The sequence below is a fragment of the Leuciscus leuciscus genome (assembly GCF_965113295.1).
Source record: "Leuciscus leuciscus genome assembly, chromosome: 17".
Classification (NCBI taxonomy): Eukaryota; Metazoa; Chordata; class Actinopteri; order Cypriniformes; family Leuciscidae; genus Leuciscus; species Leuciscus leuciscus.
The window spans coordinates 39849481-39921569 of record NC_138741.1 but is presented as its reverse complement, the minus strand read 5'-3'; the positions used below and the strand labels follow the sequence as shown (position 1 = coordinate 39921569).

General features: G+C 43.0%; 3 protein-coding genes across 5 annotated transcripts in view; 1 reads left to right on the top strand and 2 right to left on the bottom strand.

Moving 5' to 3' along the window:
* Window positions 1–16206, bottom strand: part of vash1 (vasohibin 1) — an 18280-nt gene extending 2074 nt beyond the window's left edge. The window contains exons 1-7 of the mRNA XM_082143581.1: window positions 15008–16206; window positions 14111–14199; window positions 12190–12246; window positions 11327–11401; window positions 8680–9061; window positions 1637–1746; window positions 1–1562 (exon numbers count right to left, since the gene is read on the bottom strand). The exon at window positions 1–1562 is cut by the window's left edge and continues 2074 nt beyond it. Coding sequence (XP_081999707.1) covers window positions 1499–1562; window positions 1637–1746; window positions 8680–9061; window positions 11327–11401; window positions 12190–12246; window positions 14111–14199; window positions 15008–15349 — 1119 coding nt within the window. The 5' untranslated portion in view covers window positions 15350–16206 and the 3' untranslated portion in view covers window positions 1–1498. The remainder of the gene's footprint in view (window positions 1563–1636; window positions 1747–8679; window positions 9062–11326; window positions 11402–12189; window positions 12247–14110; window positions 14200–15007) is intronic.
* Window positions 16207–25168: 8962 nt separating this feature from the next.
* LOC309479409 (gamma-aminobutyric acid receptor subunit rho-1) lies at window positions 25169–53752 on the top strand. Its single transcript, XM_082143537.1, has 10 exons — window positions 25169–25379; window positions 35413–35463; window positions 35881–35987; window positions 36978–37045; window positions 37901–38124; window positions 39786–39868; window positions 39998–40138; window positions 41390–41542; window positions 49963–50159; window positions 51539–53752. The coding sequence occupies exons 1-10, from the start codon at window positions 25264–25266 to the stop codon at window positions 51833–51835; spliced, it is 1437 nt and encodes a 478-aa protein (XP_081999663.1). The 5' UTR covers window positions 25169–25263; the 3' UTR covers window positions 51836–53752.
* A 7077-nt stretch (window positions 53753–60829) lies between these two features.
* Window positions 60830–72089, bottom strand: part of fam98b (family with sequence similarity 98 member B) — a 16062-nt gene continuing 4802 nt past the window's right edge. The window contains exons 5-9 of one of the 3 annotated variants that reach the window (XR_014199213.1): window positions 71814–71894; window positions 66542–66658; window positions 63083–63250; window positions 62082–62875; window positions 60830–61975 (exon numbers count right to left, since the gene is read on the bottom strand). Coding sequence is in view for 1 of the 3 variants with exons in the window: in XM_082143583.1 (XP_081999709.1) it covers window positions 62612–62875; window positions 63083–63250; window positions 66542–66658; window positions 71814–71894 (630 nt within the window). In the remaining 2 variants the exon portion in view is untranslated. Of the gene's footprint in view, window positions 62876–63082; window positions 63251–66541; window positions 66659–71813; window positions 71895–72089 lie in introns of all 3 variants that reach the window. The other 2 variants (XR_014199214.1, XM_082143583.1) reach the window with 2 other exon arrangements.

Sequence of the window (72089 nt, the reverse complement as noted above, 5' to 3'; positions counted from 1 at the left end):
AGTTCTCTCGAAAGGGAATGTCTCGGGTTACGACTGTAAGAAACACTGTGTCCCTTTGGCACACCTCCTGAGTGCCTGAGAACGACTTGCTTCGACCTATCAGAAGCTAACACTGTTGTGTGCCGGCTCCCATTTGTAGCTTCCATGAACACCATCATGACATCATGAACACCAATCGAGATGGGACTAGTTCCACACGTACTTCAGACGCTGTCACGCTGGAGGCGTTCCCCAGTGTCGTCTTCTATGCAGCGTCTCGTTCCCTTCTCAGGCAACAAGGGTTACAGTCGTAACCCGAGACGTTTCTAATGCATCATGAGAACGTGAGACAGACGACGGGAAGATTTAACAGCACCAGCATCATCAGATGTACATTTGGCTTCAATATGTGTGTGTGTGTGTGTGTGCGTGTGTGTATGAGTGTTTGTGTGTGTGTGTGTGTGTGTGTGAGAGAGAGAGTGCGTGCGTGAGAGTGAGTGCGTGTGTGCGAGTGCGTGTGTCTGAGTGTGTGTGTGTGTGTGAGTGCGTGTGTTCTGTAGGAGATCACGATCTCATCTCATGAAACAGACTGTCGCTCAAATAAAGTCAACATGAAATGATCTTCACATCCACAACTCATTATTTCTCCACTCAAATGCCTTGTTTAACAGAAAACAGGCGACTGACAGGCGGTCTGATGACATCAGCTGAAGGAGAAAGAAGTTCAGAAATGGAGCAAGTAATTACATTTTGATGAACGATTATGAAGACAAACATTTATTTCTCTAGCATATTGTGCACTGGTGAAACATTCTTAATAAGAGCAGCAACGTGAATTTAGCCAGTTATCATTTCATGTTGACTTCAAATGTTACTCGTCATGTGTAACTCAGCAAGTCTTTCAAGAGTTAAAAAATATATAAAACCTAAAAACCCAAAGGGCCGAGTGCTGCATTCACTGAAGAACCCCTGAACCCTGTCTGCTGATTTACATGCTCATATTATCATATCATTGGAAAATAATGATGTTCTTCCTCAGTGTTTCTGTCTTGTTTTCAGCACAAATATCTAAACATTCTTAAAGATACATTTACTGGGAAGCTAAATCAAGTCTTGTTTCCTGTTAAACTGAGTTTTTGCTTAAAAGAAGAACCAATGTCTGCCATTGCAGTCAGAAAAAAAAAATTCTTTAAAGGCAAATAATTATTCTTTTTTTTTTTGAAGCACAAACTCACTCCATTTTGATAAATTTTTCATAAAGCAAGACTTAATATCTTCAAGACTAAATTTATCTTGATTTAAGGATGTTTAGATATGTGCTGAAAAACAAGGAAAATAATGATTTTTTTCTGATCAAAGGCACTACAGACTAGCCTGTACATTAGTCTACTAGTAGAGGTAAAGGTTAAGTGCACTGTATTTACAGATTAAATGTGAAATGAATATAAATATGATGCAGTGTTTCTAATGGTCTGAGGTGGGAGTGAGTGAGCACACGATCCTCTTCATGTCGAATCTCTCACACCCTGATCTGGTATCCGTTCAGATCCGCTGCAGGCCCCGCTCTCTTCTCCACCGACGACCTGTGGAAACAGCGCCACCTAGTGTTAGAACAGCTAGTGTTTCTGTTGGGGTGCAGTGAATGATCTGTAGGTACCGTCTGTCGCTCTGGATGTTCTTGCGCATCGGGCTGCCCGGGTTCCTCAGAGGAGATCCCACATCCTTCCTCCGGTCTCTAGAGGGCGACGGAGGAGCGGCTTTACCGATCTGAAACACAACAGCAACATCAGAAAAAATGGAACATATTATTGAAACTAACAATTTTTTGGTCAAGTATAATATTTGATACATTAGACCTTTATGCCTCATACAGTCTGATATAGTGGGAATAAGAAGGATAAATGGCTTCATATTATTCAGAGGCTTAAACTGAGCAAAAGTTTGCAGTTTGGTGCAGATACTGATATTTGGTCAAAAAGTGAGATGAAATTCTGATGCTTATAATGTAAATCAGTTCTTTATAACAGTATAGCAGATATTGACATAAGATGCATATAAATAAAATCAACATCTGCCAATAAAATGTCTTAAGATGAAATAAAAAAAAACGTTTTATGGAGGAGATATCGTGGTTTATCAGACGTGTGTCTTTATAGGGTTAAAGTACAGATGTTTCATCATCACCATTATTACGGCTGCTTCTCAAGTGAGGTTTAACTGTTTTAGATACTTGAGCAACATCACAGCTTCATAGTTCATACAGGATTCTGAAGATCTGTGTATGTAAATATGGAACACAGGGACCTAGTGCTCCGGCACTTAGCCTGTCTGGGCCGTCGGGTCAACCGGGAGAAGAGCAAACTTTGCCCCATGCAGAGGATCTCTTTTCTCGGTACAGAAATCGACTCGGTCACCATGTGCGCACAGCTTAAGAGCGAGCGTGCGCAGTCACTGCTGGCTTGCCAGAGACAGTTCAAGGGCAAGAGTGCGGCTCCACTGAAGTTATTTCAGAGGATCCTGGGGCATATGGCATCCGCAGTTACGCCGCTCGGACTGCTTCATATGAGACCGCTTCAGCTCTGGCTTCGCGATCAAGTCCCGAGGTGGGCATGGCAACACGGCACGCTCCGAGTACCAGTTACTCCGACCTGCCGTCAGACCTTCACCCCGTGGTCGAACCTCAGCTTTCTAAGGGCCGGAGTGCCCTTAGAACGAGTTTCCAGGCATGTTGTTGTCTCAACAGATGCCTCCACCACGGGCTGGGATACCATGTGCAATGGACATGCTTCTCACGTGATCCTGAGACTCCAGCCTGGATATGTGCCCAAAGTTCCCACCACTCCACTGCCATGGCACTGCTTTGTCCAGTACGCGCCCTCCGTGCTTACGTTGACAGAATGCAGTGTTTCAGGACCTCAGACCAGCTCTTTGTCTGTTATGGTGGGAAGCTGAAGGGAAAGGATCTCTCCAAGCAAAGTTGTCTCACTGGATAGTGGACACCATTGCTTTGGCATACCAGCAGCAAGGTCGACCGTGCCCCCTTGGTGTGAAGGCCCACTCTACCCGGAGTGTGGCCTCCTCTTGGGCTCTAGCGCATGGCACCTCGCTAACAGACATCTCAGAGCTGCAGGCTGGGCGACACCTAACACATCCTCTCACGTACTCGCTTTAACCAGCCGGTACTAGGACCCGCTCAGGTGTCTTCGCTTGCTCGCCATTCCACTCCACTGACTGGATATGTGTGATTATTCTCCTCAGGTGAGCCTCCCCGAGAGGCCCTGAATTCCTCCAGCACTGTTGACGTCAACGCCAGAATTATGTCACTGGCAGCTTTTGCGCTTGGCTAGGTGCCGCCATGTGCATGGTTCCTCCTCTGGGCGACCCCCAAATTGTGTATTTCCACTGTAAGCCTCTCTGAGCATGTGTCTTTCCCTTGGCAAGCCACCTTGCCACCCCTGGGGTTGAAATATTCCACCTGCGGCTGGACACCCCAGTGATACTCCATATGCAGCCCCTCTGGGTCATATGTGTATTCTGTAAGTTCTGTAATGTTTTCCTATCAGAACACACTCACACACCACTGTGTGTCTCTGTCAGGAATGCATTGCTTACTCTTAGAGTCATCTTTGAGCAATTGATGTCATGTATTTATTATTTCTGAATTGGCTTTTAATCATTTACTTGTGTAATTGGCATGATACATTTCTACCTGACAAATAAATGTTACATCTTGATTTATTCTGAAATCATTATTTTAGTAGATTATGAGGAGGCTGGTGCTACCGCAGCTCTGTGTCCAGGATAGGTCAAACTAAAGGCGCATTTATGAACGGAGCAGTAGGCGCGTCATTTGAAGACCTTTTGATTTCTGTCTATCACTGACTTGGCAAGTTGTACTGAAGTGGCTAAATAAACTACACTTTTCTGTATGAGTAAGCAGTAGGCAACCGACTTAAGAGGTATTAGCAAACCCTGCACCCTCTGTCATCAGACTGGCAAGACTGTGTCCGTGAAATCCACGTAAACCCGGGGCGTGTGACTGTGTGCGGCATCGGGTCCCTTAATGAATGAACAATTGACAGTATGGGATACTAAGAATAATCAAAGATCTAAATTAAATGATAATCAATATTTATGATTATTTTCTAATAAGAAACACAATCTAAATTTGATTATCATCTGAAAATTGGAGCCAGATTAAGCTTTGAGCTAAAGTAATATTGAAACTAAATTCAATAAATTAAGTGAACTTCACTGGAGCGCTGAAAAGACATACACGCATTATCCCTTCGCCCACACCGTTGGATTTCCGTCGTTGGGCCAATGGGTGGTCTTTACACACCCCTACTCTTTTTCGAAGGACATCCTAGGATAGATGAGAGTTACAAATGATTTGCTCTTATCATCCGATCGTGGTTGTATCTCTCTATTAGTGTTACTGGATCTTAGTGCTGCATTTGATACCATCAACCACAACATTCTTTTAAATAAACTCGAAAATTATGTTGGCATTAGTGGAATTGCATTAGCATGGTTTAAATCATACTTATCTGGCCGTTATCAGTTTGTAGCAGTAAATGAAGAGATGTCTTATCGATCACAAGTTCAGTATGGCGTACCACAAGGCTCAGTACTAGGACCGCTGCTGTTCACTCTGTACATGCTACACACACACTCACACTCACACACTCACACACTGTACATGCTTCCCTTGGGAGAAATCATTAGGAAGCATGGCATTAGTTTTCACTGTTATGCTGATGATACTCAGCTCTATATTTCTTCACGCCCCAACAAAACTTACCAATTCACAAAATTAATGGAATGTATAGCTGATTATAAAAAATTGGATGACTAGTAATTTCCTACTACTTAATTCTGAAAAAACAGAGTTTCTAATTATTGGGCAAAAAACCTCTGCACGTATTAACCCAGAATACTGTCTAACAATTGATGGCTGCTCTGTCAAGTCTTCGTCGTCGGTTAGGAACCTGGGTGTGCTCTTTGATACCAACCATTCATTCTTCCATCTTAAAAATATATCTAAATTATGACATATGCTTTCAATGAAAAATGCTGAACAGTTAGTTCATGCGTTCATGAAATCAAGGCTAGATTATTGTAATGCTATTATGGGTGGTACAAACTACAGCTGGTCCAAAACGCAGCAGCTCGAGTTCTTACCAGAACCAGGAAGTATGACCATATTAGCCCGGTTCTGTCAACACTGCATTGGCTCCCTATTAAACATTGTATACATTTTTAAATATTGCTGATTACTTACAAAAGCACTAAATGGTTTAGCTCCGCGGTACTTGAGCGAGCTCTTAACGCATTATAGTCCTTCACGTCTATTGCGATCTCAAAATTCCGGCCAGTTGATAATACCTAGAATATCAAAATCGACTGCTGGCGGTAGATCCTTTTCCTATTTAGCACCAAAACTCTGGAACAGTCTTCCTAACATTGTCCGGGAAGCAGACACACTCTGTCAGTTCAAAGCTAGACTAAAAACTCTCTTTGGCCTGGCATTCATATAGAACATTACATTTCTATTATTCAAATCAGTTAAATAATTATCAGGCTGCATAGATTAGGTCAGCTGGAACCGGGGACACTTCCTATAACACCAGATGTACTCGTTACATCATAAGAAGAATGGCATCTTATGACTTCAGTAAACCTTGGAATAAACAGAAAGACTAACATTAGCGTTAATGTTAGTCTTTCTGTTTATTCCAAGGTTTACTGAAGTCAGCCGGATCCAGGCCGTATCCAGATCAGATGGTGGACCTGCACCTGGACCCATCCATGACGCATCCCTGAAGTCCCAGCCTCATCAGCCCTGTGAAGGCCTCATCCACACCACAGCCATCAGCACTGATCCTCAACAAACTCGTCTCCACACCAGCGTGATGATTCCAACTTCCAACCAGATGGAACTGGATAAATATTCTGAATGTTCTGATCCAATCTGACCTCTGACCTGTAATGCTGCCTGAATCATAATCATACACTGTTCGCTCGTTGGCCAGAGGAGAACTGAGAGACTGAGCCTGGTTTCTCCCAAGGTTTTTTTCTCCATTCTGTCACTGATGGGAGTTTTGTTTCCTTGCCACTGTTGCCTTGGGTTTTGGCTTGCTTAGTTGGGGACACTTAATATTCAACAATACTATTGATCTGCCTTATTTAAAGCTGCAGTCCGTAACTTTTTTGTGTTAAAAATTATCCAAAATAATAATAATAAAAAAAACATAACCAGCCAGTGTTCAAAACTCTCTGCTTGCCTTAGCTCGATTCAAATCGGTTAGCTTTAATAATGATTTTAATTCCAGTGGTACTGGTGGATTTCCGCGGGAAATTCGAGCATGTCTTTGCGTCATTACGTCACATCTGTCCACATAAAGAAGGAGTGCCGGCTAGTAGGCTATGAGTGTGAGGATGTTGGAGGTGGAGACTTGTAACCTTTTCTCACAGCACTTGAAATAATTTAACTTATAGCGGATCCAGAATGTTTCAAACGACAATCACCAGTGACCACTGGAGATTCACCAGTTGTAAAACCCAAAAGACTTCGGACTTCGGAGTGGCTAGAGAAAAAAGAGACTGCAACCAGCCCATGCGAAAACAAGGACAAACATCAGCAGGGCTTTTGAAAGATGGCGTGAACTCCGTGTTTTAAAGGGGTTCAAAACGGACGCAGAGACGGCTTATTTTTGCTAGAGAGGTAAGACATTTCAATAGTTTAATTACGTAACAGTAGCGCACTTTTAATTTACACAGTTACGGAGTTTCCTTTGTTGTGCCTTTCTCGTTTTGCTATTATGGTAAATATGAATTATTTTGTGCTAGCTATGAGAGGGAGCAATTCATCTCTACTCCCAGAAGATCAAACCCGCCTCCTCCATTGTCAAGTATTGGATCTGAATCAAATCGTTAAAGTGAAAATTTTCCTGACGTAAGATGTTTATATTATGTTACATTATAACACATTTATGCATAACAGGGATTCCGTTTATTTCATAGCACTATTGTTATTTGTTTGTACAAAATAACTGCTCTTCTATGATTTGCACAATTTGATATGATGTGATAAGCGATCGTTAATCAGCACGATTTACTGCAATGCTTTTTTTCCCCTTAGCTGATCAGAACAAAAGTGGATGTTACTTACTTGTTCAGACGTCATTTTCCGTTGAAAATTCTAATATTGGTCATACTTCCAAAAAGTAAAATCTGTGATTCTGAATGTCAGTATCCACACCGGCACGGTGATTGACAGCTGCACATTCACCTCAAAACATTGGATTCATCCGCGCTGTTTCATGCCGATGTACAACCCACGTAAAGTTGATAATTCCGCAAATACCTGCATTTGCAGATTTCGAACAGAGCTGGCGACAAAGAGGAAAAGCTACGGACTGCAGCTTTAAAGGGTTAGTTCACCCAAAAATGAAAATTCTGTCAGTCCAAGTGACTCCAGTGGCTCAATCTTAAGTATATCAAGCGACGAGAATACTTTTTGTGCGCAAAAACAAACAAAAATAACGACTTTATTCCACTATTCATTTCCTTCTCTCTGGGCCTCGTAGTGTTTTTGCGCTGCGCGTCTGTGTTATACGTCATCACGCATCACACACATGACAAGCGTCGGCCAATAGTGAGCCTACGTGGTGACGTGTAACAGACGCGCTGCGCAAAAACACTACGAGGCCCAGAGAGAAGGAAATGAATAGTGGAATAAAGTCGTTATTTTTGTTTGTTTTTGCGCACAAAAAGTATTCTCGTCGCTTGATATACTTAAGATTGAGCCACTGGAGTCACTTGGACTATATTAACGATCTCTTTAATAACTTTTCTGGGCCAGCAAGTTTGGGCCACCTAGCAGCCTATGGAGAAGTGATCCAGCACTCAGATTTCATCAAAAATATCTTAATTTGTGTTCCGAAGATGAACGAAGGTCTTACGCGGTTGGAACAACATGAGGGTGAGTAATTACTGACAGAATTTTCATTTTTGGGTGAACTAACCCTTTAAGATGGACGATGACGCAATTTTTTTTACTTCATGTTTAATAAACTTTGTTGTATTATTTTCATGTTATCACTGTGAAGCTGCTTTGATACAATCTGTATTGTAAAAAGCGCTATATAAATAAAGGTGACTTGACTTGACTTACCAAAATTGCCAATAAGTTACTGTAAATTTTTCAGCAATTTTTTACATTAGGCACAAACATTTGCTTCTCAACAGTTTAGGCTGGTTAAGACACAAACTCTCATTCATTTTTAGGCAATATGGAAGCTTGTTCCACCACAGAATAAAAAAATAAAAAAGGGTGAAAGAAAATTATGAAAGTTAAATGCCCTGCATGTATTTCCTTAAATTTTGGGGATTATAAAGCAGCAATATTATTAAGATTGGAATTCCAAAACTAGGACTACTAGAAGACAATGGGATCCGGGACCATGATGAGTGGCAAGAACTGCTTATTTCTGTTATGAAGTGTTTTTACCATTACAATTTTCTTAACACATGCTTTTAAAAGTTTCATGTTCTTGACATGATTCAGATTTTGTTTAATAACCGTTTTAAAGACATTCCATGTTCCGAACTTCAAATAAATATATTTAAAATCTTTTATGGAATGATTCTTTATTAACTCTTAATATGCTTTAACTGTAAGTGCCTCGTCCGTACCTTCAGTCTCATATCCCGGGTGTGTCTCTCCAGCTCTTTCCTCAGCTCTTCGTTGGACAGCTTGTCCACGTCCAGCACCGAATGCTTCCACTCGATCTGCTCCACACTGTGGGGGTCATGTGACACGTAATGCCCAATCTTGACTTTGCACAGCGTGTGCCAGTATCCCCGATAGGCCGCCTGGAACTCCTGCAGGAGGTCGCTGAGCGTCCTGAACTCCAGCGGTTTGTACATCAGGTCCTGGCGCCGGCTGATGCCCAGAGCCCCGAAGCGGCCCCCGCTGTGGACGCCCAGCACTATGTGACGGAAATGACTCCCTGAGAACTGTGTTTTAAAGCTGAGAGGAAACCGCTCGACGTTCGGCATGCTGTTGGTGAGGTAACTGACAGGCCAGCGGCGTTAAGTGTTATATTCAACAGACAGGAAAACATTCATGAAATGAAATCTGTTTTCTAAATGCATGATTCATTGGTGCATACACTACTGGTCAAAAGTTTGGAATAATTAAGATTTTTTTAATGTTGTTAAAATAAGTTTCTTCTACTAACCAAGGCTGCATTTATTTGATAAAAAATACAGTAAAAATAGTAAAATATTATTACAATTTAAAACAGCTGTTTTCTGTGTGAATATACACTCACCTAAAGGATTATTAGGAACACCTGTTCAATTTCTCATTAATGCAATTATCTAATCAACCAATCACATGGCAGTTGCTTCAATGCATTTAGGGGTGTGGTCCTGGTCAAGACAATCTCCTGAACTCCAAACTGAATGTCAGAATGGGAAAGAAAGGTGATTTAAGCAATTTTGAGCGTGGCATGGTTGTTGGTGCCAGACGGGCCGGTCTGAGTATTTCACAATCTGCTCAGTTACTGGGATTTTCATGCACAACCATTTCTAGGGTTTACAAAGAATGGTGTGAAAAGGGAAAAACATCCAGTATGTGGCAGTCCTGTGGGCGAAAATGCCTTGTTGATGCTAGAGGTCAGAGGAGAATGGGCCGATTGATTCAAGCTGATAGAAGAGCAACTTTGACTGAAATAACCACTCGTTACAACCGAGGTATGCAGCAAAGCATTTGTGAAGCCACAACACGCACAACCTTGAGGCGGATGGGCTACAACAGCAGAAGACCCCACCGGGTACCACTCATCTCCACTACAAATAGGAAAAAGAGGCTACAATTTGCACGAGCTCACCAAAATTGGACAGTTGAAAACTGGAAAAATGTTGCCTGGTCTGATGAGTCTCGATTTCTGTTGAGACATTCAGATGGTAGAGTCAGAATTTGGCGTAAACAGAATGAGAACATGGATCCATCATGCCTTGTTACCACTGTGCAGGCTGGTGGTGGTGGTGGTGGTGGTGTAATGGTGTGGGGGATGTTTTCTTGGCACACTTTAGGCCCCTTAGTGCCAATTGGGCATCGTTTAAATGCCACGGCCTACCTGAGCATTGTTTCTGACCATGTCCATCCCTTTATGACCACCATGTACCCATCCTCTGATGGCTACTTCCAGCAGGATAATGCACCATGTCACAAAGCTCGAATCATTTCAAATTGGTTTATTGAACATGACACTGTACTAAAATGGCCCCCACAGTCACCAGATCTCAACCCAATAGAGCATCTTTGGGATGTGGTGGAACGGGAGCTTCGTGCCCTGGATGTGCATCCCACAAATCTCCATCAACTGCAAGATGCTATCCTATCAATATGGGCCAACATTTCTAAAGAATGCTTTCAGCACCTTGTTGAATCAATGCCACGTAGAATTAAGGCAGTTCTGAAGGCGAAAGGGGGTCAAACACAGTATTAGTATGGTGTTCCTAATAATCCTTTAGGTGAGTGTATAGTCCAATGTAACTTATTCCTGGGATCAAAGCTGAATTTTCAGCATCATTACTCCACCCTCTTGTTGCCTACATCCATCTTTCTGTCATTAAAGTGTTTAGAACATGACTGAAAGACTAAACTAGATTCTGAATTTATTTTGAGCATCCAGCAGCATAAAATATTCATAGACCCATCTCAAATCCTCCATTTATGCTAGAAATATACCCCCGGTATCACAGACCATGCTTAAGCCTAGTCTGATGCTAAAATGCTTGTTTGAGCTGTTTTAACTGAAAGCAACTTGCACTTACATATCTTAAAATATGCACTTAATATGCACTATTATCTCAAGATGCACACCAATACTGTTTTTAAGGCACATTTATAAAAGCTACTTAAATGTCCTAATTGAACTAAGGCCTAATCCTGGCTTAATCTAAGATCTGTCTGTGAAACCAGGCCTTAGAGTTTTAATAGGATTTAGGCCATAGTAAAAAGACCTTGCTTGTCAGAGTTACAAGTTGCTTTTATCATCTGACGGTGGTTGCATCTCTCTTCTAGTACTAATAGATTTTAGTGCCTCCTTTGACACAAAAGATCATGTCATTCCCTTGGGAAAATTATATAAGATTTGTGGACAAGCATTAAGATGGTTTAGATCCTATTTGTCTGGTTGCCACCACTTTGGACTATGGAGTGCCACAAGGCTCTGTATTAGGTCCTCTGTTGTTTCAGTGTACATGCTTCTATGTTAATAAAGTTCATATATTCAATCCAGGTTTCAGTGAATTCCAAAGGGAAGGATACATTCCGAGGATAACGGCTTCCAAACATTTGATTGGTAGAGATTCTCTTGTCATTTCCTTGGCAATGTCCATTAATCTGAGGAACAAATTGTAGGTAATAATGCAATAAGAGTCTGAATGCAAGTAAACAACTATAGTAAAAGCATCTGATGATTGCATTTTTCTGCTCACAATCAAATTCATTCAGAAAATCATTAGTATTCATAGTGAAATAAGATTTTCTTTATCTGATGTCATTATTAAAGCCATATTGTCCTCTGCTACTTCCTGTCTTCTGCTCAGAGCTTTTTCAACAAAACATAATTACATAATTCTTTTTGACTAATTATGCCCTGATACGGATATTTCTCTATACTACGTTCAACACTGTCAAAACAATCTACAGTAATTGAAGCCGCCACCACATTGATTATTATTAGGTCAAAATTGTTTTAATCTACTGATTATATAATGTATTGTGTCAATTAGAGTATTATAGAAATTGACATGTTCTTCCAGGTTTATTAAAAAAGCTAATTTATTTAAGGAACTAAATATAATTAAACACAAACGTTTATGTGTGGCATCTCAAACATTGATCATTAATAATATCTAATGTTTCTGGAAATATGTTTTGTGTATGTTTATGGTTAATTCATTCAGACAATTCGATTTATTAAATTTTTTTTGGAATATAATTCCATTTTATTTCTACTTAAACTTAAATTACAATGTTGCATCCTTTTTGCTACTGAAATTCAGATTCATGTATTGAATTGAAAAGTAACAGTTTTTCTCAGTAAATGTCTGGATGGCATGACTCTGCTTTTAATTCAAGGATGATGTTCTAAAAGAAGGAGCAGATGATGTGTGGACTGGACTTACGCTGTGAGCGGCCGGCTCTTCTTGATCTCAAAGAACTGTGTCCCAGTGTGATTGTATCTGACAGACGATGTTAAGCATAGAACACAAACAATGAGCTATATAAAGTTTACACACAATAACCCATATTAAGAGTCAAAAACAATATATCATCAATGTGAATCTACTGCTACACTAAAATGATCTGCACTATACAGCAGAGAAAGGCATTACATTACATTACTCACAAACTAAGGAGAGCTTGATCCAAATGCAAAGATGAAGACACAAACTAACTTAAAATATCAGAGAGACATGGAACAGGAGCAGAACTGAAAACTGAGCATATCAACAAAGCCATCACTGGACAAGACCTGACCAAGAACACAGTAAACACTGGTGTATATGTGTATATACACATACACACACACACACACACACACACAAGATAACAAGGGACAGGTGAGGGTAATTAATCACTATAGCAGCAAACAAGGGTAACTATGGAGATGAACATGCCAGCTAAGGAAGCAATGCACACACAGGAAGTAAAACACAGAAGCAATGGGAACAGAAAATACATATCACAATAGAATTAAACAGAAAACAGGGGTAACAAGACAGGGATGTAACACTGCCAGGCCTTCTGAAGTCAGCTGGGAAAGAGGAATACACCCAAAGTCATAACTCGCTGATAATCTTCCCTCCATCACCCTCTCTAATCTCATTCATTCCTCTTTTATTAAGTGGCTTTGGATAAAAGCGTCTGCTGCAATGCATGAATGTAAATGTGAATTGGTATATTGAAGCTTGCCGTGTCAGGATTGATCACATGAGAGATGAGAACCAATGGTGTTCAGGCATCATTAGCTTCTCCATCCAAAAAAATGCACAACATTTTTATATCACATAAAACATTTATGAATAAAGCAGCGTTTCCATCACGGGTTCAAGAGAACAAAATCGTCACTTCCTGGGAAATAGGGTAAATGTCGAGCGACCTAGTTCACATTGTTATTGGTGTTTTCTTCTATTAAATATCTAAACATTAGTGTGGAAAAATGAAAAAAGCTTTTAGATATAAATCTGCAAATGCAAGGGACATCAGTTATACCAAATCATTCTGATGACAGACTTGGACTCCGGCGTTTCAGAAACACCAAACCAACATTAGAGATGCTGCGATGCCATTGGTCCACTGGTTATCCAATCACAGCTGACGCTGAGGGAAAGTCACAGGAGTTTATTGTTGAGCATCGAGGGATTTATTCAGTAAATTAATGGAAACTTTTTATGTGCATTTTTAGAAGTTATGCTTATCTTAGCATTTCCATTCAGTATTTTTATGCATTATCCTAAAGAATAGGTGGATGGAAACATCATATCTGATCTGACAAGAGTTTGACCTGAACACATTACACATGGACACATGATATTATACTTCAGTCTGTTTCTCACACTAAACTATCACATGACTTGGACTATTAAGCACTGTTATAATTTTATACTTTTTTGCTCTATGATTTTTGGAGTTTGGTAGGACATTTTTGGAGGAATCATTTCTATATATGGACCTTTGACCTTTATCGTGCATGTTAGTCAGGAATCAGTCAACATACTATAAAGTTCATACAGCGTGCAGTAACTACATGAACACTGCAGACTGAAGGACATAAAGTCACTGTAAACTGTGATACAAGCAAAACACAAAGTCCTCAGATACTGGAGAAGCAAAAGTAAGTCTTGCTTTCTGAAAACAAAATCAAAATGAAATGAGTTTGAGCTTTAAACAAGAACAAATATCTGCAGAAAAATAAACGTTTAAAAAGAACCCCTTTGAATTAAGTTGATTTTTCTGGCCCCGTCGACAGATATTTGTTCTGGTTTGGAGCTGAAACTGGCTTCACTGTGAGCAGGAGGATGGTTCGCTGGAGGGAAAGGATACTGCAAGTCCCTGATGTATCTCTGAATGGCTTCCAGGCGATGAGGAACGCTGATGCTGGCCGGGAATGTAGGCACACTTGGTACTGGAATCTGCAGTCACAGAAGAGTAACAGCATCACCATCAGCACACTGGGACAATACCAGGCTGATCATTCAGTGTCAGTGGATAGTAATGAGTTCAGGATGTATTTGTGTGCTGTGTATATCAGTCGAGCAGGAACAGTGTCCCTGAGCAGCTCAACTCACTGGTATTGATTAGATGCGTCTGATTCGATCAGTCTATAAGGGATGAACTAAAGGAATAAAGTCAGCAGGACAAATGGAAACCAGTCTATAAACCGCGGATGCATTACTGATACCACTATAGAGTGCATCACTTCCGCTTCCGTCGTCCTGAAGTCAATGGGTTTTTGGTTAAATTACTGAAATAAGTGATGAACAGCTCATGATATTCTCACGTTTTACTCTACGCCATGAAATACATCATTAATACATCATTAATACGCCCTTGTGATTGTTTTAAAGCTTTTACTGGTCTAGAAAAAGGTGGTTGATAAGTGTCTAAATGAGACATTAAAGGGATGGTTCGGAGTAAAATCCACCTAGGGTCCTTTGCACCATGACCTCGAGCCAAACGTGTATGTAAGTTATATCATTTTAAACATATTTTAAAGATAATGTAAGTTTATTTTACACACTTTAAGCATTATCGTATCACATATCGAATATCACGTTTTTCTTCAGTGTCGTGCAGCCCTACTTTCCCCCATAATTCTGAACTGTGAGACGATTACCTCTTTTAATGGTGGAAACAAGCTTCCCGAACCCTACGCGTGTGTTATGCGGATCAGCGGAGCAGTGCTGGGATGAGGTGTTCTGGTGTCAGTGAGAGCTCTACCTTGGGCAGGTCGCTGGTTCCCCGGATCCTCCTGCCCAGCGCTCCTCCATCCGGGTGAATGCGGGTCACGTGATGCCACATCTGCTCCCAGGTCTCCGGGTTCACGGGCAGACCCCCCCTGTTAATGATGAAGGGGATCCCACCGTCCCTCTGGTCTTCTCCGTCATCCTCCTGTTCCTCATCCCGCTCCTCCACTCCCTCCAGACTGAAGGAGGAGCGCAGCATCTTCAGCCCGTCAGAAGCGCTCGGCTGGCCCAGACAAGCCCTGACCCCGGCCAGGCCCGGGACGCTTCTCCTGGGGGATGAGCCGGGACCCAGCGCCCCGCAGCACGACACCGGCATGGGCGGACCACCGCTCGGCTCCGCAACACTAGTTTAGAGACCCCGCTGACTGAATATAGGCTAAGAGCGGCTCATTAAAGTTCTCATTACGCTATGAAAACCTGAATGTTTTTTAAAAAATTGGTTTTATGAACTTTCTTTATTACAACTTTGCAAACATTATGGGAATGCTACGTTTGAATGTTCTCTTAACGTTCTGAAACAAGTAGTGACATTTAAAAAACTTGTTTTTTTTATAATAAAAAAAAAAGGCTCTATGAATGATATAAATAATGTTTCTGTGCTAATGTTTTGAGGACATTATTAAAGAGCCAATAGCTGAGCGTTCTGGTACTGTTCCTCAGTGTAAGAGAAGGTTCTGAGAAGCGTCTCAGCTGTGGGTCCAGCTGGGGTGTCCGAACCAACACTGACCCCCAGCCAAAACTCGGTCAACATAGATCAACCAGCATAGCCTACTACTCACATTAATATACACATCTGAAGTCAGTCCTGAAATCCCATTATACGGACTATATGTTGATCATCACACACTGATGCTGTGCAGAAACCATCGTGTTAGACGAGAAATAAACAGCATTGCATCTTACAGTCAGGGTTTACATGTAACACGGAGAACACAGGTCACGTGGGTGCGTTAAATACCGGCATATGTGACGGGAATCAGAAACATCACTAGACAACAGACTCTCCTCTGACGTCACTACACCGATGTCCGTCCCTGTCGCGCGCTTAAACACAGCACGATGCGGTACAGCCGTTGTCCGTGATCAGCGTCTTCATTCGGGTTCGGTTTTCTGTCCGAGACATCGCCCTGTTCGGTCCAGATCCCGTTACACGCCCGAGATTGCGATGCCCGATTCGCTCTTTGTTTTAAACCGATTCAATTGAATGATTCGGGTGAACCGATGCGCGAAACGTTTGTAGGTCACTTTGTTTAGGTGAGATTAAAACATTATTATTAATTTTGGAAATAATACCGTTAATAATTAGCATTGTGTTTTATTGGTTACGAGTTTTTAATGATGTTCATAATAATAATGTTATTGAACAACAACACTGGTTTCAATGAACTGTGAACCAATTCATTGAAACGAACCGTCCGAACGAACCGATTGGCTAAAATGATCCGGATCTTCCAGCGCTGAAGACGTGATCGACTCTCCCAAATCCCTGTTTGATGCGCATGCGCACCACGATGAGACATCTGGTATGGAGTGAATTCTACACCACACAGCCTGTACATACGAAACAAAGTTTTGCAAAAGAAAAATAAAGTATTGAGCAAAGAAATGTTTTTTTTTTCTTTTCTTTTTTCAAACAAAAATAAAGAATTGCAAAATTAAAAATAGTATCGAGAGAGAAAAAGAGTTTTTACATGCAAACAAAAATAAAGAATAGCAAAATATGAATAAAATAGAGAAAATATAAAGATATAATTAATTGCTTTCAGTCGAGTGTGAGCTTGCAATATCATTTTCCCTTTCCCTGAACAAGATGATGATCAGTACACTGGACGTTTGGGTTTAGACATCAGACACTCAGAGCCGGTGTGTGATCCTGTCCCATTCCTCAATGCCTCTCCCAGACAAGTCAGTTTATCTGTATAATACACGTCGCTTCAAAGCAGCTTTATTCATAGATGCCACCTACGTCACTACAAATAGAACGCCGCCATATTTGCGACCGACTCGCCCGGTATGGCCGCCCAAACTGCCCATTTGAATGAGAGAGAGAGAGAGAGAGAGAGAGAGAGAGAGAGAGAGAGAGAGAGACAGAGATACCTGGAGAAAATTTCTATTTTAGGCTCTGATCCTTATTTGTTACCCCCAGTTTTCTTTAGTCCATTATTATCTGCCCCAGGCTTGCGCCAATTGGCCTTTCATGATAGAAATACTTAAGTCATATCCGCTTTCCGACCAAGTAGTTCTAGGAACTTAGTTCTAGGAACTGTCCACTTCTAAACAGTTCTAAGAACTACTCTCCCCTAAACTCGGTTTTGCTGTTTGCGTTCGCACTGGCCAAGTGGCCATAGGAACTGGTAGGAGGGGTAAGGGAGTGACGCAGGCACGGTGACTTTTATTTTGACGGCGCGACGGACCTTTATTTTGGCGGCGCTGAGAACGCCAGAGCAAACTGCTCGCATTCTCTGTGTTTATTAGTTAGCAATCTATCTAACAGTACAGTTTAATATGTTATTAGATAGAACTGTAATAGAAAGTAGACAGTATATGAAAAAAAGGTTATTAGCCTATGTGGTTAATGTCCAGTGTTGCTAGCTGGGCAGATAAACATAATCATGTTTGGCTTGGTATCCTCAAAGTTGCGTTGGATTTTCTCTTCAGCATAAAGGTTTAGAGACCCATCTATCACTGTTTTCCATGTTTGTATAGTTAGTTTATGGAGTAAATATATAGGCTATAATCTGTGTGTTTACATTCTAGCTGTTTTAAAAATGGCGGGTGCTGGTGTTCCGCGTGCGTTCGGTCAATCAGCGTACACTAACGTCACGGATAGTTCCAATAGTGCTGGTTTAGACCCTACTCTGAAGTAGGACCTAAATTAGTTCCTACAAATGGAGTTCCTAGAACTAAAATCGTTCCTAGTTCCTGCGGTGCGAACACGCCGACATCCGGGTACTTTAGCCAATAGTTCTAGGAACTGTGAAAAGGTTCCTCCGGTCGGAAAGCGGCTTATATAGTCGAGCTTCATGGCGCGCGTTCATGACTGTCGAGGCGATGTCATGAATGAATCTATGAATCTGCAGCTGTTCGGCTGGCATGAATGAATCTATCTAATCCGAACAGCGGCACTGGCAGAGTCCAGAGAGACACCAGCATCAGCACAGCCAGAGACATCTGCCAAATATCATAAAAGACTGCCATATCTGCCCGAAAGAAGAGATGTTCAATTACAGAGAAGAAGGTTTAATACACACAAATATCGAAATGAAAGAATCTTTCGAGCTGAATCTTTTTGAATGATTCACTCACGATTCGGCTGCGATTAAGCTATAAAGATGTAAGCTCATCAGTGATTATAACGACTTAAATTGCAGTTTGTCTGCACATAAAGCTATCATATGAATAAATAACCATATTAATATAACGGACGAGTCGTATTAGATCACTTTTATTATACTTTTGTGATGTTTTTTTTGTCTTCTATTATTATTATTTTTTGCGTGACAGCCCCCAGTAGGCTAACGTTACTCATTCACTTTCATTACATCGACAAGAAGAGTCTCCATTAGGCTACATATTCAAAAATGTCCCTTTGTCTTCCACGGAAAGTAAACTTAAGGATTTGCACATGAAGGTGAGTAAATGACGGCAGAATTATCATTTTTGGAAGAACTAGTCCTTTAATATGCATTTCAAGGCTGAGATTATGCATCGTCTGCAGAGCTAACGTTACTTACACAAAATAACATCTAAAGCGCATGTGACGAAGACAATATCTCTATGAACTTCAGAAAAATATTTATTAGATTTAGGTAGAGACAGTTATATTTAAAACAACCCCAAATCTTACAAACTTACCATGATAAAGTGCATTTAAACAGATCCAGCAATAAAATGAAGACAAAACATTATCTGTCGATTTCTGTCTCTATAATGTTGGCCACTGAGAGAGAGTATAATGGAAATATAATTAACCACAAACCAACATGAGACTTCAAGTCTTTTAAATAAATGATTCTCTCTTCTTTTGGTATAGAATAAAATACCAGTTCAGGGTTTCACTTTCGGCTGTTGTTGCAGCCAACTGCACAACATATTGCAGGCATTACTGAGACCGTCGGTCGCAAAGATGGCGGCGCAAAGCTACAGTGACGTCATGTGAATCGAATGAATAGATTGCATTTCTATATTGTGGTGTGTAATAATTATGACCGCCGCTAGCGTAGCTAGCCGGTCATATAGGGATTGTCAAAGTTTTTTTTTCTTTTTTTTTTTCGTCACCTTACTGAATTTTTCGTCAACGATACCAGGGACACCGAAGCACCGGGGAACATGAAATTTGGTGGGCATGTAGCCCCACTAGACTTCTAAGGAAAAATTTCGTTTGGTCCCCGGGGGCCACTCCCCCCCCGCGCTGGGCCCCCCCAAACCCCCAAAAATGCAGTTTTTCCTAAATAACTACCTGAACCGTGGCACCGAGGATGAAGAAATTTTTATGGTATGTTGGTCTACTAGACTTTTACGGAAAAATTTCGTTTGGTCCCAGGGGGCCACTTCCCCCCCCCCTGCGCTGGGGCCCCCGTACATTTTTCGTCAACGATACCAGGGACACCGAAACACCGGGGAACATGAAATTTGGTGGGCATGTAGCCCACTAGACTTCTAAGGAAAAATTTCGTTTGGTCCCCGGGGGCCACTCCCCCCCCGCGCTGGGCCCCCCCAAACCCAAAAAAATGCAGTTTTTCCTAAATAACTACCTGAACCGTGGCACCGAGGATGAAGAAATTTTTATGGTATGTTGGTCTACTAGACTTTTACGGAAAAATTTCGTTTGGTCCACGGGGGCCACTTCCCCCCCCCGCGCTGGGGCCCCCGTAAATTTTTCGTCAACGATACCAGGGACACCGAAACACCGGGAAACATGAAATTTGGTGGGCATGTAGCCCCACTAGACTTCTACGGAAAAATTTCGTTTGGTCCCCGGGGGCCACTCCCCCCCCGCGCTGGGCCCCCCCAAACCCCCAAAAATGCAGTTTTTCCTAAATAACTACCTGAACCGTGGCACCGAGGATGAAGAAATTTTTATGGTATGTTGGTCTACTAGACTTTTACGGAAAAATTTCGTTTGGTCCCCGGGGGCCACTTCCCCCCGCCTGCGCTGGGGCCCCCGTACATTTTTCGTCAACGATACCAGGGACACCGAAACACCGGGGAACATGAAATTTGGTGGGCATGTAGCCCACTAGACTTCTACGGAAAAATTTAGTTTGGTGCCCGGGGGCCACTCCCCCCCCCCCGCGCTGGGCCCCCCCAAACCCAAAAAAATGCAGTTTTTCCTAAATAACTACCTGAACCGTGGCACCGAGGATGAAGAAATTTTTATGGTATGTTGCTCTTAAGGGCCCACATCAACCTAGCCCATAATCACTCATTTGTGATTTGCGCCCCTCCCATAAAAAATGAAAATGCAATATTTTTCTGCTTTAATCGCCCCTATCTTCAGTGGAGATGTTCAGAACTGCACCATATTTCATGTGTATGATTAACTTGACAACCTCTGGGGGTATCCTCTGCTAAGTTTTGTAGAATTTCATCCATGGGGGGGTATAAAATAAATTCATTTATGTGCACATTTAGTGACTGTACACTCATCGGCCTGTAGATGGTGCTGTTGAGCGAAGGGTTGCTGGTTTAGGATGATACTGTCACACACACACATGCAGGAATACAAACAAACGCAAGCATGCACACACACTGACATCCACACGCACAGACACACACCCATACACACACATACAAATCCACATGCACAGACACACACACACACAAACACACACGCGCACACATGTACGCACACATACATACACGCACAGACACACACACACACACACACAGACACACACATACACAAATACACACACATACACACACACACACACACACACACACACACACAGACATGCACATACTATTACTTTTTTTAGGTATATACATAAACACGCAATACAGCCAAATTACTCCACGTCATTTATTTTTGTGGAAAGCCAGTGCAGGCCTGAGCGGCGGTCATATTTTGTACCGCGATGCGGTACATCTAGTTATTACTGTGATAAAAAGTCCATCATTCTTTTTTTCCTTTAGTCACCCAGAAGGCAAGACTGTTGCAAGCTTATATTATATTCTTGATAGTTGATAATATTTATTATGTGTTTATCTCGTGTTTTTGAATGTAATATTACCTCAATAATGGACACCAGAAATGTATGGCCAATTAAAACAGAGGAAGTGTGACAATGCAAAGAGTTTCATATGAATGAATATTTATTCAAACTTGAAAAACATGAATAATCATATCAATAATCAAAAAATAGGGAAAACATTTATCCAAAACATCTCAATTAGATTCAAAGCAAAAAAAAAACAAAAAAAATTTATTAAAACAAAATGAATCAACTAAATCCTGATTCTAACTAACACTTTTTAGTTAACTTTACTTAATGTCTTAAATCTAGTAATCTGCACTATTCACATACTATTCTTTGTTTACTCAGAAAATCTTAATGGACTTTTCACTCATTTCCTCCACTTCTGCAGTTATCTTCCTCTGTTTGCTTTCACTCATTTCCCAAAGTCATCTTGAATGTTGAAATTTTAATACAACTGAAAAATTTGAGAGAACATCACATAAGCTGACTTCATAAATTTATGTTGATTTTCCTAAAATGTTTTAGTCACCATTATGGCGATTAGTGTTCCCTTTGGTTGGTGTCAAAGTTTTTTTTTTTTTTTTTTTTCGTCACCTTACTGAATTTTTCGTCAACGATACCAGGGACACCGAAGCACCGGGGAACATGAAATTTGGTGGGCATGTAGCCCCACTAGACTTCTAAGGAAAAATTTCGTTTGGTCCCCGGGGGCCACTCCCCCCCCGCGCTGGGCCCCCCCAAACCCCCAAAAATGCAGTTTTTCCTAAATAACTACCTGAACCGTGGCACCGAGGATGAAGAAATGTTTATGGTATGTTGGTCTACTAGACTTTTACGGAAAAATTTCGTTTGGTCCCCGGGGGCCACTTACCCCCCCGCGCTGGGGCCCCCTTAAATTTTTCGTCAACGATACCAGGGACACCGAAACACCGGGGAACATGAAATTTGGTGGGCATGTAGCCCCACTAGACTTCTAAGGAAAAATTTCGTTTGGTCCCCGGGGGCCACTCTCCCCCCGCGCTGGGCCCCCCCAAACCCCAAAAAATTCAGTTTTTCCTAAATAACTACCTGAACCGTGGCACCGAGGATGAAGAAATTTTTGTGGTATGTTGGTCTACTAGACTTTTACGGAAAAATTTCATTTGGTCCCCGGGGGCCACTTCCCCCCCCGCGCTGGGGCCCCCGTAAATTTTTCGTCAACCATACCAGGGACACCGAAACACCGGGGAACATGAAATTTGGTGGGCATGTAGCCCCACTAGACTTCTAAGGAAAAATTTCGTTTGGTCCCCGGGGGCCACTCCCCCCCCGCGCTGGGCCCCCCCAAACCCCCAAAAATGCAGTTTTTCCTAAATAACTACCTGAACCGTGGCACCGAGGATGAAGAAATGTTTATGGTATGTTGGTCTACTAGACTTTTACGGAAAAATTTCGTTTGGTCCCCGGGGGCCACTTACCCCCCCGCGCTGGGGCCCCCGTAAATTTTTCGTCAACGATACCAGGGACACCGAAACACCGGGGAACATGAAATTTGGTGGGCATGTAGCCCCACTAGACTTCTAAGGAAAAATTTCGTTTGGTCCCCGGGGGCCACTCTCCCCCCGCGCTGGGCCCCCCCAAACCCAAAAAAATTCAGTTTTTCCTAAATAACTACCTGAACCGTGGCACCGAGGATGAAGAAATTTTTATGGTATGTTCGTCTACTAGACTTTTACGGAAAATTTTCGTTTGGTCCCCGGGGGCCACTCCCCCCCCGCGCTGGGCCCCCCCAAACCCCAAAAAATGCAGTTTTTCCTAAATAACTACCTGAACCGTGGCACCGAGGATGAAGAAATTTTTATGGTATGTTGCTCTTAAGGGCCCACATCAACCTAGCCCATAATCACTCATTTGTGATTTGCGCCCCTCCCATAAAAAATGAAAATGCAATATTTTTCTGCTTTAATCGCCCCTATCTTCAGTGGAGATGTTCAGAACTGCACCATATTTCATGTGTATGATTAACTTGACAACCTCTGGGGGTATCCTCTGCTAAGTTTTGTAGAATTTCATCCATGGGGGGGTATAAAATAAATTCATTTATGTGCACATTTAGTGACTGTACACTCATCGGCCTGTAGATGGTGCTGTTGAGCGAAGGGTTGCTGGTTTAGGATGATACTGTCACACACACACATGCAGGAATACAAACAAACGCAAGCATGCACACACACTGACATCCACACGCACAGACACACACCCATACACACACATACAAATCCACATGCACAGACACACACACACAAACACACACGCGCACACATGTACGCACACATACATACACGCACAGACACACACACACAGACACACACATACACAAACACACACACATACACACACACACACACACACACACACACACACACAGACAGACATGCACATACTATTACTTTTTTAGGTATATACATAAACACGCAATACAGCCAAATTACTCCACGTCATTTATTTTTGTGGAAAGCCAGTGCAGGCCTGAGCGGCGGTCATATTTTGTACCGCGATGCGGTACATCTAGTTATATGAATGAATGAATGAATGATGTATAACATAACTACATTTCATGTCAATTAATGATCTTTCATAATTGTGTTGCTAACACTTATGTCCTAAACACCTTGTGTAACGTTTAATTGGGTTTATATAATCCCTCTGTATTTGTGACAATCTTGCAGTTGATCATGCTTGAGTCACACACACTTCATCATTCAGCCTGCAGAACACAACAATGGTAACAATTATATTTTATTTAAAGTAAATTAACAAGTACTCTCTACAGTTCTTTTTTAGTTACTAGACCTCTTGTGTAAGTGAACTATACTAAGCATTTGTCAGTACCACATACTATTCCTATTTCACTTTACTTGTTTTTTTTTAAGGCAATCAGTTTGCATGCTTTTTTTAAAGAGGCTATATGCAACTTTTTCCCCAAAATAAACGTAACAATAGCCTTTTTATTTTACCATATATGACTCAAACATCTCCTGATGAGCATACTGACACCTTGTCAGCTCACAGTGGGTGCACCTATAAGCCTGTATCCTATTTTTTCTATTTTCTGTCGGGTCGGATTTCCGCGCGCTGTCTGCGGATGTGACGTCAAGCTCATGTTAAACGTTTCAGATCACTCTGCCACCACCGCTAGTCAGCAAACAAACTTAGTTTCTCAAACAATATATGTATTTGACTGTTCTTACCTCTGTAAACATAATGTTGACTTCTTTGCAGCGGATGACTTGTGAAGTGTGCACGTACGAGAGCGAGCAGAAAGGAAGAGCAGTTCCGTTTTTTGGCCACAGGTGTCAGTCGCGAGTTTACATTTCAGAAAATTGCATGTAGCCTCTTTAAGTAAGTTCAACTCATTCGATTTTACAGTGCATATGAACCTCTAAAAGGTTCTACATATGGAACCCTTTACGGTTCTACAGAACTTATTCTTAGCATGTCTGTTCTGGGAATGTTCAGGGAACCAGGGATTGTCAACTGGATGCAGATGTACACAGTCTCTCTCATCCGTCTGTCTGTCTGTCTGTCTGTCCGTCTGTCTGTCTGTCTGTCTGTCTATCTGTCTGTCTGTCTGTCTGTCTATCTATCCGTCTGTCTGTCTGTCTGTCTGTCTATCTGTCTGTCTGTCTATCTATCCGTCTGTCTGTCTATCTATCCGTCTGTCTGTCTGTCTATCCGTCTGTCTGTCTGTCTATCTGTCTGTCTGTCTGTCTGTCTATCTGTCTGTCTGTCTGTCTGTCTGTCTGTCTGTCCATCTCTCTCTCTCTCTCTCTCAGCCTCCTCACACTGACCCCGCCACAGTAAAGCAGAGCACAGTGTCATTAGGAGAATTGGTTCTCATGGCGAGAGAGCGAATCTGTGCCATCTGACGCTCAGGGATTTATGGGTTTAGTCAAAATTGCTTTTCCCAGCGTGGAGATTAATGTGTGTGTGATGTTGCGAGGCGATGTCCGCAGGCGAAGCGCTGAGGGGAATGTGAGCGCTGAAGATGTGCAGCATGCAGCTGGAGACGGTGCTCGTGTTCATGTGTGTGTGTGTGCTGGGAGCCGCCGGGAGATCGACCCACCGGAGACCACACAGACCAGACCCCTACAAGCAGAGCAGGTAATCATGCGGAGACTCAAGAGGCTCGAGCTCTCTCCCATCATCAGGCAGAACACAGAGCATGAGGATGTGCTATTGTCGTCTCAAATGCAGATCTTTCGACTGCTTTCCAAAACGCTTTATACTTTCTCCCATCATCAGGCATAACATAGAAAATTATGATATATTGTCGTTTTAAATGCAGATGTTTCTCATGAAGTGCTGATGTTTATACTTTTATCTTTGTGCATGTGAAATGTTCTGCCAGTGCAAGGCGGGATTTCATATCGGTGTCTGAAGCTCGGGTTTCACCCTCTGGTTAAAGGCATCATGCCTTAAGATGAGTAATCAGACAGCATATGGTGATCTCCTGGCAGTTTCTCATCAGTGATCATTATCTAGTTCAGTGGCTGTAAGCGTTTTAACTCGGCTTGATGGAAAAGCCTCGAGCATCATCCTCATCTCGGTCAAACGTGTCTCGCTTTACACACACAGGTTCCAGAAACAGGGCTTTCCACCGCGATGCAGAAGAAGCGTTTAGCTCCGCAAAGATCCTCTCAGTGATCAGCTCTTAAAACAACCTTTTTTTCTCAATGCAAAGAACATTTTAATATTCTAAAGAACCTTTTGTGCAGAGGAACATGTTCAGTGCTGTGCCATATAGAACTCTAGGGTTCTTGTCTCAGTTTATGCCAAAATCGTTCTATATAAGGAGAAATATCTTACATGTTTGAATACTAGTAATGTTTAACAGATAATTTTTTTTTTTTCTAGTGATAATGTATGTTTACAAGCTGCTTAAAATGTATTTAAAATAAAAAATTTATTAAAAACAAAATTAGTTAATTAAAACTAAATCCATAAAATGATCCCATGATGGGAAAAGGTTAGGATCTAAAAGATTCTACATGAGGTTCTACATGAGGTTCTGTGTATGAAGCAACTGACAGAACCATTTCTTCTAAAAGTTTCATGTTCTTTATGCACTGCAACAAAAGTATTATTTTCAAATATCTAAACATTCTTTAATCAAGATATATTTACTGGAGAAGCAAAATGACAGATATTACTGTTTACTAAAAAATGCATCAAAATAAAGTGAGTTTGTGCTTAAATCAAGAACAAATATCTGCCAGTGGGGTCAGTTTTTTTTTTTTTTTTTTTTTTTTTTTTTTTTAAATAATAATTTGTGTGAGAATGCAGGCTCAGAGTCAGTAGGTTCTCGATCAGTGAGCAGTGTTTATCTCTGCAGAGATCATCAGCAGGGAATCCAAAACAGCCAATCCGAAGGCCAGTGACAAATAACAGTTCGTAGTTCACAGGCAGTCGTCGGTGACAGGATAATCCGCAAATGTAGTCCAAAGCATAACAATAGTCCAAGGCAGGCAAACAGGTCAGAGGCAGGCAAGCAGTCTAAACATCAACAGGCTCAGGATTGTAGCAACAGCAAAACAATACTTCACAACAAACGAGAGAACACAGGGTGTATAAATAGTCCAAAGGCAATGACAGCAGGAGCTCATTATGAGCCTGTACCGAGGATTCTGGGAAACAAAGTCCAAGATCCCAGCTGTTCAGTATTCAGGGAATAGGGATCGAGTGGAGACAGTGGGTTCAGTTATTTATACAGGGCTTTTCTGGTTTCTCGAAGCTCTTCACATATGGAAGAGGAGAATCTCCTCAACCTCCACCGATGTGCAGCTCCACTGGATGATGCGACGGCAGAACACACACACACACACACACACACACACACACACACACACACACACACACACACACACACACACCAGCTGATGGTGGAGAGAGAGAGTGATGATCAGTGTATATGGGGATGATTAGGATGATGATGGATAAGAGACACTGGGCAAGTTTGTCCAGGACACCGGGGTTACACCCCTACTCTTTTCCGAAGGACATCCTGGGATTTCTAATGACCACAGAGAGTCAGGACGTTGTTTAATGTCTCATCTGAAGGACGGTGTTTGTTACAGTATAGTGTCCCTGTCACTTTACTGGGGCATTAGGACCCACACAGAACACAGGGTGAACAGCGCCCCCTACTGGCCTCACCAACAGTTTCCCCAGGAGCCTCCCATCCAGGGACTCACCAGACTCAGCCCTGCTTAGCTTCAGTGGGAAACCAGTCTTGGGCTTCAGTGGGAAACCAGTCTTGGGCTTCAGTGGGAAACCAGTCTTGGGCTTCAGTGTGAAACCAGTCTTGGGCTACAGGGTGAAACCAGTCTTGGGCTTCAGTGGGAAACCAGTCTTGGGCTACAGGGTGAAACCAGTCTTGGGCTTCAGTGGGAAACCAGTCTTGGGCTACAGGGTGAAACCAGTCTTGGGCTTCAGTGAGAAACCAGTCTTGGGCTTCAGTGTGAAACCAGTCTTGGGCTACAGTGGGAAACCAGTCTTGGGCTTCAGTGGGAAACCAGTCTTGGGCTTCAGTGTGAAACCAGTCTTGGGCTTCAGGGTGAAACCAGTCTTGGGCTTCAGTGGGAAACCAGTCTTGGGCTACAGGGTGAAACCAGTCTTGGGCTTCAGTGGGAAACCAGTCTTGGGCTTCAGTGTGAAACCAGTCTTGGGATTCAGTGGTAAACCAGTCTTGGGCTTCAGTGGGAAACCAGTCTTGGGCTTCAGTGGGAAACCAGTCTTGGGATTCAGTGTGAAACCAGTCTTGGGATTCAGTGGGAAACCAGTCTTGGGCTTCAGTGGGAAACCAGTCTTGGGCTTCAGTGGGAAACCAGTCATGGGCTTCAGTGTGAAACCAGTCTTGGGTTTCAGTGGGAAACCAGTCTTGGGCTTCAGTGGGAAACCAGTCTTGGGCTTCAGTGGGAAACCAGTCTTGGGCTTCAGTGGGAAACCAGTCTTGGGCTTCATTGGGAAACCAGTCTTGGGTTTCAGTGGGAAACCAGTCTTGGGCTTCATTGGGAAACCAGTCTTGGGTTTCAGTGTGAAACTAGTCTTGGGCTTCAGTGGGAAACCATTCTTGGGCTTCAGTGGGAAACCAGTCTTGGGTTTCAGTGGGAAACCAGTCTTGGACTTCATTGGGAAACCAGTCTTGGGCTTCAGTGGGAAACCAGTCTTGGGCTTCAGTGTGAAACCAGTCTTGGGCTTCAGTGTGAAACTAGTCTTGGGCTTCAGTGGGAAACCATACTTGGGCTTCAGTGGGAAACCAGTCTTGGGCTTCATTGGGAAACCAGTCTTGGGCTTCAGTGTGAAACTAGTCTTGGGCTTCAGTGGGAAACCATTATTGGGCTTCAGTGAGAAACCAGTCTTGGGTTTCAGTGGGAAACCAGTCTTGGGCTTCATTGGGAAACCAGTCTTGGGCTTCAGTGGGAAACCAGTCTTGGGCTTCAGTGTGAAACCATTCTTGGGCTACAGGGTGAAACCAGTCTTGGGCTTCATTGGGAAACCAGTCTTGGGCTTCAGTGGGAAACCAGTCTTGGGCTTCAGTGTGAAACCAGTCTTGGGCTACAGGGTGAAACCAGTCTTGGGTTTCAGTGTGAAACCAGTCTTGGGCTTCAGTGGGAAACTAGTCTTGGGCTTCAGTGGGAAACCAGTTTTGGGTTTCAGTGTGAAACCAGTCTTGGGCTTCAGTGGGAAACTAGTCTTGGGCTTCATTGGGAAACCAGTCTTGGGCTTCAGTGGGAAACTAGCTTGGGCTTCAGTGGGAAACCAGTCTTGGGCTTCATTGGGAAACTAGTCTTGGGCTTCAGTGGGAAACCAGTCTTGGGCTTCAGGGTGATATGGCTGCTGACTCCACTGGCAGATATTTGATCATGTTTTAAGCGTTAAAACCTCAGGAGGGGCGTGATGTCCCTGCAGCATTTGAAGCAGGAACAGCTGATGGCAGATGATCAGTGTTGTGTCGTGGCAGTGGAGGAGATGCTGGTTTGTTCTGGGGAACAGAGAGGATTTCTGCCGAGAGGATTATTAACCAGCTGCTGGTGAGCGAGCGCTGCCCCTCTCTCTCTCTCTCTCTCTCTCTCTCTCTCTCTCTCTCTCTCTCTCTCTCAAACAGTGACATTCGTTACACATCACGGTCTGCTTCTGCTGCTCTGTTCTTCATCTGTTGTTTGCACATGACGACGAGGATGATGCGCTTGATTTGAGCTGAAAACAAAGATGCTTCAGAAATAGCTCAGATGCATGTGATGCATATGAGGAAATTATGCAGTACAACACAAGCTGGAATTGATTGAAAAAGCTCAAATGGCTGCAATCACAAATGTACAATAATGAAATGCAACACAAACATCCCTGTGCTCATTTTTTAAATACAATGGTGGACAGAGTACATCAACCTAATAAAATAAAACTCCGGTAAAAGCCTTAAGTACTCCTTTTCAATTTTACTTTTTCAATTTTTTTTAACGTTTTTTTTTTATGTAGGCCTACTTAAGTATTAAAAGTAAAAAGTACTGATAGATGAATGTTTATTTATTTTGTAATTTTATATACTGCATCGCACTGCTCAATATACATGTACTGTAGCCTATGTAATGCACTAGACACACAGATAGAGCTTAAATAGGTTACAGCTCAGTCTGACATCATTATGAATTATTTCCAAGTAAGCAATATCTGCAAGTAAGAAAACTTTTATTTTATAACCAAAACTCATAAACTCCTCAACCTACAGACAAACACTGATAACTACTACTGATAATTAAAGTATGCAAACTGAAAATAACAAAATACACTACATATTATATAGAAATGAGGAAAAACATAATGTGTGTAAATGTGTGTTGACAAATCTAAACATAGAATAAAAAAACAGATGTCACATAGGGAAAAATGTGTTGCAAACATACTAGTTTTATTTGAAACTGCTACGGCAGCAGGGAAGATGCATGGGCATTAATTTGCTTTATTTTAATGTTATGTTTAGTTTTTACTAGGGGTGTAACGGTTCACAAAATTCACGGTTCGGTTCGATGCGATACACTTGTGTCACGGTTCGGTTCGGTACGTTTTTGATACAGCAAGAAGAAAGGAAAAATGCCAGAGAAATTTCCTTGATTTAAATTTTTTTTTTATTAAAACTAACATCATAAAGTATGATTTTTTTTTTTCTTTGAGCAATTCTAGAGCTATAATTGACTCTTCTTAGGAGCATATAAAACAAAACAGCTCCTTGGAATTTTTTTTATTTAATATTGTAGTAGTTATAAACAAAGGTTTATTTTAGTTCAGATTAACATTTGAGGGCAGCAATTATATTCATAATGTCAAAATAAAACCGACATAATGTTACTTGAAGGCATTATAGGCTACTATTCCTGCCAAACTTCCATGGTTGCAATTAGTGTTACTACAGTAAATCCATGGTGAATGTTGCTGATCTGTGGACACTGGATAGTTCATTCATGGCACAATGTTTCTTCCTGGTTTCCACGCGTTGTTTGATCCGTTAATAACGGAGAAATGTGAATGTTTTTCACTAGATCTTGCAGCGATGTTATTACTTCTGTGGAGAATTCAAATGCTTTCTTTACTGGATCTCTTATTAGCGCTGTGTAGTAACAGTGTCGCATGATCACGGTCGGCTCGTGCTGCACTGGTCCAAACTGATAAACGGTCCTTCAACCACACAATAACGAGCAGTTTTGTTCCGCTTGCATTACGTTTGCCAATTGATATTGGGCAATCTTGTGGTCGCGCCGGCATCTCTTACATTATGAGCGCGCTTGCCACGCACAACGCGCCTACATTTGAAATAACGAAATTTGGGTCGGCAGGAAAAATGGTCCAACGAACAGTTCAATACGAATACGTGTATCGTTACACCCCTAGTTTTTACCTAAAACCATTCCCCATTCAGACAGTAATACACAAATACACCTTGTCCACCGAATTGTGCAGAAATACATCATCCCTGGTGAGCAAGGCATGTATGGCGGCAGGTCAGGCGGGTGCTTGCCTGAATATGATGGCAATCTTGCAGGAATACCAAGCCAAACTGCTATTAAACCTGGACAAAGGTGGAGGGGTCGGGTCTGATAAAGAGCTACGTCGGGCCATGGACCTCAATGTCAGCCCTGGTGGCAATGGAGAGACACCTTTGACTTAATCTGTCTGGCATCAAGGAGAGGGACAAACCCTTCATCCTCGACACCCCAGTGTCTCCGCTGGCCTGTAAGCTTGGTCATCGAGAGGTTTCAGGAGGCAAAGAGACAGTCGGCAGCCTTTATTCCCTGCCATTCCCAGTACAGGCCCCGGGGCTGCTTCAGCATCAACATCAACAACACTCTTCTTGGACTGGACACCATTGGACTCTTCTTGGACTGATGCCATTGGACTCTTCTTGGACTGGATGCCATTGGACTCTTCTTGGACTGGATGCCATTGGACTCTTCTTGGACTGATGCCATTGGACTATTCTTGGACTGATGCCATTGGACTCTTCTTGGACTGTTGCCATTGGATTCTTCTTGGACTCATGCCATTGGACTCTTCTTGGACTCATGCCATTGGACTCTTCTTGGGCTAGATGCCATTGAACTCTTCTTGGACTGGATGCCATTGGACTCTTCTTGGACTGGATGCCATTGGATTCTTCTTGGACTAATGCCATTGGACTCTTCTTGGACTGGACGTCATTGGATTCTTCTTGGACTAATGCCATTGGACTCTTCTTGGACTGATGCCATTGGACTCTTCTTGGACTATTGCCATGGTTCAGACGTAGCCTCGGCCAGTTCTAGAGAGAGTTTGCCAGAATGGTGTCAGTCTACTCCTCGTAATCCAGTTCTGCCCAGGAGGGACCTTCTGTCAAAAGCCGAGTCACAAAACATCACCCCTGTCCAGAGATGTGGAAATTGTGGGTCTGAGGGGGATCAGCTCCTGAATGCTGGTCTCTCTTTACTAATATACAGAAACTTTACACCCTAAAGTGAAGATTCTTCACCAGTTAGAGCTGGAGTTCCTCCAGGATCGTTTCTCTGTGGGTCTATGTCCCTCCACGGCCACGCACCGTAAGGTGATGGGTGTTTGGGAAGACATTAGTTGGTAACTTGTTTCCTTCGTGGCACTCTGAGGATGAGGCCTGGGGTTCATGAGAGAGTCCTGGCCTGGGATTTGACCGTGGTTTTAGAGCGGTTGTCCCTGGTACCCTCAGTCAAGACAAGTCATGTCACCTTTATTTATTAAGCGCTTTTTACAACACAGATTGTTTCAAATCAGATTTTTTTTTAAATTTATTTATTTAATATGGACATAGCAATAACATTGGACGAACCAGATGCATTGTTTAAAGTGTTATAGCACATGTGCTAATTTTCAACACCTGTCCATAGGGGATTTACAGATCCCCTATCTCGATTTACAGTGATAAAGGTCCTTCAGACATATAGACTCTTTCTCTGAGACATTTCTCTCTTTGAAGATGGCGATCTTGTTGGCTATCACTTCTCTTAAGAGGGTAGGAAATTTTCAGGCCCTGTCAGTTGCCTCCTCCTGCTTAGAGTTTGAGCTTTGAAGGTTGTTCTTCACCCTAGACTGGGATACATGCCTAATGTACCATCGAACACTGCACGTTCTACAATTCTGCAGGCCTTCCATCCTCCTGCTTTTGTATCAGTGGACCAAGAGAGGCTGAACTTACTTGCCCTGTGAGAGCTCTTGAGATTTATGTTCAGAGAACCTTCCGATGGTGGAAGTCTGACAGTGCGTGTCCACTACAGCAGCAGTGCCGCTGTCAACGCTATGACACCTCCGCTTTGGGGTGTGTCTGTTGTGAGTGTGTTTAATCCATGTTTTTTTTTAACACATGGACAATATAATCATTAGAGATGCACGCGATTACATTTAGAAATAGACAAGCTTTGTTTCCAAATGCACCAAGCAAAGATATCCTTTTAATTTTATAAACTTGTATAAACCCAGCCAATATAATCACAATGAAAAGATCCAAAATAAAATATTTAACATAACAACTGCAAAGCCTCTAATTCGTAAACAAAACGAATTTGCACTAAATTCAGCATAAACTCCGGCACAATCTGCAACCGGACACGCAATAAGCAGACCATTCGTAAATGGACTTTTGAAGTGGTTTCGGTTGCTTATGATGCACACAACCTGCCCTCGCCTCTGTGGGTAAGAGCCCATTCTACCAGGAGTGTGGCCACTTCGAAAGCTTTATTATCGGGGGTCTCTCTCCAAGAAGTCTGTGATGCTGCGGGCTGGTCTTTCCCGCACACATTTATACAGTTTTACAGTCTGGACCTGCCTTCTACTCTAGGCTCTCTCGTCCTGAGTTTGTGCCTACACAGCTTCACACCAGGACACTTGTCAGTATGGCGCAGTGGGCATTTCGTTCCCCATAGCATCATCTTTGGGCACAGCGCCAGTTCCCTGAAAGGGAACATTCTCAGGTTACTACTGTAACCATTGTTCTCTGAGAAGGGAATGAGATGCTGTGTCCCTTTACCATACTTGGTACGTGAGCGGCTTGCTTCAGCCAATCAGAAGCTGACGCTGCTTTGTTCCGGGTAACCCTTATAGCCTCCGCGGTACACCGTCACACGTCACGGGGTGACGCAGCACCCCTTTCGAGCGCCCCCCTTCCCCCCCCAAATATCATTATTGTTACCCCATTGGCAGATAATGTTTTGCTTGTTTTAAGCAAAAACTCAATTTTTATTTATTTCCCCAGAAAACAAGACTTAATATCTTATGTAATTTTACTACTTTAGTAAAATAACGTTATGCATCTTTATTTAAGAAATGTTTGATATTTGGACTGGAAACAATACAAAAATACTAAGTAAGAAAAGCATTTTTGCAGTGTAATAACTGAACTTGCAACAGTTTTGTTGCAAAGAACAATATTATGGTGAAATTAGATCTCGTGTTTGAGTTAAAAACGAATTATTGTTAAGCATAGCAAGAATCATAGAAAAAAGGCTAACAAATAAGAGTTTTCGTATACCGTAATCATATAGAGTAAACATAGTTGCACTGCATACCTTTATCTTTCGCTCGTTTCTAAACTGGGCACCTGATGGCTTTGACCTTTCTTGTCCATCTCTTATTTGGCACTCGACATCGACAATCAACAGATCCCCTGATCGGATCCCCCATAACTGTCACTCACGCTCACGAGTCACGACCAGAAGTCAAGACTAAACCAATTCACCTTGGTGGTGGTGACCAAGTAATCGTTTTGTATTACCTATTTTTATTAGCCATTCAGACCATTCAGAAAAACAAAAATGTGCAGGAAATATAGAGGCCCGTATTTATAATATTATGAATGAAATGTGCGTTATCTGGAAGAAAGTCGAGGTGTGACTGATAACTTCGATAACTATATGGATCCCCCCCCTTGTCCGTTCCATTTGGGAGAGACCCAGAGGTGAACTGTCATCCGCGCCCGCGCCTCCGCGCCCCCTCCCCTTTCCCCTTCTCAAACAAACAGCTTCTGTGCACGGCATCTTCTCAGCAAGCAGGGGCGCAAATTTGGCAATTCCCCACACAGTGAAATTATAGATAATAGAAAACCGCTTCGCGGCGCAGATTTGTATTTTTTTTTCTGCTCGTGCCGGCGGTGCCGCCCCCTCAAAAATGCCGCCCCGGGCGATTGCCCGGTTCGCCCGTGCCTAAAACCGCTACTGGTTGCTCACATGCTTCAGACGCAGTCAAGCAGAGGTGTTCCCCATAGCACCATCTCTAAACGCAGTGTCTTGTTTCCTTCTCAGGGAACACTGGTTACAGTCGTAACCTGAGACAAGATAACGAGAATAACGACATGTTTTTATGAAATGTAGTGGAGTAAAAAGTATTATGGTTTGGAATGTAGTAATGTAAAGGTAAAAGTTTCCCAAAATAAAAATACTTGTACAGATACTTGTAAGCCAAAGATAAAATGTAGCCACGTAAGTACTGTATAACTGTTGTAAGTACTGTTTTTAAAATGTGAGCAATGCCAGCACAGTGCTCTTTGCTCAGTGCACATTAGATCATGTTGTCTGCATCCACGCTGCTGAATCATTGCAGTTTCTGTTGATATGGCAGAATTTCATTTCATTCTTTTCCCTCACAGATTACGGAGAGAAACAACACGAGTGGATGGAGGAAGCCACAAGTCTGGCAGGTGCAGTATCATTCAATACAGATTTGTATTGTGCTCTTACAGTCTTTTGTTAGTATTTCTGTTTAAATGACTTCTTGCGTTATGCTAGATATTTTTAAATGGCTTTACGGAGTACACTGGAATGAGAAATGCATTTTGTCTCTGGATAAAAAAAGATCATAATCTATCATTGCCATAAGTGACAAAAAAAACATTTTTGTGGCCTTTATGTACTTTTCTGTTAGATGTGGCAGCAATACTAAAACAATATGACCTGAGAAAGTTTTTCTAATGTTCCCATTACAGTTACGAAAATGTTATTTCTGAATGTTTTCTGAATTAGCCAATGTTCTGTGAGCCTTCCCTGTCAGATGTTGATTTTGACAGTGCTTCAGCTCATAGCGTTGTCTAATAGTTTTACTCTTATCATCATTTTAGCCCGATCTTCAGAAGAAGTCCAGACATGACAAAGTCTCCTATGACCAAATCAGAGCAGCTGTTGAGGATAGATGACCATGATTTTACAATGAGACCAGCGTTTGGAGGTGAGCATGAGCTGTGTATAATATCCAGATACATCTGAGATATCCGCACACAAACACGCGCTCGTAAGACGAAGTCTCGTAAGTCACTCGTAAGTCACTGTATCGCTCATGCTGGAATTTGTGTTGCTCATGGATTCGTGGTTAATACTTATGTTTTGTATTTATGGATGGTTTTAATTATTTAGTCCATGTTATGCAGTCTAACCTTCTACTCTGAAATGATGTTCTTCCTCAGTGTTTCTGTCTTGTTTTCCAGTATAAATATCTAAACATTCTTAAATCAATATACATTTGATTTGATTCAAGTCTTGTTTACTGAAAATGTAAAATGTTTTCACTTTGAATTAAGATTATTTTTCTGACCCCACTGGCAGATAATTGTTCTTGTTTTAAGCACAAACTCACTTCATTTTGATGAATTTTTCAGTAAACAAGACTTAATATCTTCAGTCATGTTGCTTCTCCAGTAAATGTATCTTGATTTAAGAATGTTTAGATATTTATGTTGGAAAACGAGAGAGAAATACTGAGGAAGAACATCATTTTTGTAGTGTAAAACACTAGACACACATATATGCAATTGGCAGAGACTTTAGTTCATTGTTATAATTTTTTCATCCCCTTTGAGAAACATGTTAAAGTACCGTTTTACTCTCTACTGCATCCGTTTCATAACTCGTAACACTACAATACTTCTGAAGAACTCGTTGGCTTTGGCTTGTCATGTGTAGAATATTCTGGCACTGAGGAAAAGGAAAACAGAGTCTGTCGGCTTCTCTGTGATCACTCGTGACCCACTTGCATGTGAGCGCTCGTGTCCCTGAGCTAAAATAGGCCACAAACACAGCGGCGCTAAATCCCGTCTGCTCACACACACCGCATTACTGGAGGCACCCGGGACATATTTTCTAGAATCAAATATATTTTATGATAATGACATCCTTTCATTATTATCAATAAAAAAACGATTTTCTGTTTTCTGTTCGACAGGACCTCCGATTCCAGTAGGTGTGGATGTTCAGGTGGAAAGTCTCGACACCATCTCTGAGGTCGACATGGTGAGTGTTAATTAAGAGCACCTCATAAGTGTTATTATTATTATTACACAAATCTAGCTCTTGAGGTAAAGTACTAATAAGGGTTATTAAGGGTTATTATACAGTAATGGCCAAAAGTGATGTCCGGAGGGGGGTTTGACTAAACCATCAACATATGAGGAAAATATTCCATTTTTTTTTTTATATTTTAAATATGAGTGAAGAACAAAACACTGAACTTAGTGAAAGTATTTATCTGACAAAATTATTTGTCAAAAAAAGTCAAACTACAGCTACAGGAAAAAGCATACATTACATTACATACGGCATAATCAGTTATTAATATTTCGCCGGTACTCTCTTGTTGTTGCATTTGTTCATGATTCCTTTGTTGCACAATTTGGCATGTTTCATTGCATTATTATTATAAATAAAACAATCGACTCCAAGCTCAACTACGCAATATGACTTCAAAATATTTGACCAGTTTTTATTAATATTTGAATAGGGTGAAGATGTGAATATTCCTCGGCCAGGCATCACTTTTGGACACTACTGTATGTTACTGTCCACCAGTACTTGGGAATGTTACTATACTATACTTTACTATACTGTTACTGTACTATACTATACTGTTACTGTTACTGTACTATACTTGAATCAAAGGGATAGTTGTGTTTGGATGAGTCGTGTGGAAAGTGCTGATGAATGTTTCCTACAGTACAGTACTGTGGTTATTAATCATTAAATGTAACACTGATGTCAGTATTCATATTGCTTTGTGTTGTACGTAATTGTCCCGTGCCTCACTTGAACTGGTTCAGATGTTTCTGTGTTAAAAGCTCAGTATATCCAACATCTGATGTTTCCCATCAGGATTTTACGATGACACTGTATCTGAGGCATTACTGGAAAGACGAGCGCTTGTCCTTCCCGAGCACCAACAACCAAAGCATGACGTTCGACAGCCGGCTGGTGAAGAAGATCTGGGTGCCCGACATGTTCTTCGTTCATTCCAAAAGATCTTTCATCCACGACACAACCACGGACAACGTGATGTTACGAGTGCATCCAGACGGCAACGTCCTCTACAGTCTGAGGTGAACCTGTCCCAAACCAGACGTTAATGAGCCTCTCTAATCATCTCACTCCTGAATTTAACTTACAATTAGAATACGGCATAAAACATTTGAGAATAAAGCAGCGTTTCCATCCCATGTGTTCAGGAGATTAAAATGGTCACTTCCTGGGAAATTGGCTCAAAATATCAGTAATAAAAGTGTAAGTTTCTGCAATCGGGCGTTTTTTCCCTCCATCATAAACGAGTGTGTCTCCGAGCGTCAGACGAAACACAGTAAACGCTGTCGTGTTCTCTTGTGTTCGGGAACACACTCGTGTGAGACGCTTCAGGAGGGAATCAAACCAAATCATTCAGATCCAGAACCACCAAACCAACATTTGAGGTGCTGCGATGCCATTGGTCGGCTGGTTAGTCCATTCATCCAATCACAGCCTCTGCTGGGGCAAAGTCACATGAGGTTATTTTTAGGGATTTATTCAGTAAATGTGTTTCCATCGTAGTTTATGTGAGTGTCTTCTTGTCGAATAAAAAATAATCCGCCTCAATTGAGCGCATATCCACATTTTTAGAAACTATGCACATCTTGAAGTTTCCATCCAGCATTTTTTATATGATATCCCAAAATTCAAAATAGGCGGTGGAAAATGACAATCTTATGACTAATGACAATACAGCTCAAACTATTCAATATGACCATAAACAATACAAAATAGACTGCTATAGAACTCTTAAAATGCAACAATTAAGGCCCAATGTACTCAAGGTGAAGTTAATTTGATTCGTTCTTTGCTACAGGGCGAGAGTTTGAAATACATTTGCAGTGATATACCTGTTTAGATGAATGTGTAAATATGTGCTGCACTTTCCTCTCAATAACAGAATAAACAGAGAAAACAGCAGTTCAGAAAGCATCTGATCATAGAGATGTGGATATGTTTGCTCTGAGATTCAGATCTACAGTCATGTTTATATATATAACACTTTATACAGTGGATTTCTTTAAGTGTCGCTTTCGATTGGAATCACAGCTTCAGTTTCTGCTATAAAGCGGCTCTCAGTGTGTTCATGTTTTCACTCGCGTCTGAACGGAAGAAATGAACCGGAGAAGATTTACACCTCAGAGAGGCGGAGCCTCAGAGCCACACCCACCTGTTACATCATCATCACTGACCAATGGGAGATCAGAGGTGTTTACCAGCCGGAACGAACTAACCAGATAGTTGACTTTGACGAGCTGTTTCAAACTCCAAACAAACTTTGATTTGGCCTGGTTTTGTTTGAAATGACGTCACACCAGTTTGTTCTTGAAGTATTTCTGGGCCTATACATACGTTTCTTTGAAGAAGAAAATAGTCAAATACATAAAAACCAACAATGTTACAAATGTTAACAACTGAACTGACAAAGATTTCCATCAGGACCGTTTCATTAAAATGAATCTCCATATTGTCAGTCATGTGAGAGTTATGTTATTGTTAGCGGTTTGGTTTTGTTGTGGGCAAACTAGCGGCCATTACTAAAGCAGTAGCACAACTCTTCCATAACATGATATTTAAACATGAAACGTGGAAATAACAGAAGATGAGCTGGTCCGTTCCGCTTCCGATGCCGCTGGAGGACGTCATGAATCCTGTGCGTCGCCTGTGTGACTAACCCTCGATGTCTCGTGTGTCGTTGCAGAGTGACCGTCACTGCCATGTGTAACATGGACCTGAGTCGATTTCCACTGGACACACAGACGTGCTCACTAGAGATCGAGAGCTGTATGTACACACACACACACACACACATTTCTCCATCTTACGTCCATGTGAATGTGGTGTCGTTGAACTGAAGGATTGGAGATGTGCCTGTTAATGTGATGATGTGGAGCACATGTGGTGTTTTCTCAGATGCGTACACTGATGACGATCTCATGCTTTACTGGAAGAAGGGCAACGAGTCGTTGAACACAGACGACAGGATTTCTCTTTCCCAGTTTCTCATCCAGAAGTTCCACACCACAACTAAACTTGCGTTCTACAGCAGCACAGGTAACAGCGCTCATGCTCCCTCATAGCTGATATCCTTGAGCTTGGCAGGTTAGCATCATTCAGCTCTCTGAACACTGCCAAAGTTATCTTCCTACTTTGCTTTTTTTCCAGGGCAAATATCTAAACATTCTTAAATCAAATTAAATTTACTAGAGAAGCAAAGTGACTTCTGCTTAGTTTAGCTCGTTCATTCAACAACGGCGCGCGGATCTGCATCAACATGACTTCAGCAGACTCTCTGCTCGCTGTTGGTGAGAATGAAAAATATTTTGTTAGCTGGGTACATATGTGGTTAAATACGCATGATTTCAGAACTATGCTTTTGTTGGCACACTTATCGCTGTGCTTTTCCCGATTGTTGTCAGAGTTCTTCAATATTTGGATTTTAATCATTCATTTGGAACTATTTTCACTGGTGGTGCAAACACAAAATTACTGTATTCTGTCTAAAATGTAAGCTACTCCATATTAAAGTGACCCAGTTATGCTTTTTTTAAATATTACCTTTCATGTAGTATGTAATAGAGACTGGAATGTTGCAGAGAATGGAAGAGTTTGGTTCGTGTTGTTCATGTCAAAAAGATGCTATTTTCTGCTGCCAAAGCAAATCCACTTTGATGAGATTAATACGGTAAAACCCATGCCATCGTTACTGATCGTATCACTGTGTATCAAGTGCTGAGATTCAGATATGCTAATGTGCATTTGGTATCTGACCAAACAAAACAGACTAGGCCACCTGACCAATCAGAGCAGACCAATCACAACAGACTGGACCATGTGACCAATCAGAGCAGACCAATCACAACAGACTGGGGGGCCATCTGACCAATCAGAGCAGACCAATCACAACAGACTGGGGGGCCATCTGACCAATCAGAGCAGAGCAGGCTCTCTGAGAGGCGGGATTTAGAGAGACTGAATCCTTGATCGAACAGTTTCAGACACCGTGAGGAAGAGCTGAAGGTGCAGCTGATATTATGAGAAAATTCAAGTTTTTTTTAGGCTTGGATGCATGTAAACCTATTGTAGGAGACATTTAAAACATAATTAGAAACCTTTAACATAACATAACAGGGGCAAATGTCTGGCAAAGTCCTACACCATTCGCGAAGTCTTGTGGAGTGTAGCGCTGAGTGAACAGGAATGACATGATCTGGCCGTTTCTTTGAGTAACTTTAATAATACTGTACAAACTGGCCTGTGAACACTGCCGTATCATCGTCTTTAATCTACATCTGTCTTTTCCAGGCTGGTATAATCGGCTCTACATACACTTCACTCTTCGGCGACACATCTTCTTCTTCCTGCTGCAGACGTACTTCCCGGCGACGCTGATGGTCATGCTGTCCTGGGTGTCCTTCTGGATCGACCGCAGAGCTGTGCCTGCAAGAGTTCCTCTCGGTACCAGAAACTCCTCAAACTCGTGTGATCAAACATAATTACACATTCCCTAATCTCGCAGTAATTATGTAGTGTAAGGAAGAGATTGTTCAGTTGTCCAGAGATAATCTTAAAAATCAGGTTGTAACAGTTCTCAAAACTGCAAAAATGAATTTCTTACTCTGTGTTTTTGTCTTATTTTCCAGTATAAATATCTAAACATTCTTAAATTCTTTAAATTACCATAGTGCATGAAATGTGCTATATAAATAAACTTGCCTTGATATTAACTATGAAATGACCAGATATTGAGCCTTGCTTTCTGAAAAAATTATAAAAATGTAGTTTATGCTTAAAACAAGAACAAATATCTGCCAGTGGTGTCAGAAAAATAATCCTGTTTTTCCTTTGAATTAAGTTGATCTTTCTGACCCCACTGGCAGAATATGTTCCCCTGTTTAACCCTAAACGCACTTTCTTCAGTAAACAAGACTTAAAGGTTGTTTTTTACCCAAAAATGAAAATTCTGTCAATATTTACTTACTCTCATGTCGTTCCAAGTGTAAGACTTGTGTTCATTTGTGAAACACAGATTGAGCTTCTGCAAGAACCAATGAGGTTCATTCTGGTGTTACGCAGCACGTTTGAGCTTCTCAAGAACCAATGAGGTTCATTCTGGTGTTACGCAGCACGTTTGAGCTTCTCAAGAACCAATGAGGTTCATTCTCATGTTACGCATCACGTTTGAGCTTCTCAAGAACCAATGAGGTTCATTCTGGTGTTACGCAGCACGTTTGAGCTTCTCAAGAACCAATGAGGTTCATTCTGGTGTTACGCAGCACGTTTGAGCTTCTCAAGAACCAATGAGGTTCATTCTCGTGTTACGCAGCACGTTAGAGCTTCTCAAGAACCAATGAGGTTCATTCTCGTGTTACACAGCACGTTTGAGCTTCTCAAGAACCAATGAGGTTCATTCTCATGTTACGCATCACGTTTGAGCTTCTCAAGAACCAATGAGGTTCATTCTGGTGTTACACAGCACGTTTGAGCTTCTCAAGAACCAATGAGGTTCATTCTCGTGTTACGCATCACGTTTGAGCTTCTCAAGAACCAATGAGGTTCATTCTGGTGTTACGCAGCACGTTTGAGCTTCTCAAGAACCAATGAGGTTCATTCTCATGTTACGCATCACGTTTGAGCTTCTCAAGAACCAATGAGGTTCATTCTCATGTTACGCATCACGTTTGAGCTTCTCAAGAACCAATGAGGTTCATTCTGGTGTTACGCAGCACGTTTGAGCTTCTCAAGAACCAATGAGGTTCATTCTCGTGTTACGCAGCACGTTAGAGCTTCTCAAGAACCAATGAGGTTCATTCTCGTGTTACGCATCACGTTTGAGCTTCTCAAGAACCAATGAGGTTCATTCTGGTGTTACACAGCACGTTTGAGCTTCTCAAGAACCAATGAGGTTCATTCTCGTGTTACACAGCACGTTTGAACTTCTCAAGAACCAATGAGGTTCATTCTCGTGTTACGCAGCACGTTTGAGCTTCTCAAGAACCAATGAGGTTCATTCTTGTGTTACGCAGCACGTTAGAGCTTCTCAAGAACCAATGAGGTTCATTCTCGTGTTACGCAGCACGTTTGAGCTTCTCAAGAACCAATGAGGTTCATTCTCATGTTACGCATCACGTTTGAGCTTCTCAAGAACCAATGAGGTTCATTCTGGTGTTACGCAGCACGTTTGAGCTTCTCAAGAACCAATGAGGTTCATTCTGGTGTTACGCAGCACGTTTGAGCTTCTCAAGAACCAATGAAGGCAAGGCAAGGCAGGCAAGTTTATTTATATAGCACATTTCATACACAATGGCAATTCAAAGTGCTTTACATAGAAGAAATTAAAATAATGAAAAGAAATAAGAATAATTAAAACAGTTTAGAAAAATAAAATAAAATACAGTACTTTTAAAAAATAAAAAAGAATATTTATTATAGATCTTTCTTTCAAAGGATTCCCTTAAGACTTAAATCTTTCAACCTTCTTTTAACCTTCAATCTTCTTACGACTTCCATCTATCAACTTTCCTTTAACTTTCTTTTCTCCCTCATTTACTCACACGTTGTTTTCACTTTCTTTAGCACTTTAGCACTGCGTTCACATTCTTTCTCAGACGAAAACTTTAATATCGTCATTTAAATACTGTTCTACTTTCAAACCCACATTAATCACTTTCACATTATCACCTTCTGAGTGGGCATTTACAGTTTCGGGCTAAATGCCCTGCTGACATAGGAGAAATTAAAATAATTAAAAGAAATAAGAATAATTAAAACAGTTTAGAAAAATAGAGTAAAATACAGTACAGTACAAACAGTCGGACGAACAGCGGCACAGTGCTCATTCAGTAAATGCACAGCTAAACAGAAGTGTTTTGAGTCTGGATTTGAATGTGACCACTGTAGGAGCACCTCTGATCTCTTCTGGAAGCTGGTTCCAGCTGTGGCTGGCATAATAGCTAAAAGCAGACTCACCATGTTTAGAATGAACCCTTGGTATTTCTAGCTGATATGATCCTAATGATCTGAGTGATCTGTTGGGTTTATATTCAGTGAGCATATCTGCAATGTATTGAGGTCCTAGGCCATTGAATGATTTATATACCAGTAATAATACTTTAAAATCAATCCTAAATCTAACTGGGAGCCAGTGTAAAGACCTGAGGACTGGTGTGATATGTTCATATTTCCTGGTTCTGCTCAGAATCCTGGCGGCAGCGTTCTGTATGAGCTGCAACTGTCTTATGGTCTTTTTGGGAAGGCCAGTGAGGAGTCCATTACAATAATCCACCCTGCTGGTGATGAAAGCATGCACAAGTTTCTCTAAGTCTTGTCTGGAAACAAAGCATCTAATTCTTGCAATATTTTTCAGATGATAGTATGCTGATTTAGTTATTGCTTTGACATGACTACTGAAACTAAGGTCTGACTCTAGTGTCACACCAAGATTCCTGACTTGATGTTTAGTTGTTTTACCCCTAGAGTGAAGGTATGCGTTCACCTTGAGAACTTCATCTTTGTTTCCAAACGCAATAACTTCAGTTTTGTCTTTGTTTAATTGAAGAAAGTTTTGACACATCCAACTGTTGACTTCGTCAATGCATCGGCACAGGGAGTCAATGGGGCTGTAATCGTTAGGCGATAGGGCTAAGTACAGCTGTGTGTCGTCTGCATAGCTGTGGTAAGCAATTTGGTTATTTCTCATTATTTGGCTCATTGGGAGCATATACAGGTTGAACAGGAGTGGCGCAAGAATTGAGCCTTGAGGGACTCCGCATGTCATGGATGTCCACTCAGACTTATGGTCTCCTATACTCACATAATAACCTCTCCCATCTAAGTATGACCTGAACCATTTTAGGACTATCCCAGAAAGCCCCACCCAGTTTTCCAGCCTGTCAAGAAGTATGTTGTGATCGACAGTGTCAAATGCAGCACTGAGGTCGAGTAGTACCAGCACTGATAATTTTCCTGAATCAGTATTTAAGCGAATATCGTTTATTATCTTTATGAGCGCTGTCTCTGTGCTGTGGTGCGGTCGGAAACCAGATTGAAAATTGTCAAAGTATCCATTCGAGCTTAAGAATTTGTTCAGCTGATTGAAGACAACTTTTTCAATGATCTTGCCTATGAAAGGAAGATTTGAGATCGGTCTATAGTTGCTTAATATGGTCTTATCCAGATTGCTCTTTTTCAGGAGGGGCTTGACAACTGCAGTTTTCAGGGAGTTTGGAAAACTCCCAGAGAGAAGTGAGGCATTTACCAATTCTAGAAGATCTGCTTCTAAACTGTTTAGCACAATTTTGAAGAAAGATGTGGGAAGTGTGTCAAGGGCGCATGTTGATGTTTTAAGGTGTTGTACGGTTTCTTCCAAAATTTTGCCATCAATTTCTTTGAAGTCAGACATAGTAACTACTTTCTCAGGTGGTCTGATCTGTCTGACCCCAGTGCAACTCAAGGATGTGCTGATCACCTTTCTGATATTATTGATTTTCTCAGAGAAGAAAGAAGCAAACTCACTGCACTTGCTGTTTGAGAGCATTTCACTAGGAATCTGGCTTGGGGGGTTTGTCAGTCTCTCTACAGTAGCAAAAAGAGTGCGTGTGTTGTTTAAATTGCTGTTTATAATATTTGAGAAGAAAGTCTGTCTAGCTTTGCCTAGTTCCATATTGAAAGCATGCAGGCTGTCTTTGTAGATGTTATAATGGACTACAAGTTTTGTCTTCCGCCACATGCGCTCTGCTTTTCTGCATTGTCTTTTCATATTTTGCACTGCTGTTGAGTTTCTCCAAGGTGCTTTTTGTCTGCCACTCTTCTTCCTGACTTTAACAGGAGCAATATCATCAATTATATTTTTAACTTTTGAGTTAAAAGAATCAAGGAGAAAATCAACAGAGTCAGCAGATATGCTTGGTGTTAAGGATATAGCCTTCATAAATAGTACACTAGTGTTCTCATTTAAGCATCTCTTCTTGACAGACACATATCGAGCTTCAGTGGCAGGAGAGATCAATATATCAAAGAAAATACAGAAATGATCAGACAGTGCTACATCCTTAATAAAAATCGATGAAATGTTTAGACCCTTACTGATAAGTAAATCTAGAGTGTGTCCATGATTGTGTGTGGGTCCATGTACATGCTGAGTCAGATCAAAAGTTTTTAAAACAGTTTTGATTTCTTTTGCCATATTGTTTTCTGCATTATCTATGTGAATGTTAAAATCTCCAGCAATGGCAAAACAGTCAAACTCTGAGGTAATTGTTGATAACAGTTCTGTAAAGTCCTCAGCAAAGGCTGGAGAATATTTTGGAGGCCTGTAAATAATGATAAGTAAAATGCGAGGAGCACCTTTTAACACAGTACCCAGATATTCGAAAGACGGGTAATTCCCAAATGATATTTGCTTACATTGATAGATATCTTTAAAAAGAGCAGCTAGACCCCCACCTCTCTTAACAGCTCTGCAGACACTCATAAAAGTAAAGTTAGGAGGGGCTGTTTCATTGAGGATTGTTGCACTGCAGCTGTCTTCTAGCCAGGTTTCATTTAGAAACATAAAGTCCAGGTTGTTTGTGGTTATTAAGTCGTTGACTAGAAGTGATTTATTTTTAAGTGAGCGAATGTTTAAAAGTGCTAACTTAACAGTCTTACTTTTTGTCCCCACAGCAGTCTTAGTTTGACATGTAATAGGCACCAGATTAGTTGGGTTTGCTGTACGGCTATTGAAGGCCTTAGACTTTCTATCTTGTAATAGAACAGCAATAGAGAAAGATACAGGCACACTGGGTTCCCGCTTGTTCTGTAAACATTTGAGAAAGTTACTGTTATCATAACAGGAACCCAAAACACATCACTGAGAGCTGGTATCAGTTGTTTTTGGTTCACCTCGAGCAGATGGAGGAGGGTGTGGGCCCTGGCGTTTTGGCCGAAGAGGCCGAAGAGCTCTCACAGGAGGAGGGGGCGGGCGAGCTCGGCGCGCAGGCTTCGGTGTTTGAGGTGCCTGACGATTTTTGGTTGGTATCTGGGGGCTTGCAGCAAAAGAGTGGGATAGTCTGGTTCCAGCATGCACTAGTTCTTCCATTCTCTGTGAGAAGCACAGGAGTGGAGTCGCTGGCGAGAGGGAGAACGTGTCTGGTGAAAGGGGCTGTTGCTCAGGTGTTATAGGAGGCTGTGATATGCTGTCCTGGCTTCCCTGGCTGTTTTCCAGGAAGTCGTCCTTGGGTGCTGAATCTTGGAGCAGTTCTAATATGTCTGTCTGTGATGAGCTCTGTGGGCAGGGCTCAGCTGAGATTGTGTCCGTGAGCAGAGGTTGTTGTGGCTCAGTGGTGTTATCATTGTCCTTGTGTGATATGTCAACCGCATGTCCATCTTGTTGCTGAAGTGAAGTCCCGTGTTCATTCATACTGTTTCCAGGTGTGTGTGTGTCGTTCAGATTGACACACACTGCAGAAGGATGATTGAGGGAGAAGTCGATATTGTCCTTTAACACTCTTGAACCAAGTTTGTTTGGGTGATGGCCATCCCGATGAAATAGTTGTCTCTGACTCCAGAAAAGATTGAAGTTGTCAATGAAGTTTACTCCTTTTATATTGCAGGTTTTTTGCAGCCATGTATTAATCCCAAGCAGCCGAGAAAACCTGTTTGTTCCTCTTGCTGGGAGTGGTCCACTGATGAATGTTTGAACTTTCAGTCTTTTAAGTGTTTCAAAAAGTTCATTGAAATCCTTCTTAAGGAGTTCTGACTGCTCTTTATGAATATCATTCTTCCCCACATGAATTATGAGTCGATTTGCAGTCTTATGTTTCATCAGAATGTTCTGAAGTTCCCTGTTTATATCAGAAGTTGTTGCTTTTGGAAGGCAGCATGTAGTTGTGTCCCTGCTGCTAATGTTTCTGATTATGGAGTCCCCCACTATCAGAGTCCTGGGCTCGGCTGTGCTCTGAGCTGAGTGCCGCTGTCTGCTCGACCTTGAGCGCCAGTTAGCATCAGTGTTAGCTACTGGCTGATACAGTCTGTGTTCGATCACATTCATCACGTTTGGGGATTCCTCATTTACATTCATTAGTACATCAAATCTGTTCTCAAGATGTATAGGTGTTGGTGGGAGACCAGTGTTTGCCATCCTTGTCAGAGCTGTATCTGGGGTAGAGGATGCTACTGCGGCAATATGTGGGGCTCGTGACATTCTGATGTCTCGAGTGCCTTTGGGTCTCGCTCCCTGTTTGTGCCATCGATTTGTAAGTCGATCGGCTTGTTTCTCTACCTGTCGAGGAGCACTAGTTTCATGGGACTCACCGGCTATATGCTGAGGGTGTCCATGACGAAGCTCTGTTGTGTGTTCCGTCTGGTTTGGTGGTCCCGTAAATAACTTTGTTTCAAGAACTGCAATCCTTTGTAAAAGTCTGTGGCAGTTAGTGCAGCAAGTAGATTCCAGAAGAGGCATTTTCTCTCTTATCCTTGTAGGCAGTTGTGTTTTCCTTTCCCCGGAATGTAAGCTGGTCGGGTAGAAGAATTCTGCGTTTTTGTGGTAATCCAAACTTTGTCGTTTGAGCACTGTGCTGATTTGCTGAAGTTAAAATTAGGTGATAAAAGGAGCTAAAATATAAAAATATAGAAGATAAAATATAAAAGCGATAGAGCAAAGCGCGGAGCAGTAAGCAAGAGCGTCCGAACGGTAGCTGAGCTGAGCAGGAAGCTCAGCTACCAGAAAAGATTGAAAAGGTTCATTCTCATGTTACGCATCACGTTTGAGCTTCTCAAGAACCAATGAGGTTCATTCTCGTGTTACGCAGCACGTTTGAGCTTCTCAAGAACCAATGAGGTTCATTCTCGTGTTACACAGCACGTTTGAGCTTCTCAAGAACCAATGAGGTTCATTCTCGTGTTACGCAGCACGTTTGAGCTTCAGCAAGAACCAATGAGGTTCATTCTGGTGTTACGCAGCACGTTAGAGCTTCAGCAAGAACCAATGAGGTTCATTCTGGTGTTACGCAGCACGTTTGAGCTTCTCAAGAACCAATGAGGTTCATTCTGGTGTTACGCAGCACGTTAGAGCTTCAGCAAGAACCAATGAGGTTCATTCTCATGTTACGCAGCACGTTTGAGCTTCAGCAAGAACCAATGAGGTTAATTCTCGTGTTACGCATCACGTTTGAGCTTCTCAAGAACCAATGAGGTTCATTCTCGTGCTACGCAGCACGTTTGAGCTTCTCAAGAACCAATGAGGTTCATTCTCGTGTTACTCAGCACGTTTGAGCTTCATGCACTTGACTGTCTCAACACTCAACTGTTTTATAGTGGGCTCGGTGGTGGAGTCTATCAGACTCTGATGGTGAATGACAAAATAATGTTATAAAATTCATACACTACATGGTTGAGTAGATGTGCATGAGTACGCATAATGCTGTGTAACATCAGAATAGTGTATCGTGCCTCATTAGGGACACAACAAAAGTTTATAGCTGTATCACAACTCAGAGGCTGCATACTTCGAAGTCTGTAAATTTGTAGGGCACGAAAGAGCCTTTGAATTGGTACAGGCTTCGTCCCACCGCTGAGATTCGGCCTTCGAAGGATGCAGCTTCTGAATTGGGATACAGTTTATTTGTGAATAAAAGTCATAAGTTAAATCTGTTGATCATATAAAGTGTTCTGAAGACTTGAGTTAAGTCCTTTATGAAGGTATTGGAGCGCCTGAGCTTTTAGGTGAATAGATTTTCAATGGAGGAACATGTTTAGAATATTTACTGTATATATTAGATATTTGTGCTGGAAAACAAGACTACTGACTAAGTACTTACTACCTACTAACAAGACTAAATACTGAGGAAGAAAATATTTTTTTGCAGTGAAAATGATATCCAACCAATGCTTTCACACAGGCATCACGACAGTCCTCACGATGTCCACCATCATCACCGGAGTCAACGCCTCCATGCCCAGAGTCTCCTACATCAAAGCTGTGGACATTTACCTGTGGGTCAGCTTCGTCTTCGTCTTCCTCTCCGTCATCGAGTACGCGGCCGTCAATTACCTGACCACCGTACAGGAGCGCCGAGAGAGGAAACTCAGGAATCAAGTAAGACGCCACTTTTCGTCTGATTGTCTGATGCTGGTAGACAAACATGATGAGAGGAAAAGAGTAATACAGAGACATAATGAAAATTCCCATTTAGAGCCATTTAGTTTTCCTCAGTTACTGTACTTAAATACATTTTCAAGTATCTGTGCTATATCCGAGTATTTGTCCGTTAGGAAACATTCACTTCACTACATTCCAAAGCATAATATCATTCTTTTTACTCAATTTCATTAAAAACATATTGTTCCTTGTTATCTCGAACTAAAGAAATCGCCACGCGATACACAAGCTGAGATGCGATAGCGATGTGGGATTCGTGAACGAGCCGATTCTTTCCAACAAACACGTTGAATTAGTTCACAAATCGCACTGAAGGATTCATTCCTGAATCAGACTGATCCGATCGCAGCTGTTCTTGAGTCAACTCACCGGTTCAATGATCCAGACTAAATGAACCGCGATTTTGAAGAGAGCTTGAATGGCACGAAAGTAAGTTGCTAATGCCAAATTTGAGTATTAATAAATCTTATTTAGGTCATGACAGTCAGTTATTTGTGAACTAAATCTGCTGTAAAAGTATATAAGTATAATAATAAGTATAATGTATGACAAGTAAAAACTTAAACTGACTAGTACTGACTAGGATAAATCAAGCGTAGCATTAGTTCTGGCAGGTCACGTTAGTCAAGCTCTCATCAGTGACTCTCAGCTGATCCACGTCGACCTATAGGAATACCACGCCTATCACTGTATACATATACAAGCTCCTTCAGTATTATCAGCAGTTATCATGTTTCTCAGGAGCTAATTACCCTCCTCCCTCCCCAGCTCCACCTGTCTCAGTCAGGATTCGGTATTATGATTCCCCTTGAGTCAGAATAAATTCAGAATAAATTATGTTGTACTTTAAAATCTTGAATTAATGATATGTGCAATACATTCATGTTGGTTCTGTTCAGTTTACCCTGTGGAGGGTTATTGCTGCCCTTACTCATGCTAGACCTCATGGATGCGCAGGGAGTTCTTGCCCAGAACAGAACCATACCGCCAATCCTAACTGTATGCTAATTGTCTATCGTATTCGACGATAATGGTCCTGACAGAAATAATAAACATGGTTCATTGATCAGTGCTTTATTAATACTCAAGTACATAAAAAATCAATTAATCAAAAAAAAAAAAGTAAATTGAAAATTAGTGCTTGAAGGGTTGAGGGTATCTGTACTTTTCCTCAAGTCCTTGATTTGTGTACTTCGTCCACCACTGTCCATCCCACAGCGCTACTTTTCCATTGTTTTTCATTGTAAACACAACAGACAGACATCTTCAACCCCTAACATGTCTGTCTCTCCTGTGTTTATGGCTTAACATTGCAGTTGCCTTGCACATGTGGAATAGCAAACCCAGACGAGGACATGATGATGACCACATGCTACAGCGACGTGGATCCCAACACAACGGGGACTTACGGGATGCCGGAGAACGGCGGGAGGCAGGAGAGGATCTTGGCCCAGCTTACCCTCGCCGACGGTCAGAGTACGAGTCGGGTCAGGACCTCACGGAGCTACGTCAACATCTGGATAGACACTCATGCCATAGACAAGTACTCACGAGTGATCTTTCCCGGCGCATACACCCTGTTTAACATCATCTACTGGTCCATCTACTCCTAACGGGATCATGTTTAACATCATCTACTGGTCCATCTACTCCTAACAGGATCAGTCCACTCCTAACGGGATCAGTCCACTCCAGCGGCTCAGAGAATGCTGAACGACCACTGGGTCTCTCCGCCTTCATGATCCAGTGTCTCGAACACTTTTCTGTGTGTGTTGTAAGTTTTTGTTATTTAATGACAGCAACTTTTTAAGGAAATATTTGTTTGAATCTGTTATTCCTTACAAATAAAAAGGAGGAACTGATCTGGGAAAAGCAGCCCTTTAATGTAAATATGTGCTGCTCTTTCCTCTCAATAACAGAATAAACAGAGAAAACAGAGTTCAGAAAGCATCTGATCATGGAGATGTGGATATGTTTGAAACATCTGAGATTCAGATCTACAGTCACGTTTATTTATAGAGCACTTTATACAGTAGATTGCTTTAAAGCAGCAGCTTTACAGTATTAAACATGAAACACAGTGTCAGTGTCTCTTTCAGCTTCAGTTTCTGCTATAAAGCGGCTCTCAGTGTGTTCATGTTTTTACTCGCGTCTGAACAGAAGAAATGAACCGGAGAAGATTTACACCTCAGAGAAGGCGGAGCCTCAGAGCCACACCCACCCACCACCCACAAGAGCCACACCCACCTATTACACCATCACCATCGACCAGAGCCACACCCACCTATTACATCATCACCATCGACCAGAGCCACACCCACATATTACATCATCACCACCGACCAGAGCCATACCCACATATTACATCATCACCGACCAGAGCCACACCCACCTGTTACATCATCACCACCGACCAGAGTCACACCCACCTGTTACATCATCACCACCGACCAGAGCCACACCCACCTATTACATCATCATCACCGACCAGAGCCACACCCACCTGTTACATCATCACCACCGACCAGAGCCACACCCACCTGTTTACATCATCACCACCGACCAATGGGAGTTCAGAGGTGTTTACCAGCCGGAACGAACATTTCCAGATAGTTCACTTTGACGAGCTGTTTTTTTAACTCCTGAAACAAACTCCAGACGAATTCGTTTTGTCCTGGTTTTGTTCGAAGTGACGTCACACCAGTTCATTCTTCGATTTCGATATTTCAGAGCCTTTATCAAGCTACAAATATCACTATCCGGCTAACCAAAATCTGTTCTAAGAGCATTTTGCTAACATTCCCATTAAGTTATGAAAGCATATCTGAATGTTCTGACCAGTTTTATTAATCAGATGTGGAGATGATCAGTGTAGATGTGCAGCTGCTCTTCACACGAAACATCAGATTCTGGAACAAAGACGATTTCATAATTCAATCATAACTCAAGTTTCTCACACGAGCTCTGCTGGCGTTCACATGAAGCTTTCTGCATGATTCTGATATTTTATATTGACATGTTGAAGATAAACCTTTATAACACAACATTACAATATCTGTATTTACTAATGCTTTTTATAATGTAATTTTTCATGTTTAACATTAACTGTGCTGTGTTGCATATTAGGTATGAAAAAATGCATAGTTTATTTTTATGTTTATTTTTATTGAACAGAAGAAAAGCAAAACATTGATGTTGTTTGATTGTGCATTACTCTTCTGAACATATGGATGATGTTAAACCTTTGTTGTAATCCTTCAGAAGCATTAATGACGGTTGTTCTTGTTCTGGATGGTCTAATCTCCTGCTAATGGATGTGAGGTGAACACTGGGCTTCAGATGCTTCTCGCTGGACTCGGACTGACACCAGCCTGTAGAGATAGAGTTAGTGTTCGTGACTCTTAGGATCATATTTTGTGTTTTAGCTCATGATTTACACTTTTTATGATTGTTGTAGAATTTATACAAACCCTTTCTAAACCTGTGACGTCTCATCACACTAGACATCAATAAACAGCGTTTTATTAAGATTTGTGTTTCAGGTTGTTTTAATAAATGCTATTTCCATTACACAAGCATTTATATCCTGAAGTACAGTAACGTTCCTTATCAGCATCAGTGTTTCCATGAAGAACTTTTAGAGAAGAATCTTTCCATTTCACACAATTTCATTTGATCTTCATCCATCAGCGTGATTGGATAGAGAGAGAGTAATCGGTCTCGTGACTCCCGTCAAATCAAATCTCTCCATTTAACTACAGCAGGAGATGGGGCAAACTGCTGTCAATCATGTGGAAGCTGTGATGGATTGTTTAATTAATCATAACTAACATTTATTTTCCTCGCAGGAATAACTTTCATATGTTTTTGAAACCTAAATGTTTCCAAACACTTTAGTCAAAGTCAGTCAGTGAATCATCTACGGATATAACAAACGGGGAAATGAAGCTAGACAGATGTGTGAATGACACTGAGTAACAAAGCTTCTACCTAGCAACAGAAGGGTTTGCTGGATTATACATATGAAGAACCAATCATATTGTAGGAAAATTATGTAATGAAAATTAGCGCATCCTTCAATTTAATCGCAAAATCAGCATTTAATTCTTCTTCTAATTTAAAGGAACTTGTTAAGGTAAATGCTTACTAATGATCACTGCTTATAGATGACCTGTACCTACAGGGCCCGAGATTAGGTGTGAGGTTGCGGGTATTGTGTAGCCTGGTTAAAACCAGACCCTTCTCAGTTGAAACTGAGTGTAGGGTCTGGGGAAGCTATGTAGACAATTCATTTCCAAAGGGGCGTCACCAACCGACGTAGCTCCCTTCGCAGGGAGCTTGATTGACAGGCGATCTAACCAATCATAATCCGCCATCCGCCATTTTGTCCGACAAAGCAGTCAGGAGAGATCAAAGAGTATAGAAGTAACTTCTATACTCTTTGGAGAGATAGCAGATTAACATGGGAGGATTTGAACATGAATAACGGAGTGTACTGACGTCTTTCCGCGGTTAAAACAACAATCCTTCCCATGTTCATTCATGTTTATTTGATGCTATAAATGAACTAGAAGGAAGTGATGATTGGTTCACGAGCAGCTTTAACTGATGCTCTACAGCGATCTGTCAGACACATTAAAGAGCCACAAAACGGTATGTATCGTTTAAATTTCTTTTAAAAAACGACCAAATTTGAAAGGTGAGACTTTGTTTAATATGTTTAATATCAAAAGTAACAGAAAAGTAACCTGGTCTGTCCTGTCTGTCAGCGTGTTGTCAGTCTCCTCTCTGCTCCGCGATGTATTTTTCACTGCGTGAGAACATGGTGTGGCGTGAGAGCAGCGTAGCTTGTCGGGCATAGCGACAGTAACTAAGGAGGGCGGGTCTTTGCGATCAGATCGATGAAGGAGATGACGTATGCTTCGAGTGTTGTTCTTTGCTCCGGTTTAAACGAAAACGGTAAGTTTAAATCGCTCAAAACAGACGCGATAACTGATTCGAACGAGTGATGTTCCACGGCGGCATCCATCTTTGTAACGAAATCTCCTTCAGCGTCGCTGCGCTGCCGTCATCATGTAAATCCCTCCCCAAACGTTTCTGATTGGTGCCGCGATTTCGGCGGCACAGAAATGAGTTTGAATGGGCTCTTCTCCAGACTATCCTGGAGAGAGAATTAAAATTCGCCGGAAGTAGTCTGGGTTTTCCCAGGCTAGGTATTGTGTGTAATGATGATGATAACTCCTGTGAATATGATGATAACTCCTGTGAATGATGATGATAACTCCTGTGAATGATGATGATAACTCCTGTGAATGATGATAACTCCTGTGAATATGATGATAACTCCTGTGAATGATGATAACTCCTGTGAATATGATGATAACTCCTGTGAATGATGATGATAACTCCTGTGAATGATGATAACTCCTGTGAATATGATGATAACTCCTGTGAATGATGATGATAACTCCTGTGAATGATGATAACTCCTGTGAATGATGATAACTCCTGTGAATATGATGATAACTCCTGTGAATGATGATGATAACTCCTGTGAATGATGATAACTCCTGTGAATATGATGATAACTCCTGTGAATGACACGCTCATAATGTGTGGAATTCCCACTCGCATTTAATTACTTTAACTAGAGAGATGCGCGATCTGCACTGTCGTGTGTGTGTGTGTCTGTCTGTGTGTGTGTGTGTGTGTGTGTGTGTGTGTGTGTGTGTGTGTGTGTGTGTGTGTGTGTGTGTGTGTGTGTGTGTGTGTGTGTGTCTCCCTCGCGCGCGGACTTGAGTTTAGTGAGCACTCTCGAGTGTGTTGGGAACATACTAAAACACTCACTGATAACCCGTGGCTTTATACTGCATCTCTGTCAGCACGTGATGTGATAAAACTAAAGGTCTTTAATAAACTGCGCTTTTTTGTTTGGTTTATTTTCTATAATCCGCCTTCATTCAGAGAGTGTTCTTGCACAAATAGATTCTCCGAGCTCAACATTTTTGTCCCGGTCAGTTGTGGACGCTGCCGATAGAGAAGCTTATTTACCAATCTCAGTCATCGCCACAGTATGGGTCAGTCTCGCGGTCAGAAGATGGATATCAATAAACCACTCACAGCTTCCAATCACCGTCAGTAAATACAGGTGTTCACTGACTGGTCCTGGCTATCAGTAGAGCTGTGTAATGCTAAGATTAAACAGGGATATTCAGTCATTTGCTCGTTTAGTTTCATTATCATGGACTATTAGTTTGCTTCTCATTATTCCCTGATGTCTTTGTTCATGTTTCTGCCATCATTAGTCACTGGCAGTTCATCTGATCATCACACCTGTTAGTCTTTTAGTTCATTATCAGTGTGTGTTTAAGTTCCTCGTTTCTCTGCCTTGAGTGTCGATTATTGTTTGTGTATCACACGCTGTTATCTGTGGATTATCTGAGTTTGTTTGATTAAATACTTTTTGACTTCATCTTCATCTTCATTCACTGCGATGGTGACAGCTGCTAGGAGACGGACGACAGATTCGCAGGAGATGACCATAGAAGTTTACAAAATGAGCCAGTATGGACTTACAACCAGAGCTAGAAGTGAATGGCATAGTCAGGGGTTTCATCTATTTTGTTACAGTCAATATATAATCAGTTATCACTGCCATTTACATTTAATGTTATATAATCTATCATTCGCAGCTATTGCCATTCAGGCTCTTTATCCACTTATCCTGGAAAAACGTTAATGTTGAGCCTTGGATAATGATGAATATTAACATGAAATTAATTATTCAAGATTTACCTCAGAATATGGTCTGCTAACTGTCCCGAGACGAAGATAACAGTATTCTTACATGGTTGGTTTAGCTATGATGCGATTACCGACCGTCTCCTTTTCTTCTCGCACTTAGTGACTTTGCACCCTTTGATTTCCAGTGACAGGTCAGCATATTCATGGGTTTCATCAGGTCCCTTTCCACATTATGAATGCAGACTGCATTGTGCTTGATTAATACACCTGTGGAAAGGGACCTGATGAAACCCATGAATATGACTGTACTGTAGTCTGTAGTGCACTGTGTTCAGTAGCAATGTGTCATACTAAAATCGGCTCAAAATATCAAACATGTGTTTATATTCTCCGGCTGGATGGACTCATAGTCTGCAGCCAAAAAAAAAAAAAAAAAAGGGTTCTGTGCCTATCATACACTATGTGATTTTATGATAATTCTGTGAACTCCAACTGCCCAACACCTGACTGGCACAGACTTTAGGCAACGACTGTCAACTCGTCTAGACTGCAAATCGGGGCACAAATCTGAGCAAAGGTTGTGGAGTATTCTAGCCTTAAGATGTGAGGTAAGTATTAAGGTAGTTTCAACGTAAAGAGCTGTGTTAAGTTGAGCTATTTATATAGTTTTACTATGTAACACAGATCATTCATATTGGCATCTTCACCAGTAAGTGTGGAAAGCTTCTACAGACCCTTTCCAAAGAATTTGACTATCATGGAAAAGCTTATTTCCATAATTCCATTCAAAACGTTAAGCTTCCATAGATTATAGATTCAGGGCCCACAACTTAAACGATTTCAAGTATTTAGTTGTTTATTTGTACATAATTTGAAAAAATTTGAATATTACATGAAATCACACAGTAATCACACAGTGATACCATGGTCATTTAACCAGGTTTTGGTTATTTTGGCAGTGTGGGCAGGTGCAAATCCGGCTGGGAAATGAAGTCAGCATCTCCATAAAGCTTGTCTGCTGAAGGAAGCATGAAGTGTCCTGGTAGACGGCTGTGTTGAGTGGACAGCACAGTGGACCAACACCAGCCGATGACATGTGCTCCCCAAACCAACACAGACTGTGGAAACTTCACACTGGACTTCAAGCATCTTGGATTGTGTGCCTCTCCATTCTTCCTCCAGACTCTGGGACCTTGGTTTCCAAATGAGATGCAAAATTTGCTCTCATCAGAAAAGAGGACTTTGGTCCACTGTGCTTTATTAAATCCAGAGTCAACGCAGCCGTCTACCAGGACATTTCCAGAGCACTTCATGCTTCCTTCATTTCACACTGCCAAAAGAACCAAGACCTGGTTCAATGACCATGGTATTACTGTGTGATTTCATGTAATATTCAAATGTTTTGAAATCCTGTTTCCGTGGGTTTTATGAGCTGGAAGCCCAAATTATGTACAAATAAACAACTAAATACTTGAAATCGTTTAAGTTGTGGGCCCTGAATCTATAATCTATGGAAGTTTAACGTTTTGAATGGAATTATGGAAATAAATAAACTTTTCCATGATATTCTAATGTTTTGGAAAGGGTCTGTATGTTGGAGTGAGTGGTTTGTAACCACAGCGTGGAGAGAACTTCACTGTTCAGTTCAGCCAAAGAAACCTCTTCGTCTGTGAGGATGAACATTAGCTGAGCTGACTCCACTTCCCCATCAGGAGGCTGGTGTTCGGATGCAACGGGAAGACAACACTGGATGTTTGTGTGAGGCCAGGCTGTCCAAGCAGCGACGGGTGAAATGGTGGTCAGGCTAAAAATACTAATAATGTTTAATTTATATAGCGCCTTTCCCAAGCTCAACGACGCTTCACAATAACAGTAAAGAACAAACAATCAGTACATGCATAATAAATGGACAATAGACATTTGCCCAGTCCAAGAAAAGAGGCTAATGGTCCAAGAGACTAATAGAGCTAGCCTCCCACAGCACAGGCTGCCTCCTCCCAAGGGCTTGTGTCCACTCTCCCAGAGGAACGGCCGACTCCTGGGCACTGTTCAAGGGTGTCTCTCAGGAGGAAATGTGTGCAGAAGCGTGTTGGTTGTCCTCTTTTACAATCAGCAAATTTTATCGCTTGGATCTTGCTAATGCTGGGTACACACACACCAAAAGATAATCGGGCTGATTTTGGGCCGATTTCCCCCCTTCCGACAATACTAGCTGTGTCCCGATTATCTTGATGGTTCTACAGATTATCTTATCAGATTTTCCCTTGGTGTGAGTGAGGTGTGTTAAGAGTGTCCGAACCTGATCGGAAGAACGTCGGAGCCGCCCCGATCACAAATCATGTTGAATATTTACGATCAGAAATCCTGATGGGGATGGGGGGGGGGGACGTGGAGGACAAACACGCACAAGCTCTGGAGATTATCACGTGAAACACAACAATATCCAATCAGAGAGTGAGATGATGGAAGACGGAAGCATAACAAACGCAGTCATGGAGCAGCACACAGTGAGACTGATGTGGACAGCAGAGATGGAGGATCAGCTTGTTGATTTGTGGCACGAATGTTTATACAATGTGTTCTGTGAAAACCTTTCCAAACACTATCATCGCAGTTTCTTCCTGCATATCGTCCGCCATGCTTATTCAGAAGTCTCGCGAGATTTCCTGTGTTCACAGTCGAGAGACTCTGGTTGAAAATCTGTTGGTGTGTGTGTGCTGTCTTTGTCACATCATGGCACACACACACTATAGGAGCAAAACGCTTAAATCTAGGATTTTTTGTCCATGTTTGTGGTCTATCACATTTTGAAAATCTTATAAAATGTAAAAAATCTTTTGGTGTGTACGCAGTGCGTTTCATCTACTGTTCTCCAAACATCTGAACAGGTATAAACTGCTTTATGTTAAACTATATCAAGGTATTAATTACCTGGTGGTTTTGAATTATGGAGAACTAATAAAATGCTTTTATTGCCCCACTAGTTTTTCCCCTCTGACCTTATCTGGTACAGAGCTGACCCATGTGAGGCGAGGTCACTCAGGGCCGGCTGGTGAACACCTGTATTTATACCTGTATAATCTGATATACCATCTCCTTTAGCAAGGCTGACCTGAAACTAGATTACCTGTGTAACCCTGCGTCTATAAAGTCTATAAATAAATAAATAAAGTCTATAAATATAAACACTATTAGATGTTGCATTTAAACATGTGGAATATGACGACATGCTGTGCATTAAAACTTCTTTATATCCAGCAACATACGCAGTAAACTCATATGTGGCCCTCTAGTGGCTGATGTGTGAACTGCAGGGTACTCGTGGAGGAACACTTGTGTGGTAACTTGAGTTGTGCTTCTAAACACTTCTGAACAAGGTTTGTTTTATCAACAGATGATTCCTTAGATGGTTACCTTTTTTAACGATTTATTGTTAATAATGTTGCTCATTAGTCATGACTCGTAACACTCAGCACTAGCACACCTCCCATGCGCTGTAACAGCCAGATCTACTGCGTTCACACACGTGACATAACACAGCCGTAAGATGGGAAGTGTTGGTGGTTGTTGAAGAGATTCCCCTCCATATATAAAGCGCTCGAGTGCTGAAAAAAGCACTACATAAATGAAACAAAATATATTATTATTATTAATGACATTTCCTGCAGAATCCGACCTGACAGCTCAAATTATACATCATCATTATGAGCTTACCCTTGTGGATCTGAGTAAGCTAGAGTTACGAGAGATCCAGCGGGACCAGAATGCCCAGCACACGACCAGAACCCTGATTTGAGTCCATTTATATAGAACAAGAAAAAAGCTTCATATGACAAAACAAAAAACAAAGATCGACTGTCATGTATATTTCAAAAGAGTTTTCACGGCTTTATTTTTCATGGTTTTCAGCACAGGCTGATCATGTAGCTTAAAGGGATAGTTCACCCAATAATGAAAATTAGCCCCTGATTTACTCACCCTGAAGTCCTCCTCGGTGTGTATGACACTCTCCTTTCAGACGAACACAATCAGAGTTATATTAAAAAATGTCCTGGCTCTTCCAAGCTTTATAATGGCAGTGAATGGCCAGGTGTGTCCATGATAACAGTGCTCCACTGTTACTCCAGGGGTTAATAAAGGCCTTCTGAAGTGAAGCCATGTGGTGTGTAAGGAAAATACCCATATTTCAAACTTTATAAACTATAATCACTAGCTTCCGCCAGACGCCCGGACACATCGCTTTACAGTCGAAAGACTAACCTCTGACACACAGCGTAATGACGAACACGGAAGCACAGAGGATAGAGCAGAAGGATGAACCTGACACACAGTGACGAACGCGGAAGTGCAGAGGATAGAGCAGAAGGATGAACCCGACACACAGTGACGAACGCGGAAGTGCAGAGGATAGAGCAGAAGGATGAACCTGACACACAGTGACGAACGCGGAAGTGCAGAGGATAGAGCAGAAGGATGAACCCGACACACAGTGACGAACGCGGAAGTGCAGAGGATAGAGCAGAAGGATGAACCCGACACACAGTGACGAACACGGAAGTGCAGAGGATAGAGCAGAAGGATGAACCCGACACACAGTGACGAACGTGGAAGCACAGAGGATAGAGCAGAAGGATGAACCCGACACACAGTGACGAACACGGAAGTGCAGAGGATAGAGCAGAAGGATGAACCTGACACACAGTGACGAACACGGAAGTGCAGAGGATAGAGCAGAAGGATGAACCTGACACACAGTGACGAACACGGAAGTGCAGAGGATAGAGCAGAAGGATGAACCCGACACACAGTGACGAACACGGAAGTGCAGAGGATAGAGCAGAAGGATGAACCCGACACACAGTGACGAACGCGGAAGTGCAGAGGATAGAGCAGAAGGATGAACCTGACACACAGTGACGAACGTGGAAGTGCAGAGGATAGAGCAGAAGGATGAACCCGACACACAGTGACGAACACGGAAGTGCAGAGGATAGAGCAGAAGGATGAACCTGACACACAGTGACGAACGCGGAAGTGCAGAGGATAGAGCAGAAGGATGAACCCGACACACAGTGACGAACGCGGAAGTGCAGAGGATAGAGCAGAAGGATGTACGATACTCCGCTCGCGATACTCCGTACGATAGGAGCTTCAGTTGTTGCCCAGTCCTGTTTGTTTAAAGCGCGAGAGGCGTCTCAGCTTACGCTACTCCTGAATCCGACATCATACATGTGTCACAGGTTACTCTTGTGGCGCAAGTCGACTTGCGTAGTATGCGTAAAAACCCATGGCTTCGCTTCAGAAGGTCTTTATTAACCCCTCGGAGCCTGTGGAGCACTTTAATGATGGATAGATGCACTTTAATGGGCTTCAAATTTTCACCAGCCATTCACTGCCATTATAAAGCTTAGAAGAGCCAGGACATTTTTTATATAACTCTTGATTGTGTTCGTCTGAAAGGAGAGTGTCATATACACATAGGATGGCTTCAGGGTGAGTAAATCATGGGGTTATTTTCATTTTTGGGTGAAATATCCCTTTAAGAAAACACTAGTTTAAAAGAGAGGAAACGACATCTCACAGGACGCACGTTAATGCGCTTCTCCGTCAGGCAAACCTTCAGTCATTCGTCCATGATAACACTGTCAGTGATAATACTGCCCCCCTCGGCCTCCTCTCCTCCATCGGCCGCCTCTCCATCCCTCTCCTCCTCTTCCTCTTCCTCCTCCTCCTCTTCCTCCTCCTCTTCCTCCTCCTCCTCCTCCTCCTCCTCTTCCTCCTCCTCCTCCTCCTCCTCTTCCTCTTCCTCCTCCTCCATCAGTTCTCTTCTTCCACACGGGCATCTCCGGCAGAGGCGCCTGGATCTCAGACGGCCGTCCTCCACGATCAGGAACTCTTCCCATCAAGATCTGACGATTCCACGACACTCAAATCATCATCAAGTCAAGTTATCTTCATTTATACAGCGCTTTAACATATACAGATCGTTTTAAAGCTTTACAGTGATAACAGGAGATTACAGTAGCAGAGAGTGTTTAGGCTTTACAGCAGCTCTAGAATAAAGTTATTGTCCAGATAAAGTTAGTTTGATTGATTGAATGATAAGCTGGACGTACTCTGTTGACGGCGCAGGCGGTGTGCTCTCGGCTCGAGCCGCTGCTGGTCTTCCTCATGTTGCAGACGTCCTCTCGAGCAGCGAGCAGATGAGCCACGCTCACCGATGACTGCAGGCGCAGAGAGAAGCGCTTCGGCTGATACGCCCTGGCCATCCGGTCAATCCTGACCTGAGGAATCAACACACAGATAAACTCACAGCTCTGCTTTCCTAACACTCAACAGCACATCTGTCCATCATCACCGACCAGAGCCACACCCACCTGTTACATCATCACCACTGACCAGAGCCACACCCACCTATTACAGCATCACCACAGGCCAGAGCCACACCCACCTGTTACATCATCATAACCACAGGCCAGAGCCACACCCACCTGTTACATCATCATAACCACAGGCCAGAGCCACACCCACCTGTTACATCATAACCACAGACTAATGGGAGTTGGTCACAATTGCAGTATATACAGTTGGGAGAACAAGTATTTGATACACTGCCGATTTTGCAGGTTTTCCCACTTAAAGCAGGGCTCAGTAACTTCGGGACTTCTTCGCTGTATTCTCGCTTTTTGCTCGCAGGTTTCTCTCTAGAGCTCCCCCCACAGCTTCGGAATAGATATTTGACAACACTGTCGTAAAAACTCGTTGGTGATTCTCAGACACCAGAGGCTATAGATCAACGACATCAAAGCAGATGGGACGTTCTTTAAAACGTCTTCTTCATTCGGGTTCGGACAGCGTGAGGGAGCGATAATAATGACAGCATTTTAGCAGATTTCTTTTGGCCGTAAAGCAATTGTTTACATCGCGAGACCTGATATCACGCGAGACTTCCTGACGCGGCGGCCGGCGGCCCGCCGGCTCAAAGTTGCAAGTGCGTATTTTCCGCTCACGGGCACCAGGGGGGTGCGAAACGACCACCATTCAACCCGAAATAAGTAATATAACCATTCCAATGACTCCGAAGCTGTTCAGTTAAGGTAAAAAAAGTTACTTAGTTCACCTTTAAAGCATGTAGAGGTCTGTAATGTTTATCATAGGTACTCTTCAACTGTGAGTGACGGAATCTAAAACAAAAATCCAGAAAATCATATTGTATGATTTTTTTGTAATTAATTTGCATTTTATTGCATGACATAAGTATTTGATACATCAGAAAAGCAGAACTTAATATTTGGTACAGAAACCTTTGTTTGCAATTACAGAGATCATACGTTTCCTGTAGTTCTTGACCAGGTTTGCACACACTGCAGGGATTTTGGCCCACTCCTCCATATAGACCTTCTCCAGATCCTTCAGGTTTCGGGGCTGTCGCTGGGCAATACGGACTTTCAGCTCCCTCCAAAGATTTTCTATTGGGTTCAGGTCTGGAGACTGGCTAGGCCACTCCAGGACCTTGAGATGCTTCTTACGGAGCCACTCCTTAGTTGCCCTGGCTGTGTGTTTCAGGTCGTTGTCATGCTGGAAGACCCAGCCACGACCCATCTTCAGTGCTCTTACTGAGGGAAGGAGGTTGTTGGCCAAGATCTCGCGATACATGGTCCCATCCATCCTCCCCTCAATACGGTGCAGTCGTCCTGTCCCCTTTGCAGAAAAGCATCCCCAAAGAATGATGTCTCATTCATTCACTCATCCTTCTTCTTCCTCCAAACACGGCGAGTGGAGTTTAGACCAAAAAGCTTTATTTTTGTCTCATCAGACCACATGACCTTCTCCCATTCCTCCTCTGGATCATCCAGATGGTCATTGGCAAACCTCAGACGGGGCTGGACATGCGCTGGCTTGAGCAGGGGGACCTTGCGTGCGCTGCAGGATTTTATTCCATGACGGCGTAGTGTGTTACTAATGGTTTTCTTTGAGACTGTGGTCCCAGCTCTCTTCAGGTCATTGACCAGGTCCTGCCGTGTAGTTCTGGGCTGATCCCTCACCTTCCTCATGATCATTGATGCCCCACGAGGTGAGATCTTGCATGGTGCCCCAGACCGAGGGAGATTGACCGTCATCTTGAACTTCTTCCATTTTCTAATAATTGCGCCAACAGTTGTTGCCTTCTCACCAAGCTGCTTGCCTATTGTCCTGTAGCCCACCCCCGGCCTTGTGCAGGTCTACAATTTTATCCCTGATGTCCTTACACAGCTCTCTGGTCTTGGCCATTGTGGAGAGGTTGGAGTCTGTTTGATTGAGTGTGTGGACAGGTGTCTTTTAAACAGGTAACGAGTTCAAACAGGTGCAGTTAATACAGGTAATGAGTGGAGAACAGGAGGGCTTCTTAAAGAAAAACTAACAGGTCTGTGAGAGCCGGAATTCTTACTGGTTGGTAGGTGATCAAATACTTATGTCATGCAATAAAACACAAATTAATTATTTAAAAATCATACAATGTGATTTTCTGGATTTTTGTTTCTCCGTCTCTCACAGTTGAAGTGTACCTATGATAAACATTACAGACCTCTACATGCTTTGTAAGTGGGAAAACCTGCAAAATCGGAAGTGTATCAAATACTTGTTCTCCCCATTGTAATTCTGCCTTTTTTCGAGTTTCTCTTAATTCTGACTTATTTTTTCACAATTTCGAGTTTAAATCTCATTATTCTGACTAGTTTCTTTGCAATTCCGAGTTTATACCCATTTATGACTTTTTTCTTTGCAATTAAAGGGATAGTTCACTTTAAAATGAAAATTCTGTCATCATATACTCACCCTCATGTTGTTTCAAACCTGTATGAATTTCTTTCTTCTGCTGAACAGAAAGGAAGATATTTAGAAGAATGTCAGTAACCAGACAGTTTTAGATACCATTGACTTCCATAGTATATTTTTTTCCTACTATGGAAGTCAATGAGACCAGAAACTGTCTGGTTACTGACATTCTTCTAAATATCTTCCTTTCTGTTCAGCAGAAGAAAGAAATTCATACAGGTTTGAAACAACATGAGGGTGAGTATATGATGACAGAATTTTCATTTTAAAGTGAACTATCCCTTTAAGTCAAGTCACCGTTATTTATATAGAGCTTTTTACAGCTTGTTTCAAAGCAGCTTTACAGAGATAACAGGAAAATAATGCAACAAAGTTTGTTTCCAGAAGAAAATAGTGTCACAGTCCAGCTTAAGTAAGTTCAGCGATGTTTAATTTTTGTTTAAACTAAATTATTAATTTAGTTAATTTATATATATAGTCGCTCTGGAGAAAACGGTGATGTCATCGTCCAGCTCAGTTCAGTTCTTATATAATGGTGTCAATGCAGCAGATCAATAATATTGTTGAATATTAAATTAAATGTTCTTATCTCAAATTCTGACTTTTTTCATTTGCAATAATGAGTTTCTCAATTTCTGACTTCTTTTCTTCATAATTACAAGTTTATCTCCATTCTTTGATAAATGTGTTAATGTGTTTAATAAAGCTAGAGAGTGTTTGTGAGGTGTGGAGGCGTGTGTGAGTGCGTGTCCCCGTGCCTTGGCTCTGTCGGACCAGCTGAAGGACTGCACCGTCACGTCCAGCCGCTTGATCAGCATCCGCCGCCGACACTCGTACTCCGCCGACAGCGCGCCGTTGATCTTCTCCAGCTCGCTCTGAACAGCAAACACACTAATCACACACACATTCACACTCCTTAGAGCTCACAGCCACAGCTGGGTTTCCATCCAAACGCTCTCGGTTACTAACGTAACCTCGGTTCTCTCTAGATGAGGGAACGAGTGTTGCGTAAGCTAGCTTACGCTACGGGAAAAACCCTTTTCTCGAGAATACTGAAGCCAAAAAATTATCCTTAATTTTTGCATTAGTTTAAAACGCATTGCTGCATAAGCAGACCTAGGCAGAGCGGCTCGCGCACCTATAGGTTGCTCAGCAGCAACTGCTGCAACCTATCCAGGACCTGCTCGTGACGAAGCACCAATGAGGGCGCGGGCGCCCGTGCGCGTCACGTCCCGCCAGAATGGGCGTGGCTACAGGCTATAAAAGCAGGCCCGTGAGGTTGTTCTCTGGTTTTTCAATCTGAAGCGAACCAGAAGTAGCACAAGCACGGCAGGGTTACGCAACACTCGTTCCCTCATCTAGAGAGAACCGAGGTTACGTTAGTAACCGAGAGCGTTCTCTTACGAGAGTACTCTCGTGTTGCGTAAGCTAGCTTACGCTACGGGAACCCAATGTAAAACGCTGTGCGTGCTAGAGAAGGTCCACATGCACGTTCCCAAGTGCATGTGCCCGGGGACAAACGTAAGTGGTAATATCTGGGCCGATGAGGGTTGGGCCCAGGGAGAGATAACCATTCCAGAGTGTGGGAATGGGTGCTTAATACAATAGAACAGCCAGGTACATCCATGGGCTGAACTAAGAATGATAACACTGCCTGTCAGCCACCTGAACCCGAAGGACAGGTGAAAAACAATCACAGACAGGAAGACCTGGTCTGTCGATCTGGAGCCTGTGTATAACACAAACCACACACAGTCTGTGTCGATCTGCAGCGAATGCGAACAGAGCTAGTATGTTAGACTGACAACAGTTTAGCCTGTAGGGCAGGCATCTCCAGGTTATAAAACCTGATAAATGTAGACGGAGAGGCCCAGCCCGCCGACATACAAATATCATGGAGCGAGACTCCGCGAGACCACGCCCACGACGAGGCCATGCCTCTGGTGGAGTGCGCTCTGGCGCCCAGAGGGCAATGAAGGTTCTTAGACCTATAAGCCATAGCGATAGCGTCAACTATCCATCTGGACAGGCTCTGTTTCGATGTGGCTAAGCCCTTAGTGCGGCCACCGAACGAAACGAAGAGCTGCTCTGACTGCCTGAAAGCATCAGACCGTTCGACATATATTCTCAGCGCCCTGACGGGGCAGAGAAAATTCACATCGTCCTCACCCTCAGATCTCGGAAGAGCTGACAGTGAAATGATCTGTGATCTGAACGGAGTGGAAAGCACTTTGGAGACATAACCGTGCCTCGGTTTAAGGATGACTTTAAGAGTCATTAGGCCCAAACTCCAAGCACGAAGCACTCACAGAGAGCGCGTGAAGGTCACCCACTCGCTTAACTGAAGCGAGAGCCATGAGAAAAGCGGTCTTCAGTGAAAGATACCGCAAATCCACGGACTGAAAGGGGTTCAAAGGGTTCGCCCTTCATGGCTTCCAGGACCAAGAAGTAGTCCCAGGCTGGAACCAGAGGGGGCTGAGGAGGATTTAACCTCCTAGCTCCTCTTAGGAACCTAACAATGAGGTCGTCTCTACCCAGTGACCGGCCATGCAAAGGTTTTGTAAACGCCGCAATGGCCGCCACATACACTTTGAGCGTGGAGGGGGACCTGCCCTCGTCCAAAAGCTCTTGCAGAAAGGAGAGAACCTCTGCAACGCTACAGCGCTGTGGGTCTAAGTTTCGGGCCGAGCACCAGCTGGAAAACACTGACCATTTAGAGGCGTAGAGCCTTCTCGTAGAGGGTGCTCTAGCCTGAGTAATTGTGTTCAACACTGCCGCTGGGAGGTCAGCGGGTACCCGTTGATGGCCCATGCATGCAGGGCCCATAAGTCGGGGCGCGGGTGCCAGATCGCGCCCCTGGCCTGGGAGAGGAGATCTTTCCTCACCGGAATCGGCCACGGGGTCGTGCTCGTCAGTTGCATCAGCTCTGAGAACCACACTTGATTCCTCCAGAGCGGTGCCACGAGGAGCACAGAGCATTTGCTCTCCCTGATGCGCTTGATTACCTGTGGTAACATCGCGATCGGGGGAAACGCATAGAGCGGACGGCTGGGCCAGCGCATCTCTCTGTTTCGTGAAGAATACTGGCCAGTGCGCGTTCTCCGTCGACGCAAAGAGGTCGACATCCGCTCTGCCGAAGATGTCCCATAGTAACTGGGCTATCTGAGGGTGCAGGGACCATTCCCCGGGGGGAACGTTGTCCCTGGACAGCATGTCTGGGCCCACATTTTGGGAGCCCGGGACATGTGATGCTCTCAGTGATTGAGGTTGTGATGGGCCCACAAGAGGAGGCGTTCCGCCAGCTTGTGAAGGCTCCGTGACCTGAGACCGCCCTGGCGGTTGATGTATGACACCACTGACATGTTGTCCGTGCGGACCAAAACGTTGTGGCCTTTGAGGAGGGGGAGAAAGTATCTCAAGGCATTTTCGACCGCTTTCATCTCCAGACAGTTTATGTGTAGGCGCCTTTCTGAGGCTGCCCACAGACCAAACACTGGTCTGCCCTCGTAGAGGGCGCCCCAACCTGAGTTGGATGCGTCTGTCGAGATTACTTTTCGTCTCGAAGCCATGCCCAGATCCACTCCTGACTGATACCAGTCTGCCGCCTTCCAGGGATTCAGTGCTGTGACACAGTTCTGAGTTACCCTGAGGCGAACGCGGCCAGCGGACCATGCTCGCAGCGGGACCCGCGTCTTCAGCCAGTGCTGCAGCGGGCGCATGAAAAGCAAGCCCAGCTGAAGCACTGCCGAGGCCGAAGCCATAAGACCCAACATCCTCTGAAAACGTTTGAGAGGAAAAATGCTGCCGGTCCTGAAAGCTGCAGCTGAGCACTGAATCTGCAGCGCGCGCTGTGACGTCAGCCGCGCTGTCATTGACACAGAGTCTAAGTCTGTTCCCAGAAAAGAGATTCTCTGGCTGGGAGACAGTAAACTCTTGGTCCAGTTGATTTGGACTCTGCCTTCAGCACAATCTTGGACCGGGGTCCCCGAGGGGGAGGCGGTCTGTGGCGGCTGGAAGAGCGTGAGCGCTGGCAATCCCTCGGCTGACGGCGCTGTGAGGCTGACGGCGGGGGAGGCTGTGGCGCTGATTTCCGGTTGGGCGGCTGTTTAGAGCGACCCGTAGCGGAACTGGAGCGCTTCGGCAAGAAATGCCGCATAGCCTGGGAGGTTTTCTGAACCTCAGAGTACCGTTCCGAAAACCCCTTGACAGCCGGGCCGAAGAGACCGGATGGCGCCACGGGCGAGTCGAGGAAAGTGGCTCTGTCGGACTCCTTCATGTCGGACACCTTCATGTCGGACAGCGTTAACCACAAGTGTCTCTCGGTGACAGTGAGAGACGCCATATTCCTCCCGATGGCCTGAGCAGCGGACTTAGTGGCTCGTAGCGCTAAGTCGGTCGCGCTCCTGAGGTCATTAAAATTCTCAGGGTTCGGGCCCGCCTCGTCCATTTTACGGAGAAGGACGGCCTGATACACCTGAAGCACGGCCATCGTGTGAAGTGCGGACGCGGCTTGACCGGCGGCGGTGTAGGCATGACCGATCAAAGCCGAAGTAGTCCTGCAGGCTTTGGAAGGCAGTGAAGGATGAGACTGCCATCCGGCAGAAGGCGGGCAGAGGTGCGTGGCTACCGGTTCCTCGACCGGAGGAATGCAGAGGTAGCCCTTGTCTTTCGCGCCGTCTACTAGAGAGAGCGTCGAAGAGACAGAACGCAGCCTGGCAGAAAATGGCGCCTTCCAGCTCTTAGTGAGCTCCTCGTGGAGCTCCGGAAGAAAGGGGGCAGCCTTCGACCAGCCTTCGCAGTCAGAAGCCAGGATAGAGCAGCTGTCCCCTTCTGCGTCATCTCCCCCCGACTCGATATCCACAGCGGGCGGCTGGCCGGCCGTGATAGAGGTGGGGGATGCAGAGAGCGATGCACACGGGGAGAGATCCGGCATGCAAGCGCTCCCGGCAGATGCCTCCGGTGTTCTCTGTGAACGGCGCTTTTTACGGCGCGGCCCAGAAGAGAGAAGCGGAGGGGCGGGATCCACGCTGAAAGATGCTAGGCGAGCCCGCAGGGTCGCCATAGACATCACTTCACATTCCGGGCAGCCGCCCAGGGAAAGCGCGTGGTCCGCGTGTGTCTGTCCCAGGCAGGAAACGCACAGGATGTGGCGGTCCCCGTCGCTGAGATCGGCTCGGCAGGAGCCGCACTTTTTGAAAAGAGGCATTTGCAACAACGCCTCGCTCTTTTAGATGCAAGCGTGTGTAACGTAACACGCGGTAATGAAAAGGATATTCGGCGCCGGATAGCGCAGCAGGAACGGCAGAGGAAGCGGCGAGATGGCCGGCTTGAAGCTCGTCCCGCTGAAGGCTCTTCGACGGCGCAGCTTCTCCGGAGAACAGCGAGGTGAGTGTCCACTTCGCTGAAGAGTTGAAAAATCAGAGAACAACCTCACGGGCCTGCTTTTATAGCCTGTAGCCACGCCCATTCTGCACGGGCGCCCGCGCCCTCATTGGTGCTTCGTCACGAGCAGGTCCTGGATAGGTTGCAGCAGTTGCTGCTGAGCAACCAATAGGCGCGCGAGCCGCTCTGCCTAGGTCTGCTTATGCAGCAATGCGTTTTAAACTAATGCAAAAATTAAGGATAATTTTTTGGCTTCAGTATTCTCGAGAAAAGGGTTTTTCCCGTAGCGTAAGCTAGCTTACGCAACACGAGAGTACTCTCGTAAGAGAACCCAATCTTTTCAAAGTTTGCAAAAAAGAAAAACCAAACAAATGTGCATTAGGTGCGTTTCCATTACGTTCTTTTTCACACTAGTCAAAAATGACCTCAAGTGAACGTAAAAACTGTGAATTAAGGGATTTTTCCCCACAGAATGTGTAACTTCTATCTCTCGTTCCTGATGTGATACTCTAACCGTGCGTAACCCAGGGTGACGCCGCCGCTGGAGTCAGGCAGTGTTCTGCTGAAGCTCGATGATCTGAGACCCTCAGCGCTGGATAATGTGTTTCTGCACAGTGAGACTCTTCTGCGGAGAGAAGCACGACTCACCCATTGGTCGGGATGAAGGGAGCTCTTGAACGCAGGATCTCCGACGTGTGTCTCTGGAAGCTGCTTCAGCAGAACCTTCACCTGCGCAGAAACACACCTCTTAGTTTAATACTTCCACAGATGAAACTCACAGAGAGTGTGTCAGGAAGAGAGTCTGTGTCAGGAAGAGAGTCTGTGTCAGGAAGAGAGTGTGTGTCAGGAAGAGAGTCTGTGTCAGGAAGAGAGTCTGTGTCAGGAAGAGAGTGTGTGTCAGGAAGAGAGTCTGTGTCAGGAAGA

Excerpts from the sequence above, each read along its gene's own strand:
- LOC309479409 (XM_082143537.1), top strand. The coding sequence starts at position 25,264 with ATGTGCAGCATGCAGCTGGAGACGGTGCTCGTGTTCATGTGTGTGTGT. Across the intron at positions 39,869-39,997 it reads CTCACTAGAGATCGAGAGCT|ATGCGTACACTGATGACGAT; the intron begins GTATGTACACAC and ends GTGTTTTCTCAG. Across the intron at positions 50,160-51,538 it reads AGAGGAAACTCAGGAATCAA|TTGCCTTGCACATGTGGAAT; the intron begins GTAAGACGCCAC and ends TTAACATTGCAG.